This window comes from Physcomitrium patens, chromosome 23 (genome assembly GCF_059467195.1).
Source record: "Physcomitrium patens ecotype Gransden chromosome 23, ASM5946719v1, whole genome shotgun sequence".
Classification (NCBI taxonomy): domain Eukaryota; kingdom Viridiplantae; phylum Streptophyta; class Bryopsida; order Funariales; family Funariaceae; genus Physcomitrium; species Physcomitrium patens.
The window spans coordinates 14,967,784-15,037,925 of NC_143432.1; the positions used below are offsets into that span (position 1 = coordinate 14,967,784).

At 39.1% G+C, this 70,142-nt stretch overlaps 6 protein-coding genes across 12 annotated transcripts in view; 3 read left to right on the forward strand and 3 right to left on the reverse strand.

Moving 5' to 3' along the window:
* The window catches only part of LOC112276127 (uncharacterized), a 9,226-nt gene extending 3,365 nt beyond the window's left edge, over nucleotides 1-5,861 (forward strand). The window contains exons 5-16 of one of the 2 annotated variants that reach the window (XM_073530691.2): nucleotides 1-150; nucleotides 344-1,171; nucleotides 1,398-1,492; nucleotides 1,598-1,657; nucleotides 1,938-2,026; nucleotides 2,345-2,822; nucleotides 3,022-3,230; nucleotides 3,459-3,533; nucleotides 3,643-3,713; nucleotides 3,899-3,956; nucleotides 4,187-4,442; nucleotides 4,823-5,861. The exon at nucleotides 1-150 is cut by the window's left edge and continues 39 nt beyond it. In XM_073530691.2, coding sequence (XP_073386792.1) covers nucleotides 1-150; nucleotides 344-1,171; nucleotides 1,398-1,492; nucleotides 1,598-1,657; nucleotides 1,938-2,026; nucleotides 2,345-2,822; nucleotides 3,022-3,230; nucleotides 3,459-3,533; nucleotides 3,643-3,713; nucleotides 3,899-3,956; nucleotides 4,187-4,442; nucleotides 4,823-5,472 — 3,019 coding nt within the window. In that variant the 3' untranslated portion in view covers nucleotides 5,473-5,861. Of the gene's footprint in view, nucleotides 151-343; nucleotides 1,172-1,397; nucleotides 1,493-1,597; nucleotides 1,658-1,937; nucleotides 2,027-2,344; nucleotides 2,823-3,021; nucleotides 3,231-3,455; nucleotides 3,534-3,642; nucleotides 3,714-3,898; nucleotides 3,957-4,186; nucleotides 4,443-4,822 lie in introns of both variants that reach the window. The other variant, XM_024507173.3, reaches the window with a different exon arrangement.
* Nucleotides 5,862-9,472: 3,611 nt separating this feature from the next.
* Nucleotides 9,473-11,658, forward strand: LOC112276067 (thylakoid lumenal 17.4 kDa protein, chloroplastic). The gene is made up of 4 exons (XM_024507039.3): nucleotides 9,473-9,753; nucleotides 10,341-10,465; nucleotides 10,837-11,086; nucleotides 11,317-11,658. The coding sequence occupies exons 1-4, from the start codon at nucleotides 9,615-9,617 to the stop codon at nucleotides 11,541-11,543; spliced, it is 741 nt and encodes a 246-aa protein (XP_024362807.1). The 5' UTR covers nucleotides 9,473-9,614; the 3' UTR covers nucleotides 11,544-11,658.
* Nucleotides 11,659-11,917: 259 nt separating this feature from the next.
* Nucleotides 11,918-13,358, reverse strand: LOC112276068 (subtilisin inhibitor). Of its 4 annotated transcripts, none has more exons than XM_090246687.1 (3): nucleotides 13,229-13,358; nucleotides 12,596-12,700; nucleotides 11,918-12,258 (listed from the first exon to the last, which is right to left on the reverse strand). In XM_090246687.1, the coding sequence occupies exons 2-3, from the start codon at nucleotides 12,693-12,695 to the stop codon at nucleotides 12,068-12,070; spliced, it is 291 nt and encodes a 96-aa protein (XP_090102813.1). In that variant the 5' UTR covers nucleotides 12,696-12,700; nucleotides 13,229-13,358; the 3' UTR covers nucleotides 11,918-12,067. The 4 variants fall into 4 exon arrangements, with proteins under 4 accessions (XP_090102813.1, XP_073386661.2, XP_090102811.1 ...); XM_073530560.2 differs by having other exon boundaries at nucleotides 13,166-13,239; XM_090246685.1 differs by having other exon boundaries at nucleotides 13,044-13,234.
* Nucleotides 13,359-36,894: 23,536 nt separating this feature from the next.
* On the reverse strand, nucleotides 36,895-46,055 carry LOC112276012 (uncharacterized). 2 transcript variants are annotated; one of them, XM_024506931.3, is made up of 16 exons: nucleotides 45,717-46,055; nucleotides 44,431-45,079; nucleotides 43,928-44,207; nucleotides 43,141-43,454; nucleotides 42,599-42,787; nucleotides 41,578-42,405; nucleotides 41,257-41,351; nucleotides 41,092-41,151; nucleotides 40,723-40,811; nucleotides 39,927-40,404; nucleotides 39,519-39,727; nucleotides 39,216-39,290; nucleotides 39,036-39,106; nucleotides 38,793-38,850; nucleotides 38,307-38,562; nucleotides 36,895-37,926 (listed from the first exon to the last, which is right to left on the reverse strand). In XM_024506931.3, the coding sequence occupies exons 2-16, from the start codon at nucleotides 44,829-44,831 to the stop codon at nucleotides 37,277-37,279; spliced, it is 4,053 nt and encodes a 1,350-aa protein (XP_024362699.1). In that variant the 5' UTR covers nucleotides 44,832-45,079; nucleotides 45,717-46,055; the 3' UTR covers nucleotides 36,895-37,276. The 2 variants fall into 2 exon arrangements, with proteins under 2 accessions (XP_024362699.1, XP_024362698.1); XM_024506930.3 differs by having other exon boundaries at nucleotides 39,216-39,293; nucleotides 45,717-46,054.
* Nucleotides 46,056-47,276: 1,221 nt separating this feature from the next.
* On the forward strand, nucleotides 47,277-50,776 carry LOC112275966 (uncharacterized). 2 transcript variants are annotated; one of them, XM_024506827.3, is made up of 8 exons: nucleotides 47,277-47,695; nucleotides 47,832-47,901; nucleotides 48,159-48,319; nucleotides 48,567-48,665; nucleotides 48,775-48,900; nucleotides 49,189-49,519; nucleotides 49,711-49,923; nucleotides 50,171-50,776. In XM_024506827.3, exons 2-8 carry the CDS (start codon nucleotides 47,847-47,849, stop codon nucleotides 50,416-50,418), a joined length of 1,233 nt encoding a protein of 410 aa, XP_024362595.1. In that variant the 5' UTR covers nucleotides 47,277-47,695; nucleotides 47,832-47,846; the 3' UTR covers nucleotides 50,419-50,776. The 2 variants fall into 2 exon arrangements, with proteins under 2 accessions (XP_024362595.1, XP_024362594.1); XM_024506826.3 differs by having other exon boundaries at nucleotides 47,279-47,695; nucleotides 48,214-48,319.
* Nucleotides 50,777-51,180: 404 nt separating this feature from the next.
* LOC112275967 (photosystem I reaction center subunit IV, chloroplastic) lies at nucleotides 51,181-52,409 on the reverse strand. The gene is made up of 2 exons (XM_024506829.2): nucleotides 51,971-52,409; nucleotides 51,181-51,594 (listed from the first exon to the last, which is right to left on the reverse strand). Exons 1-2 carry the CDS (start codon nucleotides 52,268-52,270, stop codon nucleotides 51,490-51,492), a joined length of 405 nt encoding a protein of 134 aa, XP_024362597.1. The 5' UTR covers nucleotides 52,271-52,409; the 3' UTR covers nucleotides 51,181-51,489.
* Between the last annotated feature and the right edge of the window lie 17,733 nt (nucleotides 52,410-70,142).

Genomic DNA, 70,142 nt, shown 5'->3' on the forward strand with positions numbered 1-70,142 from the left:
GCAGAAAGCGGAAGCGATCGTGCATGCGAACGGGGGAGGGATGCGAGGTGGTGGGAAGGGGGAGGCGGATGGATCAGTGCATGGCGCGGGGAGAGTGGAGCGGTCGATTGTGGCGGAGCGGGAGCGTGCGAACGTGAAGGGCGGAGCCACGTACGTGATGTGCAGTGGGGGTTGGTCGTGGAGGGAGTGTGTGTGGAATTGGGAGGGGTGTAGGAAGGAGTGGCGTGAGTTGCGAATTGTGGGGATGGTAGTGCGGCGGGTGGGTAGTGCGAGGTTTGGATGCGATGCGAGCGGTTGTTTGGTGGAGCGGATGGTTGAATGCGATTGGGACGTGGTGTGGCAGGGCGGTGGGTCGGGAGGAAGCGCGCGTTGCAGGTCCGGGCATGATGCCGAAGGCGAAACGGTCGAATCTGGTATCGGGGAGCAACCAGTCCGGGCACGCGAGCCGGGCGTCATCGTTTGCAGATGTTCGGGAGAAGCCGGCGGCGTTGGCGAATCCAGCGAAGGAGCAGGCGGCGTCGGGCCCCGTGAACCGGAAGAGGCCAGCGCCGTCGCGGTCGTCGTCGCCGCCGGTGGCGTCGTGGGGGAGCTCTCGACCTCAGACGATGGCACGGGCAAGGCGAGTGAACCTGAATCCGCCCGTGAGCATCTCCGTTCCAGAGAAGGAGGAGGAGAACGGGGGCGTGGATGCGGGCGGAGGGGCGAGGGATGGGGGCGTCTCGAGTGGGACTCCAGGCGCGAGGTCGACCTCCTCGGGCGCAGGCGGGGTATTGAGCTTGACGAAGCGAGCAGTGGGTGGGCAGTTGGTCGGTCCGAGCAAGGCACAGGCCGAGCGGGGGCCGGTTTCGTTGGGTTCGGAGGAGTCGGTGGAGGAGGTGGCGAAGAGCAGGGAGAGGAGTCGGAAGGGAGAAGAGGAGGATGGGGAGCGGAAAGGGAGCGGGGGGAGGGAAAAGTCGGGGAGCGTGGTGGCGACGATGAAGAAGGAGGCGGCGTTAGCAGCGGAGGAGAGCGGAGGCGGGGACGGGGTGAGACGGCAAGGTCGAACAGGGAGGGGGAGCGTGGCGCCGCGGGTGGCGGCGGCGAGCACTCCGGTGGAGAAGGTGGAGGTGTCGGCAGGGAATGCAAAGCCGATGAGGAGTGGAAGGGCTGCGGTGGAGACGAAGCTGGGCGGGTACGTGCGCGGGTTGTGGGAGGCGGTACGGTGGGTTTGTCTGGGCATGTGCGTGGGAGTTGGATGGGTGGGAGTAGAATGTGGGGATGGTGGTGCGGTTGATGAGTGGAGGCAGGATGTGTGGTGGGGTGCAGTGAGGGGGGATGGGGTTGAGGCGTGGGTGGATCCGGGGCATTGATTGGTTTGTGGAGGCGTGATGGAAGAATGGGTGGGTTGGTGTTTGCAGGGGCGGGCGTCCAGGCACGAAGAAGGGCAGTGGTGATCGGAAAGCTTCCAGCAGGCCTCGGCGGGTACTTGGGAACAGCGGAGGCGAGATGACAGGTGTGGTGTGAAGGTTGTGTGGAATGGGTAGTTGTGGTTGTGAGGTGATTGGAGTGGGTGTGCAATGCGAGGGGTGTGCTGAGTTGCGTGTATGTTGTTGAGCAGAGGAGGAGGATGACCACGAGCAGCTGTCGAGAGCGGTTCAGCAAGCTGTGGAGCTGAGTGGTAAGAGTTTGTTTGGGCGGAAGGCGTGGTAGTTATGGCGTGGCATGGAGGGTCGGGGTGAGGGGTGGTTGGAGTGGTGGATCAAGCGAGGGGGGCGGGTGATAGGAAGGGATGGCGGGGTGATTTATTGTCGTGGGGGCGTGCGGGAGTGGGTGGTTGCTGTCGTGGCTTGCGGGATGTTGGCATCCTTGCACTTGAAGCGGGGGTTGGTGATGTTTGATATGGAGGATCGTGCTGGGACGCCATGGTTGTCGCTCATGTTGTTGGTGTGTATTTGCAGCATCAGCGTGCCCGAACAGTTTTTGGAGAGAAGTAGAGCCGTACTTCGCTTATGTTACTTCGGACGACCTATCTTTTCTGCAGAGACGGGTGAGTGGTGAAGCGATTGTGTGGGTATGTATGTGCTGGTCACTGGTGGTGGTGGTGATGTGAAGGCGGCATGTTGAGGTTGTGGGCGTGAGGCAGGAGTGCGGTGAGAAGTGCATGTTTGGTTGGAGGTGGGGTCGAGGGTGGGATGTAGAGCGGAAGAGATGTGACGGTTTGTTGCGTGGGGAGGGGTAGTGCAGTTGGAGAGGGATCGGGCGTGAATGGTGTGTTGTGGCGGGGGGAGGAGGTGATGTAGGTGTGCGCGAAGAGAGTGGTGCACGGGCGACTTGAGTGTTGAGCACATGTTGTGGGAGTGTGTAGATTGCCATGGCGGGTGAATGCAACAGCAGTTGGCAAGGTCAGAGCTTGGACGCATTGGTGGAAGCAGCAGGGGGTGGTGACAGGGGGCTGGGCGGCGGCGATGCGAAGGAGGCGAAGCAGTCGAAAGAGCAGGGGGCGGAGGAGAGGAAGTTGAGGAGGGGGAGGGGCGGGGGGTGGTATGACAAAGTTTTCCCGCTATCACAGCGGCTGCTGTCTGCGTTGATCTGCGAGAGGGAGGACGGCGAGAGCGAGAGGGTAGGTGAGGAGGGCGTGGTAGAGCTGGACTCGGATTCTCCTCGTGCTCCGAGTACGCAGCGCGAGATGGACTGCGAGAGGAGGGATGCAGAGGGCGAGTCGGACGTAGACAACGCGAAAGCTGATTCCGAGTGGTGGAGCGCAGGAGCAAGAGCGGGAGGGTACAGCGAAGGGTCTCCCATGTCTGGTGGGCAAGGGTGTCGGGCGTGGGATGAATATCAAGGTTGGTCACTAGCTTTGGCGGGGATGGGTGTGGTGTATAGCAGTGTGGTGTTGAGTGGCGTGCATGTGAAATGGGGCAGGAATGGGTGCGTGAAAGGGTGTCCGATGCGGTTTGGTAGGCGGGGTCGTGGTGTGGTGGATGCGGGTGGGTATGGTTTGGAAGCGTAGTGACGGTATGTTGGACGTTGGTTTCGTGACAGATGGGGAGGATATCGTTGTCGGGAGCGATGGGCACGGAGCGGCTGGCGCAGATTGGGGCAGCGGCGGGGATGATGAGGACAACGAAGCAGGGTGTGGGAGGCAGGCGGAGAACGGGTGGATGGATTGGGAAGAGCAGTATGGAAGGATGAGCCTGGACGATAGGTTAGCGGTGGAGTTGAGGAGCATCGGGCTGGAACCTGCGCAAGTGGTGAGCGGAGAGCGCAGGATTTGAGATGATGTGGTGTGTTGAGCGGGGCGTGGCGTATAGGAGGGGGTTGGTGAGAGTGCGGGAATCGAGGTGGTGCGAGCAGAGAGCGGTGGTAGTCGGGGAGCGTGGAGGGAGGTTTGTGTTGTTTGGGAGTGCGGGGTGTATGAAGAGGCGGAGGAGGGAGGACTGAGGATCGATGTGGTTGGGTGTGTATGGTGCGTGCAGCAGGCGGAGCAGGAGGAGGCGGAGGAGGACGACATGGGGGATGAGTTGAGGGGGCTGCAGATCGAGCTTGCGGAGCAGGTAAGATGCGTTGGATGTAGAGAGGGAGTGTGAGAAACGGTGAAGAAGTGGGGGATTGGTTTTGTTGGGTGCAGTGGAGGTAAGACAAGCGCGGTTATTTGGTGCGCAGGTTTCGAGGAACAAGGAGCGGTTGTGCAGGCTGGAGAGTGCCGTCATGAGAAGCAGGGCGGGCGAGGAAAGGTAGGGTGGAAGAGACGGTTGTGAAATTGCAGCGACGTGAATTGGTGTTTGGCAAGAGTGGTGGTGGTTTGTGGCATGGATGGCGTTGTTGGGATGAGATGTGTAGTGAGCAGAGCGGTGTGTGAAACATGGGCTAGGAAGGTATTGAAGAGCGGGGGTGGTATGGTTGGACTGTGGTTTTGCAGAGCGCGGGAGAAGCTTGCGATGGACAAACTGGTGGAGTTGGCGTATAGAAAGAAGACGGTACGTGTGTGAAACTCGGTGGTTGAGGTGGTGTAGATGGGAGGTTGTGTAGATGTGAGCGGCGGGGATGGCGTAGAAGTGGAGGTGTAGTGGGTACAGTGGTGGAAGTATGAGGCAAGGGGAATTGGGATTGGGACGATTTGGGACGGCGAGTGGTGTTTGAGAGAGAGGTGGAAAGGCGGGCCGAGACAGGGAAAGAGTTGACGAAGTGGGTGCATTTTGGATTGCAGGGTGGGCGATCCAGTAAGGGAGGCGGTGTGAAAGGAGCAAGAGCGGTCGCACTTGCGTTTGCAAAGCGGGTCCTGACAAGGGTCCACAACTTCGAGGGTGGTGTGAGCTGTATAACGGACCCCGCGTTGCGTGAGCGTCTGTTGTGCGTTGCTCCGAGTGGTGCGGAAGGCACCGTGGACGGAGGCATGGATGCATCGAAAGATGGCGGTGGCGGGGCAGGAAGTGGCGGAAGGATGGCATCACCAAGGGGTGCAGGTTGGTTAGCATGGCGATGTGGTTATGCCGTGGCAGTGCGGGTGGTTGTTTGGTTGGTTTTGTTTTGTTTTATTTTGTTTTGTTTTGGTTTTTTGGTTTTTTGGTTTTTTTTTGTGTGTGTATGTGTTTGTTGTGTGTGGTGAAGAAGTGGGTTTGTACTGGAGTGGAGGGGAATGGTACGGGGCGTTGGCAGTAGGGTGATTGGATGTGCTGGAGGGGATCGCGACGTGCGGTGTTGCACGCGTTGGGCGTGAGTGGGTGGAATGGGTTTGTGGAGGGAGCGTGGTGGTGGATGGTTAGGGCGTGTGGGATGTGGAGTTGAGAGTTGAGCGTTGGGGGATGATTTCTGATGGTAGCGTGCGGTGGGTGACGGGGTGCAGAGGCGGAGAGGGGTTCTTTGGACGGGCAGAGCCATGGCGTGAATTTCTGGCAGCAGAAAGAGGGGGTGTGGACGGGTCGGGCCAGGGAACGTGAGGCGTTTCTGGAAGACGGGTCTGGATACGCATGCACTCGGGACGTGAATACGCTGAGCTTGAATGGGTTGGGGGGGATCAAGGGCAAACGGAGCGAACGGGAGAGGGATGGAAAGGTGAAGGAAGGAGGCGCAGGAGGGAGGTCGGGGCACAGCAATGTGAAGGGGGAGCGGAAGACGAAGACGAAGCCGAGGCAGAAGACGGGACCGCTGTTGAAGTCTGTGCATGGGCTGGTGGCGAAGGCGGCGGAGCAGCAGCCTGGCAAAGGCAGGTTGTTGAACGAGGGCCGCGCGGGGGCAACGGAGAGGCAGGCAATGAGGAGCGAGGAAGTGATGCCGAGTCTGGGAGCGTTGCAGGAAGCGGTGGTGGAGGGCGACGGACAGATCGATCTGTCGGCGATACCTCTGCCCGGAATGGAGGAGATGAGCATGGGTCAAGCAGACATGGGGTCGTGGCTTGACTTCGACTTGGAGGACCCGTTGCAACAGACGGACGACTTCCTGATGGGGTTGGACGTTCCGATGGACGACTTGTCGGGGCTGCAGATGATGATGTGAGGGGCGGGTGGTGGGGCAGTCGGGGTGGGCGATTTGTGATTATGAAGGACATGGTCCTTATTGTACATTGAAAGTTGGCCTCGAGGAGGCCTTGAAACGGGTACGAATCCCCGGATGGTGGGGAAAAGGTATGCTGTTTTGGAAGGCGAGGTTTGAGGTCGAATAAGGGCAGTGGTGGGATGCCACGATGCATGTACGTTTACAGGGTTGAGATTTTAGGAAGTTTTTCAACAGAATTAGGGTCACAGTTGAAGGCGTGCCGTGCAGTCGGCCATGTTAGACAGCAGCTGTGGGACAGTGACCACCGATAGGAGACTACCATCTTGTACCAAAATTTGTTTACGCATTTTAATTCTTTTAGTGGGACTTTTTTTTTTGTTTGGTCGTTCTATCTATCTGCTTCCTGTTGAATGATTTACATCGTTAATATTTCATTTAAAAAATAAAAAATCTTAATTTTACATATCATTTTATACATGAATTTTTAGATAATAGAATATTTTTTCAAATAAAGATTTTCATATCAGAGTATTTAACAAACATATTGATCAAGGTTGTCACCATAACACAACTACATCTGTGCAAAGCCTCACTAGGCCTTTAAAATTTTTGATAAAGTAGTATAGGTCTTGACCTACTTTTAGGTTATAAGACTAAAACAAAATTGCGAGTGAGTTGTTATTTTGTAGATTAGTCTATAAGCAGAACATTGTTATTGTATGGAGCCTATTTCATAGCTGCAACGACTACAAGAAGTCAGGAAAGACAACCTTGCTAGCCAATCAATTGGTAGAGTCAAGAGGTAGTGCTTTTTGCATGGGTTTTTAGGGACAGCCTTGGAAGAAATTTCGATTTCAGTCTTTTGAATGTATTAGTTTTCTTCTCTGAAATTAATGTTATTCCGTTCAAAATCCTATTCTTACAAAATTAAGAGTATCCATCTCTAATTTTTTTTTCTTTTTCCAACTTTTTTTCTTGATGCCTTTTTCATTCTATTATGTAGATGAATTCCTAACAAATAGCCCTCTAAGAAGTTGTTTGGACTTTGAACTAGCAAATAATCAAATCTTTTGACTTATTCTTTTAACTTTATTTTTGTAACCTCAATAGTTATTTTGGATGGAACATTTTAATGATTAATTTAAAAATTAAGTTGAACAAATGCATAAGCTATATTTATTATTAAACATTTTTTCAAAATTATTTAGATTTTTTTTGGCAGTTTTTTCTAAGATCTTATTTATTGTTAATGATGGATTTAAACAAATTTAAAAAATAATTTCTATTTTTTTATTATTAAGGAAAAAAATTCTAAACTTTTAGTTTCTTTCATTGAAATTTATTTGTCTTTGATCTAATTATTACAAAATTCTACAATATTCACATTGTACAATTTAACATTTAATATTATAATACTTTAAAAATATAAAATATTATTTAAATATTTATTTTTATCATTAAATAGATTTTTTTTACTAAAAGATGTTTTTTATTATACATATTTTTTTATAATTTCATATACTCTTCTTCTTTATTGTCCTATTCAATTTAGTTTTTCGATATTTATACTAACATTAAATAAACAGATTTGCTATTGCACGCCTTTGTTTTGATTGTTGAATAAGCACTCCTTGATTTGATTTTGAACCTTAATTTCTAATATTTCTAATTATAAAAAATTATTATTATTTATTTTTCTTTTAATTCTTTTTCATACTCTTGTGTTTATATTAAACAAGATTTATTTAGTTAAAAAATGACCAACAATGGTTTTTAATACAAAATACTAAGATAAATTTCAATAATTATTTAAAATTAAGTTTGTTTATAAAAAAAGTAAACTATATAACTTTATTCTATATATATATATATATATATATATATATATATAAATATAAATTTCGTAAAAATAATACAAAATAAATATGACATAGAATGAAAAAGTCTAAAAGTGACACATGTAAATATTTATTGTATTATTTATAAACTCTGATTTTAAATTAAATATTGCAAGAATTCATACATACAAAGGGCATCATTATTTTACATCCAAATATATATTGCTGAAGACTTTTAAGTGGTGTCACTTTTATACTTGAGATATTTTTGAAAAATAAACCCACTTGACGATAAAAATGACACATACATACATACATACGTACATACATACATTTTAAATTTATTTCTTAAATTCTAAATTACACATAATATCAGATTTACTTAATTTAAATAAAAGTAAAGTTAAAAAATAGCTTTAAATTAGTAATTATATTCTTATAGAATTTTTGTAAAATTTCATGTGAAATAAATTAGAAAATATTATTTAAAACAATATGTAATTTGTATATATTCTGTATCAATTTGAGTATATCAATATTATGAATAGAATATGATATTTTTATTATATGTTCCAAGCTTGTTCAAACTATATATATATATATATATATATATATATATATGAGAAAGTAGTATTAGAAAATGCATTTTTTTTTATATTAGAAAAAAATAGAATACAAATATTGTCACATTAAGACAATAAAAAATCATGTATAAAAAGTAGCACAAACATTTATTATAGAAAAACAGAAAGTTTACTTTTTATTTTGTTAAAAAATTGAATGTATATCACCAAATTTTTTATTGCTTCTAACAAAATAAGCTATATTTATTTATTTAATTATTTTCTTGTTGTAATACATCCTTTCAAGCATGGTTTGTCTTGTCAACATTGGTGATTACTTTGGTTGTTAGATTATCTTCCAAATCAGCTCAAGTACATTTTGGGACTAGCCTTGAATTTTATTTTTCAATGACATACTTTCCATTTTGCAAAAACACAAAACTATTCTTCAAAATAGCATCCATACCCATCAAATACGTTATTGCTTCTAACCAAAAAAGTTGATTCTTTTGTATTGTATAGTATATTATAAGAAACATGTTTTTTGTTTTGTTTTGTTTTGTTTTGTTTTTTTTCCAATAACACCAATGATCATCTTAGTTGTTAACTCATATTCCAAATTAGCTCAAACACACCTTATAAATGCTTATTTTTTATTTTTATTTTTCTTCTCTATAAGGCTTCTTTTCATTTGATGAATTACAAAATCATCAACAATGTAAGAATTTAAAATAAGAACTTGTATTTGTATTAGCTATTTCACATCCTTGGCATTGTTAAACATTTCCTTATTGACTCTCTCTTTCCATATTAAGAAACTTTGTCTTCTCGCATAGAAAAGAATCTTTTTGATGCATAGATTATTCTTTTCTTTGTGCACACATAACTCCTTCTTTATGATTGCAAAGTCCAAGTTAAGTACATGTATGCTTTAATATAATTCCATAAGAATTTCATTCAACATACATGTTGTGCATGAGACAATGAAAAGACTTTTTAAAAAAATGGTGTAACATATATGTATACATACTTTTTATTGTTATTATTAAAAATAATTGTAACATATAGAGGGATTGTAGTTTTACAATACTAATTTTATTTCATTTTTCATTTTTAAGAAAGGAGGTAGAGGGAAATTTATTATAATTTTTGTGCTATTATACCATCTAGAGAAGTTGTAGCTAATTGAAAATAAATAAGATCACAAATTAATTATGTAGTCATAACATGTAACTAGAAATACATACGAAGGATTCTTTTGTTCCAAATGTTGAGTAGTATGCTGAGGTTTGAGAAATGCAGAATTCAGCAAGAAAGTGCATGACCATGGGAAAGCTGATGAAAATCAAGTTCCCTGATTGGATGGCCAGGGGAGTAGATATATCGCCGACGTGGACTCTGGAAGGGTCGAGGTGGAGGACACGTTGGCAGAGTGAAAATGGAATTTGAGGGGAGGAAGGGTGGTGGTCCTGTGGAGGGGAGCCAGCGGGGGATGCAAGGGAACGGGAGGGGGAACGAGTTCCCGTGCCCTGTGGATAGCGTCAGCCTGCATGGCTACTTGGCTCTGGCTGGAGCTCAGCCCCGCTAGTAAGTGTGTGCTGCAGTCCCCTACCTCGTGTTTGCTCTTTGCTTCTCTTTCTCCTCCTCCTTAGTCCTTGGTCTCCACTTCTCGGTGGGTGCTCTGTGCAGTGGAGCTTCCATTCCTTTGACACTTCTCCACTTCCGCAGTGTCCCCGCAGCCATGGCTGGAACCATGTCCGCTCTGGCCAATTGTGGATTGATGCGCGCCCCCGTGCACCACAGCATCACCTCGTCCACAACCTGCGACACCACTGCCTCCGCCTCCACCCGCATCGCCCTCCCTCCCGTCCATTGCTCTCGTAAGCTCCTTTCTTTTGACTCGGATGTTAGGGTAGTTTTCAATTAGTATTGTACCTGATCGTGAAGCTATGGTTTTGATATGGTGATACAGCTTGATTGATAGGAAATTGATTCCTAAACCCTCCTGATTGTGCAATCTTCTTGCCCCTTGCACACTTTAGAATGTGTCGTTGTCTCGTTCCCGTGATCATTAGTAGTTGTGCAAAACCATTCTGGGTGACTGTCGCGAGCTTTGGAATTTCAAGAGAATTGTTTGAAAATCAATTGAGGAACGAGGTTTTGAATGACAGGTGTGTGTATCTTTTTACAAGAGAGAATATAGCCAGATAATTCATTAGTGGTTTCAACTAGGATGTCTGCTGCTCACGGGTAGCGCAACTAAGTGCTTGAAGAATCCCACTATGCTGCGAGAGGCCAAGTCATCCAAAATTTGTCGTAATCCTTGATGTGTGAGCCTTCGACTCTGGAATTTGTGTGCCAATTTCCCTAGGTGTGACTTTCTGCGCCTTTTCTCTGACTTTTATCTGCCTCGTAAATCATCCGTATTCTTTTTCTAAAGCAGTTTGAAATGTTTTTGTTGTGTCAGGGGAAGGTAGGGACTCGAAGGAGGTGGTGTCGACAGCTGAGGCATTTAAAAATGCCGCTTGCGGACTTCTTTTATCTTTCTCCTTAGCAACTGCATCACCATCGTTCGCTGCTCAAAATAGCCAGGTGCCTAAGTTTATTTATTTTTAATTTATACTCATTTATTTAAAATTTTAACTTATTTAATTAATTTTTAACTTTAAAATTTTTATGAGTGCTTCTGTTACTCTCAGATTATGATTGGTAGCTCATGGATTTTAAATTTGACCTTAACCTTAACATCTGTCATCAATATATTGTGCAATCTACAGAATCCCCATCCAGTCAAAGATCAATTCAATATATAGTAATACTCGTTTCTGTTCATGTTTGTGTGTGTCATCAAGCTCATGCTTGGGGCGGAGCGCATACACATGCACCACAGTTGGATGATAACTTCATGCGTTTTGAAACTGGTGTTGAACTAGTTTTGAAACCTGTGGCTATATTCCGTGCAGATGAGATTGCCACCACTGTCCACTGACCCGAATCGATGTGAAAGAGCCTTCACAGGGAATACCATTGGTCAAGCAAACGGTGTTGCCGACAAGGTTCTCGATCTCCGCATGTGCGATTTCTCCAATGATAAAACAAACTTAAAGGGCAAGACATTATCAGCCGCTCTCATGTCAGAAGCCAAATTCGATGGTGCTGACTTGACTGAAGTAATCATGTCGAAGGCATACGCAGTTGGAGCGAGCTTCAAGGGTAATTCACTATTTCAGTCATAACAGCAAAGTGAAAAGTTCCAGCGTATGGTTTGTTCATTCTCATGTCATCGTTCATCTCACCCTATTCTATATTTAGTATTCTTGGACCAATGGAATACAGCAATGACGATTCTATTGTGAGCCGCCATATTTCCCTTCTAATCTCCCGAGTACTGTGCAACCGGCAATCTGCAAGTTTTATAGTGGGACTTGTGCACTCTTACGCAGGTTCCGTTTTCACGAATGCAGTTGTCGACAGGGTTGCATTCGACAAATCAGACATGCAAGGTGTCCAGTTCATCAACACTGTACTCTCAGGATCGACCTTTGAAGGGGCTAACCTCGAGGGCGCATCGTTTGAAAATGCTCTAATTGGTTATGTAGATATCCAGAAGTTGTGTAAGAATCCCACGCTTCCGGAAGAAAGTAGAATCGATTTGGCATGCAAGCCTTGATTAATTTGTAGCTGTTTGAAGAGATGTTCTTGTGACTTACTGTCGACGTGGCAACATTTTCTGTAATTGTGTTCGCAATTTTGCGGCTAACTAAAAAAAACCTTGGACTTCGGTATGAGGGGTGTGCAACTAGTCCATATTGAATATAGTGGTAGGAGTTGCAGCGCTATATGAATCGGTGCTCAATCAGGACAGCTTCAAACAGAAAGTTCACAGTTGATGAAAAAAATGCCTGGTTATTGGACAGATTCTCAATCACACGATCAGTGCACTAGTCATACATACGCGTTCACAAAAAAAAAAAAAAAAAAAAAAAAATGCGACAACGTTCAATTAACAGGAAAATTTGCCTGTACAAAAGTTGGACTCGCAAGTTCAGTAAAATCTTCGGCAGTGCGTTAACTGAAAACAATACGAACAAAAGAACTGTATTCCATATCAAAGCTGTAGCTTTGAGCGGCCTGTTTCCAGTTTAGACCTCAGACGAACCAAGAAGATTCGTCAAATACGATATGTTCAACTATTCAGCCAATTGTCGGACACTTCACAACCTTACGCTCATCGTCTACAAAGAGCCTCACGCGGTTCTCGTTGTAGTCCATAGTCACCATCATGTCTGTAGGAACAATCCTCACATTAAGATAGGGTCTCTCTGACAAAATGTGAGTCTTCGCTTCCTCAGCATCTCGTCCCACGAGATCGGGCCAGCGCCCATCTGTACTCAACAACTGCAAGCAATGAGGAATTGTACTGGAAAAACCAGCGAGTATAACGAATGACGACCTGCGAAAACATCCCAATATATCTGCAGTTCAACCAACGCCGACAAGCCCTTTCGACGTTCTTTCATGGAACATGATTTGGCGAAGTATTATCAGCTCCCAGGTTTCCGAAAGCAAACTTTCGAACGTCACTAAGTGAAATTTTTGATGGCTTCGTAAAGTTATAACCACTCAAATGAGGTCACCGAACATCAAACTCAAATTTAAATTTAAATTTGAAGAAAAACCGAACTATGAAAAAATGAAAGGGTTCATTCAAGAGGTACTGACCAAGGGCTGAGTGGATGCCAATTCGGCCATGGTTGGCATTTCCTCCCGATAAAGACGCCATTAACACAACCACCACGATCAAACAAGCAACTGTACGCATGTTGTCTGTATAATCCCAGATATTACAAAGAACATCAGAAAGAAGGATTCAAACATGAATAGGCAAACCACCCTCACGATTGTAAAAACTATGCATGCGCACTTGGGAATTATAAATCAAAACTCATTCCCGAATCCTCCATTATTCTAGGGTTTTAAAATCCAAATCACAGGAATCCTCGCAACACTCACAACACAGCACATAAAACCTCACAGGCGAAAATAAACCACCAGATACTCAATTAAAGACGACAACGAACCTCAAAAACCAAATTCCAAACCGCGAGACCAAAATCCTGATGTCATAGGGAGCTACCCCTAGTGTGGAACCAAGAGGAGCGTATCTCACCAGAATCGCACTCGGCGAAACCCAACCAGCAGAAGGGGAATTCGGAAGAATCGCACTCGGCAAAGGAAAGACTCAGAAGAAGAAAGAAGTAGACGAGAAGAAAACGGAGTAGGAGATCTCACGGCAAAGCTCGCAATGGGACGGTGCAGGAGGGGAAGCAAGAAGAGCAAGCATCCCCCACTTGCCTGGTCCAGCAAGCACCTGAGGCGCCGAAGCTCCCGGCGCACCCTTCGCCTCGTCTCCACCTCCACCTCCACCTCCACGGTTTCACTGCTCTTGCACCCCCTTGCCCGTGCATGGTGCCTGTTCCGACTCTGTCAACCGACTCTATGACCGCTCTTTTCTTCAACGACGTTTTCCTCCTTTCTACACATTTTATGTATACGCATGTGTGTATATATTATTATTGAGCTTCTTGCTTTACTTGGGTAGTAATATGTTATAACAAGTCAGTTATTGAGGTGTAATAAAGAGGAATACAGTTTGCATAAACACATAAATGGATGAACAAAAATAGACATCCCTTTCTCAATTGTTTACATTCTACATGTATGTATGTATGTACGTATGTACTAGAAAAAACCTATGCCGTTGTGTACAGCAACAATCTCTAGCATTGCCATCCATCTACTCCCTCGTTCATTCATGTTCCCTTGTTTTCATATTCCCTTGTTTAGCCAATGAGAAGCCTGCTTTGACTCTTTGTTTTATATCCAAGTTTTTTTATACAATAGATATAATAGTTTATTTTTTCTATTATTACTTGGAATGATCTAAATCTATGTAGTTTAATCAATGATTAACTAAAATTTTAATTCTTTTTGATAGATTTTTTTTCTATAATTCTTTATTTTTTTATGTAATAAAATAATAATTATAAAATTATATATATATATATATATATATATATAATTTATGATTTTATTCTATCATCAAAATAATAATGAATTTTTAATTTATTTTTATGTTAAAATTATAACATTAGGATATCCTTTTAATTTAAAATATAATTAAATTACTATGTAAATACGAAAAGAAACCTATTTAATAAGTTAAATGAAACTACTATACATTCCATTTTTTTATTCTACTTTATTTTTATTTAGATATTAATCTATTTTTATATATTTTCTTCTAAAATTTTTAATAAAAAAATATTAAAATTTTTTATTTTTTAAATATGTTTTATGATGTTATATTTTATTAATTCTCAAACATAAACATGGAGTGTGTTGTACATAAGGTTGGGATGTAAAAACAGTCCAAGTATGAATAAGAAAACTCCCTGAAAGTAGTTGTTTTGTTTAGCATGAATTTGTAGTGTAAACAAGGTCTAATGACATCAACAAAGCCCTTTGCAAAGAACTTTGTCTATCATGTGGTTCATATTTTTGGAGATGTGATATAATTGATTTTAAATGGTACTAACAACCTTAGTCAATCAAGAATTTTTATAGACATATATAAAAATAATATTATATAATTAGATCAATACATATAGATATCATTAATATAAACAATTTTATTTTTAACTATCTAAAGCAAGTTAACCACCTTCTCTTATTAACATATAAGCAGTTCACCAACTTATCTATTCATACTAAGTATTTTTAATTTTTTTTCTAATCTTTTTTATTTTAAGTTTGTATATTTATTTTTATTTTTTTTAACACTAAGTCTATTTTTTTTAATTATTTTTAAATTAAGTCTTTTTTTTTAAAAAAATCTATTTATACTACATCTTTATTATTTTTTTATAAAGAATATAGATTTAAAAATTATTTTTAAAAATTTTAAATTATTGATTAAGAACTAAAAGATAAGATTTTTAGAGAATAATCTTAGATTAACAATTATAAGTCTTGATATTTATATTACTTATCTTTGGACAAAATCACAAGTTTTTAGGAGATCATCAATAAAATTCATAAAGATCACAAAGTTCCAACTCAATGTTGCCTTCTAATATTAATACTACATTAATTCTTAAAGTTCTATACTTATACTAATATCTAAATTTTTATTTGATTTACATGTTAGATCTCCATATCATATTTCTATTTTGACCTCCATGTCTTAAAAATTTGTCCTATGAAGCATCTAACTTAATAGTTTTGTAATAACATGAGTTGGCTAATAATCCTACTTTGTAATCTCTTAATCTTTTGTATTGGAGGTTTTGGACTCATCAAGGATGAGACTTTTTATCCAAGGTATGCCACTAAGCCAATTCTATTATGTTGATATTATTGCAAGCATCATGAATTTGTCATCCAAATGAAAAGAAAAAGCTTGTACATATTCTATCGTTTTTTTGCATTTGATACCACCTCTTTTTGCTCTTCAATGTCTAGCTTCTCTTTTAAGTTGAGATTTTTTTTTTTTTTTTTTTTTTTTTTTTTTTTTTTAACAATAATAATAAGCATTCCTTTGATTTTTTTTATTTTTTTTGTTTATTATATATATATATTTAATTTGAAAATAAAAAAGATAAACTTTGCTACTTTTTTCATTAATTCTTTGATAGTCTCTTGTGCTTTTGTTATCTAATCCATGTTAAAGTAAATGGAAGATAAGTTAGAAGATAAAAGATATTATCTTAGATAAGTTGCTAATAGTCAAAAGACAGCAAAAAGATGAAGCAAAGTTACCAAGGTGGTAGCTAGGATTTTACGTGGCAGCTAGGTTAAGAAGAATCTAAGGTTTAGTTGGATGAAAGTAAGATGAATACTAGCTAAAATGGATGTAACTTCTACCTTTAAGTAAAAGGTGTTGGAAGTGAAAGGTATCTCATTCCACACTTCTCTTGTGTCTAACCTTGCTGATTTCTACTTACTTGTGTCTTACTTATTATGTTTCTTCAATAGGTTATGGACCCACACACACTTTGTTCTGCTATTCAAGTAAGTTGAAATCATTTGCTGATTGTTGTTCTTGTGTGGAATAGATCTTATGGTGTTTGCTGATGTTAGAGATTGTATGATCTAATCTGGTGTTTTGACTTGTGGAGGTTCTGATTTAAGCCTTATAGATCTCTTACATCAGTTTGAAGGTTCTTAACTCCTAGGATTGAGTGATTAAGACCTTATACAAAGACCTTGATAGTGTCTTTGATTTTGTGGTGAGAAAGTGAGTTTTATGAGTGGAAGAACTAGATGGTGAGGTTGATTGGAGTTCACATACTTGTTAGAAGCTTCAAAAGTTGATTTGGGAGTATTTGGAGTGAAGAAACATTCATTTGTTTACAAGAGGGCATTCTGAGATTTTGCTAGTACAAAATTGTTTTAGTGATTTTAAGCACATAGAGATTTTTTTTCTTGATATTTTTTGATAGACCTCTTTTAAGACATGGCTTCAAGTGAGGGTGAAGGTTTGAGAGTGATTGAAAAGTTTAGACGTAACAATTTCTACCATTGGAAGGTCAAAATGGAGCTTTTGTTGGCATCTTTGGACTTTTGGGACATCGTAGATGAAAGTGAAGAGTCTCTAAGCACGCATGCTGATGCTAAAGAGAGGAAGGACTTCACAAGATGTGAAAAGAAGGCTTTTGGCATGATTTCTACTAATTTAGATGAAGCCAACTTTTCTCACATCATCTCTTGTAAAGGACCAACAGAAGCATGGAAGACTCTTTGCAACATATATGAGAGCAAGAACTTATTCAATATCATCTTCACAAGGAGGAAATTCTTCACTTGCAAGATGGAAGAAGGTGAAGACCTCATGGCTCATGTCAACAAGGTAAAGGCCCTTGCTAATTAACTTATTATTATTGATAAGCCTTTACAAGAGAGTGATATTTTCATGACCTTGCTTATGAGCCTTCTCGAGTCCTACAACTACCTCATTGTGGCATTGAAATCCATCAAAGTAAAAGAACTTATAATAGATTATGTGACGGCAAGACTTATCCACGAAGTGATCAAGAGAAAAGGAAAAGAGCTCCAAAGTGAGGATTCGGATCTCTTATTAAGGCAAGGCAAGGGGAATCATATCAATCAACGTGGTAATGTAAGAACTTGCTTCATTTGTAGAAAATCAGATCACTTTGCTCGAAATTGCTACAAGGCTAAGAAAAGAGATAGAGAAAGTGTAAACAATGCTCGTGATGAATATAGAGGTGATGATTATGCATTCATGGCAAGTGAAAGCACTTCTATGGCTACCATGTCCAAGTGGATCATTGATTCTAGTGCCACCAAGCACATGACTCCATACAAGTGTTCATTTGACACTTATGAAGAGATTTCAACAGTAATTATCCTCATGGGAGACAATGGCATAGTACAAGCTATTGGAATAGGCTCCATTGTTATAGAGATTGTTGTGAAAGGCCAAACCAAGAACATCAAATTAAAAGACGTCTTACATGTGTCAAAGATAAAGAAAAACCTCCTCTCGGTGAGTAAATTTGTTTCACATGGTTGTAAAGTACAATTTGATAAGAATGGGTGTTTTGTGAAGACATTAAATGGAGATTATATTGCAAAGGGCTTTAGAGATGGCAACCTCTACTTCATCAAGTGTAAGAAGGTGAATGGAGTTGAAGTGGCGGTATTTGTTGAATTTCTTCAAGATCAAGATAAGTTTGGCATTTGGCATCGACCCTTAGTCATTTGAATGTCAAGAGTATGAAGGAGCTCCAATCCATGGTAAGTGGCTTAGATCTTGGTCATATAAGCCACAATGCTATGACACTTGCTTGTGAAGATTGTATTCAAGGCAAACAACAAAGGACCTCATTACAAAGTGGAGTTGCAACACGTGCAACCAAGTTATTGGAGATTGTCCATTTTGATGTTTGTGGACCTATGAAGATGCCATCAATAGGAGGTGTAAGGTATTTTGTCACATTCATTGATGACTTTTCAAGGAAAATATGGATTTTCATCCTCAAAGCAAAGAGTGAGTGTTTCACAAGGTTTAAGGAGTTTAAGGCACTTGTAGAAAAGCAATGTGAATGCAAAATCAAGGTATTGCATACAAACAATGGAGGTGAGTATATGTCAAAGTAATTCAATGATTTCTTAAAGTTACATGGTATTGCAAGACAAACTTCTATTCCTTACATTCCACAACAAAATGAAATTACTGAAAGAGCAAATCGGACCATTATGGAGTTAGCAAGGAGTATGCTTCATGGACAACATCTTGGACATGAGTTTTGGGCAGAAGTAGTGGTGAATGCAGTATATATAAGAAATAGGTATCCTACAAGCGCACTTATATCAATGACGTCGGAAGAAGCTTTGAGTGGAAGAAAACCTTGTATTTCTAATATGAGGACCTTTGGATGCATAGCATATGCAAAGATACCAGATTGTATGAGATCAAAATTTGATGCAAAAGGTACAAAATGTGTGTTTGTTGGATATTGTGAAGGTACAAAGGCTTATAGGCTCATGTATTTGGAGACTAAAAAGATCATCAAAAATCGTAATGTTAAGTTTTTGGAGCACAAGAGTGCTTGTGAGCACTTGGAAATGTGTCTAAGTGGGAGTAATGGTGTGTTTGTGGACACATCTTCAAATTTAGCAAAGAATGAAGAAGACAAAGATAATGATGGTTGTAAAGGTAGAAATAAAGATGAAGAGGCAAAGAAGGTGGACAAGAAGGCCTCTATAATTGCTAAAATGAGCAATGAAGAGCATAAAGATGTTGATGATAATGGTCATGAGGATTATGAACCTTTGAATGAGAAAAGACTATCTTCAAAAGAAAAGAAGGTTGGAGGTGACCATGGAGTGCAACAAATTGAGTATTCTTTAAATAAAAGGAGATATCCTTTGAGAGATAGAAAACAACGTGGTGAATGGTAGAAGGACCATATTTTTCCTCAAGTAAGTAAAGTACATGCCAATGTTACACTTCTTGCTAATCTGTTGAGTTATTTTAATGCAATGAAGTCCACAGATGCTATGAAGTGGGAGAATGCTATGGAAGAAGAGTAGAAATCACTCATGGACAATAGAACATGGAAATTGACTCAACTTCTATCAAATCGAGCTTCAATTGGTTGTAAGTGGGTGTTTAGAACCAAAAGAGATGCAATAGGTAATATTATGAGGTAAAAGATATTATCTTAGATAAGTTGCTAATGGTCAAAGGGCAACAAAAGGATAAAGAAAAGTTACCAAGGTGGCGGCTAGGATTTTAAGTGGCAGCTAGGGTTATAGGTGGCGGCTAGGGTTATAGGTGGCAGCTAGGATTTAAAGTGGCGACTACATTAAGAAGAATCTAGGATTTAGTTGGATGAAAGTAAGATGAATACTAGCCAAAATGGATGTAATCTCTACCTATAAGTAAAAGATGTTGGAAGTGAGAGGTACCTCATTCCACACTTCTCTTGTGTCTAACCTTGCTGATTTCTACTTACTTGTGTCTTCTTTATTGTGTTTCTTCAATAATCCATAAAGTTGGTTATTTTTTTTATTATGCAATTTATCTCTAAAAAATCTTAATATTTTGTTATTTAATTTTAAAGTTTTATTTTGTTAAAGAGTTAAAAATTAACAATGCATAATTTTTTTATTTTTCCAACTCAAATTATTTGGTTGGTTGCAAAAAAGGCTTGTGCATTGACTAATTGATTTACTTTTGAGATATCTTTCTTTACTTCATAAATTTCTTTTTTGACTTGTTTATTCTCTTTTCATACTTTTTAGATCTATTTTTGGCTTTTTAAATGACTTCTTAAATTTATTTAAGCTACTTTCAAGTTTGCCTAATTTTCACATTATGTTCTTTTATTGTAGCTTCTTATCTACTTATCTTTGTTAAGTTTTCTATTATCTTGATGAACTTAAAAAATTGATTAAGTTCTTGGATGTGTCTATCCAAATAGCTAACTAAGTTAGTACTTCTTATAATAGATAATAGTTAGCAAGGAGATAATTAAATATTATTTATATATTAAAAAATAACTTTGATAAAGTTTAACATTCAAGCACCAATTGGTATCAAACATCCCTTACTTCCATTGATTTGGTACCCTTCTTTTACATTGAATAAGTTGAGAGAGAAGATAACAATCATTTTTAGTGTCATCTTTTTGCTTTGTGTTAATATGTTACTTCTTTTATTTTTCAACTAATCCACACTCATCACCAAAGGGAGATTTCACTGATTTAGCTTGCTTCAAATTCAATCTTCTAAAGTTGTGGACTTCCACTACCACAGTGAAGGTAGCAATGCTCCAAAATGCCATCTACTTCATATTTTTGTTGGTCATCAACTACAGTTAGTAGTGATGGTAGTTGGTCTCAATCCAAAAAATACTTTGACTGGGTATGAAATTCCTTCAGTTATAAAACATAAAAGACTCAATAGACCTGAATATGTAGTGAAAACTCGAGGTAGTATGTGACATCAAAAATTAGTGTAAAAATGTGGAAAGGTCAAAGCGACAAAGGTGTCAATTTATAGATTTGAGTTGATATAGTAAGTGGTAAGTTGGTATTGGAAAGTAACACGTGATCATCTTTCCAAAAGATCTTATATTATCAGTGGTTATCTACATACTACTCTTATTGATTTTATGCAGTAAAGAGGTGGTGTTGTGCTTCTTGTAAGGCCATTGTAAGTCATTGTATAAACTCCTCTATTGTCGAGTTATTGGTGTCAATGAGATGATAGAGAGTTGTTGGTGTAATTGAATGCTAATCAGTGTTAAGAAAAAATGGTGAATAACTAGTACTAGCTTGAATACTATCATTACAAGCAAACTCCAACAACATCAAGTATTCATCCTAGTCATTGTGATGAATTACTACAAATACTTGAAGCATATTTTTCAAGGTCTGATTTACACGCTTTGTTTGTCCATCTATTTGAAAATGATAGGCTATAGATATGGCAAGTCATGTGTCTAATAGCTTGAATAAGGCTTGCCAAAAACTTCTTATAAAGTATGGATTTTAATTAAAAATGATGATAATTCTTGATAATTCTAGATGACAAAAAATAATATCAAAGAAGATCTATATAAGTGCTGCAACATCAATATCTAAGCACATCATGGCAAAGTAAAGTTGCTTTAAGAGTCGATCCATAAAGACAACAACCACAGTAAGATTATGAGGCATTTGTGATAAATATGTGATGAGATCCATAGTCACATGCTTTTAACGACGTAGGTAATAGAATTGGCTATAATAGTTCAAGAAACATTATGTTATGTATTTTATTATGTTGACATGACTTGTAGGAGTGTAAAAAAGTTTGAACATCATGATCCAAATCTGTCCGAAATCATATCCTTAAGATCCATTTTAGAGTCTTTTCTCACTTTAGTTGTCTAGATATTGGGATGTCATGTCTCTCTTGAAGTATGCACATTCAAAATATAGCATTGTCAGGTATATAAATTTGCTTCTTGAAATAGAGTAAGCCATTACTAAGACTATAATCTTGATATTGTATATTACCTATCTTCAGCTGATCGCTAACCATCTTGAAATAATTATCCAGATGCATAGCATCTTTCTATTTTGTTTCTTTGGTTAGGTTTGAAATGATAGTATAAATAGTAATAATTTTTATCTTATCTCTTAATTCAGCCTCAAATCTAATCTCCACAATAAGGTATGTGATATAATATGTTGTTGCCTTTACTTGTATTTAAGCTAGATATCAAAAAGCTGCAACTATTCTTTTCAATGATGATGTTGTGATTTCATATTTTTCAAATACAAATCATGTAGCAAGGATCAATAGTTGATCCAAAGAACCACTTATCAAGGACAAGAACTCGATGAAAAAACAATCCAGACAAGTGAGCCTTCACTCAAAGCAAGATAATAAAATATAAATAAATAAGTATCTATATTAAAGAGAAACTAGAATGGCTATTGCCAAAAGACAAGAAAATTAGAGACCCTTGAAACTAGACTAGAAGCAAGAAAAGAGTTGACAAGAGTGAAGAAGGCTTCACTCTTGTCTCTATATATACTATTTAATTAGGGGCTATGTGGCAAGGTTCTATAGGACCTCTAATATGTGTTGACTTTGTAGGACACATGCCTTGACTTACAAGGCAAGTTTTTCTACGTGTGGGCCATATAGTCAGCTTGATCTTCAAGCTAACAATATGTGTGGCACATGGCCAACTTGTTGACCATGTTTCTAATCCAAAAAGTCAATTAAAGACACCTATGAAGTCAAAGCAGTATCTATGAAGCTTCTAAGAAGCTTTCATATTAAGTACTATAGAATTAATTTACTTTTACCTACTTTTACTTACTTCTACCTATTTGTATATGTAATTACTAGCTTACATGAGTATGTCTGTGACATTACCCTCCCTTTTAGGGACGAGTTCCATGAAGAGCGGTCATCATATGTTGAGAAAATCTATGATGTGATGAATAGCATTCTCCACATACTCTGATCTTTGTTCTCTTCAAAGATGATTGATAGGGCATCTCAACCATCGGTAGTGTCCCATACCAGAGTGGGAAGACCACCTAGTTATTTGATCATTGTTGAGGCCTTCATAATTTCCTTCGAATAGAACATTTGGAACACCATCAGGAGTTGTTCCTACCTCTAGCAAAATCACCAAACATCGAGAGTCCCTTTCCAAATCATGATACCAAATCCGTTGTATCTCGCCATCTATTCAAAAAAGAACATGTCATTCTTGAAGATCTTCATCTCGATTGCATCGTCTTGAAGGTTGTGACAATCGTAATATCTCATGTGGTAGGTCAACAAATGAAGGCTCTTGAGTTGAATCCACTAGTTGTTGGTTCTCCATCTCCTGAACGACACAACTACAAAGAAGCTACGAACAAGGATTGAAAGTAGAATGTTATCTTGCCTAGATGTTGTTTCTTTTATAAAGAAGGTTTTCATCTTGATTTTGATGGATGTCATCGATGAAAAGCCTCCACCGCCTTTGTTGCATTTGCAAGATTTTTTATTGGCTCCCATGTGTGTTCACTAATACCATATCCGCGCAAATGGACAAGATATTCTAATTTATTTTGGCGCCGCCTTGAATCTAAGACTTCTTCTACTTCAAACTCTTCATTATTGTCCACTTCTATAGGAGGAGGTGGAGCTTGTCTTCTTCTTGGTATGTCCACTGTCTTGTATGGTTCAAGAAGAGACATTTGGAATACTGGATGGATTTTCATTGACTCCGGTAGATGTAAACGATATGCAACTCGATTGATTTGTATAAAAATAGTAATGGTCCTATCCTTCAATAGTCCAACTTGTCACAAGGACGAGTGGTCTTGATATTGTGACGAAGTAGCCATATCTTATCATCCAAGAGGAATGGTGGTTGTTCCTTTTGATAGACATCCGCATTGACCTTTTTTTGTTCTTGAGCCTCTTTTAACTGTGCCTTCATCATTGCATGTAGCTTTGATAAATGAATCGTGAAATATTTCGCAGCAAGATTATTAACTTTTGAAAAGTCAAAAGTATCAAGTCGTAGATGATAACTATAATTAGCAAAGAAAGGTGTTTGTTTTATAGAAGAATGTACCGTGTTATTGTAAGCAAACTCTGCCAATAGCAAAAGAGTTGTCCAATCATCTTGTTGGTAGTTAATGGTACATCTTAAATATTGCTCAAAAACTTGATTAACACGCTCCGTTTGTCCATCAGTTTGAGGATGGAATGCCGAAGATAGTTTTATATCCACTTTTAGAATCTTGAAAAGAGTCCACTTAAATCTTGATGCAAATTGAGTTCTCCTATCTGATATAATATCCTTGGATAATCCATAATAGCGATAGATATTGTCAAGAAAAAGCTTAGCTGTTTCTTCACCTGTGATAGTTTTTGTACATGGTACAAAATGTGCCATCTTGGTAAAACAATCTACTATCAAGAATATAAAATCATAAGAACCTAAGATTGAAAGATCCATGATGAAGTCCATAGAAACAAAAGACCATGGTTGTTCTGGAACGGGTAATGGCTGAAGAAGTCCAAAATGTCAATGATGAGGAGTTTTTAATCTTGTGCAAACATCATATGATTGTAAAAAATCTTTGACTGCCTTCCATATTTGAGGCCACCAAAAATCCCTAGATATCAGCTCCAAAGTCTTATTATATCCAAAATATTCTGCTGCTGGAAAGTTGTGACGAGCTTGAAGGACTTGTAAACGTGCTTCCCCTTCTGGAACATATAGGCGTCCTTTGAAATAGAGTAGATTGTTCTTGAATTCAAATTTAGAGGGATCATGAGATTTAGAAGAATTATTTTTGATATCATCAAAAAGAGGGTCTGAAGACATACTTAACTGAACTTGCTTAAGAAAAGTTAAATCAACAGTCAATGTTGATTTTATTGCTCGAAGATGAAGTTGCTCCGGCTTCAAGAGAACCATTCTTTATTGCTCAAAAGCTGCATCTCCTTCTTTTGGTGTAAGATAAGAACGTCTAGACAAAGCATCAGACAAACCTTGTTGTTTTCCTGGTCGATAAGTGATAATGAACTCGAATCTTGATAAAGACATGCTCTAACGTACTTGACGACAATTTAATACACGTGTTGACATAAAATATTCGAGGTTCTTGTGATTTGTATACATGGTGACTGGACTGGAAGCACCTTCTAGATAATGACGCCATTCTTGAAAGAATCCACAATTGCAAGAAGTTCTTTGTCGTGGATCTCATAATTATTTTCTGCTGCTGAGAATTTTCTTGAATGAAAGGCTACTGGATGAAGTTTGTCATCGGTTCCCATTTGTGATAAAACTGCACCCAGAGCAAAGTCTGATGCATCTCTTTCCATAAAGAATGCTTTGGAAAAATCAACACGATATAAGATTGGTGCAGAAACAAACGTTGTCTTCAAAGATTCAAAAACAACTTCCGCTTCTTGATTCCATTGGAGTTTGTCTTTACAAGTCAAACGTGTAAGTGGAGCTGCAACTCGAGAGAAGTCTTTGATAAAGATCCGATAGTAGTTGACAAATCCCAAAAAATATTAGATATCTCTTACCGTTTTTGGGATCTTCCAATCTATAATAGCTGAACTTTCTTAGGATCCATCATAAGTCCATCATTTGAAATGATGTAACCTAAGAAATTGACTTGAGTAGTGTGGAATACACACTTTTCTATCTTGGCATAGAATCCTGCATCTCTTAATTTTTGTAACACACGACAAATATGAAATTCATGTTCTTTTGGATTCTTAGAATAGATCCAGATGTCGTCTAGGTAACAGACCACAAAATCGTCCAAAAACTCTCAAAAAACATCATTCATTAAATGTAGAAAAGCTGCTCATGTATTTGTAAGTCCAAAAGGCATGATGTTGTATTCAAAATATCCATACCTAGTTTGAAACACAGTCTTCCATTCATCTCTTTCTTTGATGCGTATTAGGTTGTATATTCCTCAAAGATCTTTTTTTGTATAGATCTTAGCTTGATTCAGCTGATCAAGAAGTCCAGATATTAAAGATAGTGGACACCTGTTCTTGATGGTAATCTTATTGAGTCCTTGATAATCAACACACATCCGCAATGATCCATCTTTTTTCTTCACAAATAGAATTGGAGCTCCTCCTGGAGATTTAGAATGGCGTATGAAAGTCTTGGCTAGATTTTCTTCAATATATTCATTGAGTTCAGTCAACTCATTTTGTGATAAACTATAGATTGGTCCAAATGGCGGTTGTGCTCCTTCTTGAAGGTCAATTGAGCAATCATAGGGACGATGTTCCGGGAGTGTATCCGCATTCTTTTTTTTGAATACATCTTGAAATTCTTGATATTGGCTTAGAATGCCACTTGAAGTCTTTTCACTAGTAGAAACATGTGTGGCATAAATAATATATGGTGATTCTTTCATAGCAACATGCAAGAAAGTTTTTATAGCCATAAATACGAGTTTAATTGAAATGGACTTATGACTCTCTACTTGATTAATTATACTGTTAGTTATACTTTTAGAGAAAGTAAGAGTTCGGGAAATCCAATCTATTTGAGGGTTGTATTTTTTTAACCACGATAAACCTAAAATGATTGGATTAGAGGGAGATCTAATGATATTAAATACTACAAAACTTTTATGACCATTGATTATTACTTCTATAGGAAGGATTTCGTGAGTAATATCTCAAGAAGACAATGGACGACCATCTATGACTTGTACATGATTAGGTTTAGTTTTCTTTACTAAAGATATGCTATGTCTTTTAGTAAATTCTTCATCTAAAAAACACGCTGAGGCTCCCGAATCTAACAAGGCAGAGACTTTGTAATGTTTAGGTCCTAAAATAATATTTAATGTAAAACAAGGAGAGGTCTCTGAGGAAAGAATAGGACCTTTACTAGAGATTGTGTAAGGTTCTAGCCGCACTATCCCTATTGTAGCTGGACAAACTTGTTTTCTGACATATTATCTTCTTTCACATCCATACTCTTCATTTTGTGATTGCGTCATTTTTTTGGACAATGTTGAGTAGTGTGCTTTGGTTCTCCATAATATAAAGATAATCCTTCTTGATGACGACGAGTCTTTTCTTGCTCAGTAAGAGGTTTAAAATGTACTACATCAATTTGCATATCCTCTACTTCCGAATGTATGTGTTGAAGAGGTGTTGATATTGCCATTGAATTATAGTAACGTTGAAGTCGACTTGTACGATTCTCAGATCGAAATTCAAAAAGGTGATTGTCGCACTTCACAACAAAGTCAATTGCTTGACTCAATGTTTGAGGATTAGGTAAGTTGAGCATTAATTTTTTTACCTCATATTGTAATCCATAGAGAAATTGGCTAATAAGTGCAGCATCATTCCACTTGATATCAGTTATAAGTTGTCAAAATTGTGAAGCATACAACATTACTGATTGATTGCCTTGTCGTAAAATATGGATCTTATTGGTTGCAACATGAATTGCATCATGTTCTCCATACATGGATCGAAACTCCACCAAAAAAGTCTCTAGATTATCCAATATTGGATCTCATCGTTCAAGAAAAGATAAAAACCATGATAGTGCTGAATCTAAAAGAAGCGTACCAATGATTTTAACTTACGATCCTGGAGTTAGATAGCTTTGGGGTTGAAGTTCAATCACAAATTGCACTTGATTGATAAATCCTCAAAACTTGGATCTGGTACCATCAAACTTCTCGGGTAGGGCAATTCTTGGTTCTCTAACACTGAAAGGGCGTTCCACCATAGGAAAAAGGACATGGTTTGGTGCAGATGTTGAAGCAGCTCTAACCATTTCTATATCTTCACTTCTTGCCAATCTTGTTGCTCTTTGTCGTAGTAAATTGAGTTGATGCATCGCAAGCATTAATTTCCTCAATTGCTCTAGCATTTGTGCCATTGCATTCTTCATTTCAACAAGTTCTGCCATGATAACACTTAGAATAGAGAAGATGTCTAATATCGCTCAAAACAAATAGAAGAGAGGACTTGAAAACAAAGAAAATACTAAGGACAATATCAGTTTAGAAGAGGGTAATCCACAACTTCTAATATGCTTATATCTTATCAAGAAAAAGGGATAATCCACTCTTAATCAAGATTAGACAAAGCTCTAATATTGTAGGTGTACTCTTGTCAATCTGTCAAGGACAAGAACTCGATGAAAAAATAATCCAGACAAGTGAGCCTTCACTCAAAGAAAGGTAACAAAATATAAATAAATAAATATCTATATTGAAAGAGAAATTAAAATGGCTATTACCAAAAGACAAGAAAACTAGAGACCCTTGAAACTAGACTAGAAGGAAGAAAAGAGTTGACAAGAGTGAAGAAGGCTTCACTCTTGTCTCTATATATATTATCAAACTAGGGGCTACGTGGCGACGTTCTATAGGACCTCCAATATGTATTGACTTTGTAGGACACATGCCTTGACTTACAAGGCAAGTTTTTCTATGTGAGGGCCACATAGTTAGCTTGATCTTCAAGCTAATAACATGTGTGGCACATGGCCAACTTGTTGTCCACGTTTCTAATCCAAAAAGTCAATTAAAGACACCTATGAAGTCAAAGCAGTGTCTATGAAGCTTCTAAGAAGCTACCATATTAAATACTATAGAATTAACTTACTTTTACTTACTTTTACTTACTTCTACTTATTTGTATATGTAATTACTAGCTTACATGAGTATGTTCGTGACACGACTAACTTCTCCAATAGATTGTGTCGCCACACCTTTGTCACATGTACAATTGCTAATTACTTTCAATCAAGTGTAGAGTAATTACGCTTTGGCTTTCTACACTTGCGTGACTTATACTCTATAGATTGAAGGTCCCTACCAAAGTCTTATTGAAAGACCACTTCAATAGCAAAATTAGAAATATTAATGTCAAGTATACAAAGAAGGTTGGAATTATACAATTGCAATATTGGAGTAGTAATGAGTGCTTCTTTCAACCTATCAAAGGTACTTTTTTGCTCTAACTTCCATTCAAATGGAGCACCTTTCTCCAATATGTTTGTCAATGAAATAGTAATATGTATAAATCATTGCACAAAACAACAATAATATCTAGTAAGGCCTAAAAATGAGTGGACTTCAAAAGCATCCTTGAAAATTGACCAATCCTCCACTGCTTTCATAATATCCTACTCCATGCGCACATCTTTAGAGGACACCACATGCTTTAAAAAGGTGACTTCCATATCCAAAGTTCACATTTTGATTGCTTAGAATAGAAGAAACTATCTTATAGCTAATATAGCATTTTTCGAAGGTGTTGCTCATGCTTGTAAGGGATTTTATTATATACGAAGATATCATCAATGAAGAAAACTACATATTTATCTAAAAGATCTCAAAAAAATATATTTTTGTGACTTATAAAAGAAGGTGAAGCATTGGTGAGGCCAAAAGATAAAACATGCTATTTAAAAAAATCCATAGAGCATACAAAATGCTATCTTTTCAATATCCTCTCTAGCAATAGGTGTCTGCTATTATCCACTCCAAAGATCTAATTTGCTAAAGATGCTTACATTTTAAAATTCATCAAGAAGATCATCCACGTGTGGAAGTGGATATATATTATTAATAGTTTACTTATTAAGGCCTTGATAGTCAATACAAAGCTAAAGTCTACTATACTTTTTGAGTACAAAGAGTATAGTTGCTTCCTATGAGGATGTATTTTTTTAAGTCAAGCCCTTCTTTAAGACTTCATCCAATATTTTTCGTAGCTCTTTAAATTCATTTGGTATTAGGTAATAAAATAATCAACTTGTTCTTTTGGTTCCAAGCTATAGTTCTATTTGAAAAAAGGTACCTCAATTAGGAGACATGCTACTAAGTAGGTCAGTTGGAAAGACATTTGGATATTCTCGTATGAGTTGATCTGCTCTTTTTATTCCTTTGGCTATCTTTTCGACCATTAATGTAAGATTTGGAACCACCATATATATCTTAATTGCTTATGTTGTATTTGCTTCTTTATAAAGGTCATCGCTATGAATAAGTCTTTAGCTGTAGATTGCATTTCTTCTTTACTTGATGTGGAGGTACAAAGAGTTATCTTACATCAACCATCTTTGAAGGAGATTGTCTTTGCTATCTAATCAACTTCCTTATTTTCCACCTTTAGCCATGGCATATTAAAGATAACATCATATCTTAACCCTTTTTATCTTAAATCTTATCATTAGGACATAGGTGTTACTCAACCATAAGGTTTCTTCTTCACATGTCTGACTTAATATATTTTTTCAATCATTTGTAAGGTATATACTTCCTCCCTTGATTACGTTAATTTTAATTCCAAGTCGATCGATAATTTCAGTCAAGATATAATTTTCAATAGACCTACAATCTACAAGCACTCAATATGGTTGTTCTCTTAAGAGTCTCATTAGGTGCACTAGTCAACTCTTTTTATAGTTGTCTAATGCCATACCATTTGTCTTTGAGAGACAATAGATATTCCTAATACTAGCCCTCGATGCCTTTATTGAGAAGCCTTGTTTTCCTACTTGATGTCATTATTAACTTGGTGAATCTTGAGATTATAAACCTGCCTTATTTTGTTGGTGATTGAATTTTGACGTTTTGGACAATCTTTGATTTGATGGCATGGCTCCCAAAAATAGAAACACAATCCCTTTTGTACCAATATTTGTTGTCTTTGTGGTATCAATGATCCTTATAAGGTATCAATTTCTATTGGCATTGGTTTTTGTACCATAGAATTAGATAGTGGCATAAGACTTTGTGCTATAGTTTGTATTCTATGATTTATGAAATATATAGTATCTACCTTCTTTGTAATCTTAATTGCTTCTTCAAATGTTTGTGGATCCTTTAGTTCTATTTCTTGCTCGATTTTAGGTTTCAAACTTTATAGAAATTGATACATCATATTTCCCTCTGAAATATTACTAATTTGGAGATATAGAGATTTGAATTGAAAGACATAAGCTTGTATCGACCTAGATTAAATAAGATTTTTCAATTAATTGTGTACTATTTTTTTGTATTGATGGGCTGAAATTGATTCCTAAACTCCATCTTAAACTCCTTCCAATTATAAAAATCCACCTTGAGTTCTATAGCTTTGAACTCAATGTTGCCACCAAATACCTACTACATCTCTCAAATAATTGGCTGTATATATAATTTCTTCAATAGTATTTGTTCTAGATAGTTGGAAGTATTGTTGAATGTTGAAGAGCCATTGACATACATCTTCTTATCTTAAAGTCCCAAAGTATGTACTAGACCAACTCAATTTCAGCCTAGCACATGTTGACTCTCTTGTCCTAAAGGCTTCTATTTACCCTTGCAAAGTATCTATTTGGCCTAAGAGGTGCTATATTTGAGCTTCCATCTCAGATTGCTCTGTCATATCTCCCATGCAATAATTTCCTTGTTAGACTCCATTATTATAATGCCTTCTCATCTTCTTGTTGACATTTTAAGAATAGCTCATCGTAGCCTCAACAAAGTTTTTAGTGTGACCACAACAATTGACTTCAAACTAAATGGTGGCTATCAACACACTATCAAAGAACAGTATAATATTCACTCTGATATCAATAAAACAAGACCACTTTATCTTGAGAGTCTAAGGCTCTTCTATTCTACAACATAAAAACTTATTACAAAATAAGACAAAATAAACTACAAAAAAATTGAATAGAATTAAAAAAAAAAATAGAATATAAAAGACAATATTGTGTAAACAAAAATAAAACAAAGCAAAATTGAATAGAAAGATGCAAAATCAGACTTTACTAAAAGAAAAGGTCCAAAGTCATACCTAACTAGATGCTCCAAAAGGCTCTAGCTAGTCCTATTTATACTTATTCTACCACCCTAGACTTTCTAGAATGTTTCTAGATGATAGATCTTACTTAGATAACTGCCTTAAATTCCTTCTAAAAGGTTTTATGGTGGATCCTACATAGATAGCTGCCCTAAGCTCTTTCTAAAATGTTCCATGGTGGATCCTATATGATCCACTAACCTAGCTCAAATTCTAAAAACTTCCATAATTTTCCAAACATGATTCCAACTATCTATCCCTATGTATCAATAATATAAATATCTTATATATACTTTATTACATGTCTAATACAAGTTGGTTCCTATGGTTTTTTCATCTTTAGACTTTGGTCAATATCATGGTACCAATTTTTTGGACTATAGTGCTTTAATTCATATCCACTTTCTAATTTGTCTTCTAATATTCTTTAATATTTCATACAATTTTTATTTTCTATTTTTTCTTATTTCATATAGTTACTATAACTACCTTAGTTCTTATATAAACTTATCTTTCTAAACAATTTGTTGCTCTTAGCTAGTATTAAGCTCTCTTCTATTCTTATCATATATATTATATTCTCATAATATCAATGATTTATTGTTTATAAGAGACAATAATGATCACATTTATTTTTTTAAATCAAACTTTGTCTTTAATGTCAAATAAAAGATGCCAATATTATATCTTTTTTTGTATCTTAGAATTGAATTTTACTTCCTTTCTTTTGGCATCATACTTTGTAAATGTAATTATGCCTACTAAATCTTACTTAATACAAATAAAAGTAATTAAAAACTTACATTTATTACTCTTCTTTTAGATTTTTTTTTCAAAATATATATATATATATATATATATATATATATGAATTTTATCTAAGCATCTATGGCCACATCATTAGCCAATTATTTTAATTTATCAATTTTTAATTTGATATTTTTATTCTTTAGGCTTTATAAGTCATTTCATGGTTATTTTTTAAGATGTTCATTAAGCTATTGTAGAATACATTCTATGTCACTTCTAATATATTTTGGATTTTGATATTGTATATTCAAGGTCTTTTACAATATTATTTTTTGGCTTCTCCTACATTTCTTTTATTTCCTAAGCAACATGCTATTTTAATGCAGATTGGAGGAATTACAAAGCCACATGTCCGTACACAAGTAGTTATATTTTTTAATTATGGAAAGAACTACCTTATAGGCTAGCAAGAAGTAATCCATCGTATCTCTTTCTCTACAACTTAGGCTAAATATTGTATTATGACAGACTATAATAAAAAAACCATTTTACCTCAAACAACTCTTCTCAAAGCTCTACTTAAATTCTTCTCAATCTCCTACCATCCTTCATTATAACCTTATAAACACCAATATCTCTTTTACTTTTTTTTCCTACTCAAATTCATCAACATCTTTATACTTAAAATATTAGTACTTTTAAATTAGTCAAACATTCCATTTTTATTCTCAATCAAGACATTGAATTCCATCACCACTTTGTTTGCAAAATAATTTTGGAAGAAGACATCACTATTTCTTACATACGCTCAATACAATAAATATCAAATCTTTTATATACACCTCTTGGTTGGATATTATTTTAAAAATATTGCTACTTAATGAACATTACATTCTTTACAAACAATACATATAATTTTAAAAATAAGAAAGAATTTAAAAACTTAAATATTATTTTTTTATCAAATAGACATGCATATATCTTTAGAACATATCAAATTACTTGAGATACACTTCAAAATTATCAAAATTACATTCTAAAAATTTCTACACATAGTTTTTCAAAAATTCATACAGTATGATGAAAAAAGATCATTAAAAAGTAATATCTATGATTTCAATCTATTCTAAAATACATAGAAATTCTATGATAATATTATTTAGATTTTTAAATTTTTCTATTATAAATAATTTTTGAAATCAACTTGATTTTGCTCTAAAAATTTGTATGTATCCATTAGTTATCTTCTACATTAGATTCTTTGATTTTAATTTGTCTCATATTAGTTAGTATAGACATGATGATTAACAACATCTTTGCCTAGCTTTTAGGAATACCACTTGTATAATTAGCTTTATTGGCATCATCTCCTTCTTTTGTTAATTGGCAATATGTTGAAAATCTTTATGTACCTAAGAGCCTTTAATTCTTGGTTGCTTTTAATTAATCATACAATGATAATATTTCTCATTTTAGACTCTGATTTCTTTTAATTGACAACCTTATAAAAAAAACTATTTCTATCCTTAGAAATTTCAAATACCAAAAAAAATCCTAGAATAATAAATTTATTTATATTTTCTTTTATTTATAATAATAATAAAAATAAATTGAAAAAAAACCTATTTAATATAGATTTTAAAAAGTGAGCTAAAAAAACTTATTTTTTTATAAAACTATTAATGTAAATTATAAAACTATATATAATTCAAGCTATTATATTTTTAATTTATTAAAAACTATTAATAATAGAATTATTTTTATCGCCTTGGTTTCTATAGTAATTATTAAAAATATATTTTTATGGATTAGTTAATAATTGATGTAGGATCTTTTTTAAGAAGATGCATTAAAAAGTTTAAAAAATAAAATTAAAAATATATTCAACACCAATGTTTAAGCAATTAGATGCTTGAAAATCTTTTTGATTCCATATACATTAGATTATGTTAAAAATTGGTTTTTTATTAATTTAAAAGAATAATAACAATAAAGGTATATTATTGCATCTTCTTATTTAATCAGCAATAATACGAAATTTAAGTCTTTATTTCATAAAAAATATATATATTTAATAATAGTATAGATGGTACTACATTCTTATATATATCTTATTCAAAAAAAATACTTAATTAAATAATTAAAGTTTTGTTTGATCCAAATTAATTGACTTGAGTAAAGTTGCTTTTGTCAAAGAGGTTCACATCTACTTAGCTTAGATATTAATAATTAGATACAGTGTATTAAAAAATTAAATTAATCATCTAAAAATAGAAATTTAAATTCTACTTGTTAAAAATTCAAGAAATAAATTTTTGTATTTCTATTTTTTTTAAATGTTATTTTAAGTGTCCAATCTAGCACTCAATCAATATTGTTTCATGGATATACATATTTACCTAGATTAAAGGAGTTATATAGAAGTAAGTAGAAGTAAGTAGATTTGATAATATCTTATGAAGAAGCTTTATAAACATGGATTTTATTTTTTATGTATTTATAGGTGATTAGTAGGTTAAAAATTGGCCCAACAAGTTGGCCATATGTTGCAAATGTTGGTGACTTGTACAAGTTGACCAAAAGATGCATATGTAAGAAACTTATTTTATAAGTTAGACATGTATCCCACAAGTTGTATATGTGTTGGAGGTCCTATATAATATTATAACAAAGCACTTTTTTAAATAGTATAAATAGAGGCAAGAATGAGGCCTTCTTCACTCTTATCAATGCCTTTTTTTTGTTCTTAGTCTTGTTTCAAAAGTCTCTAGTCTTCTTGTCTTTGGCAATAGCCATTCTAGTCATGTTGTATAGATTAGAAAGAAGAGATTGCCCAATCTTTGAGCTTGTTGTAGTAATAGACCACAAGTACTCATTCATGCACAAAAGAGAGTATGTGTCAAAGCTACTACATTAGGAGGTATTGATGTTGTGACATAGGTTACCCAATATATATGTAGGAAATGCCAAGTTACTATAAGTGGTAATATAGTGAGAAGGGCTTTTTGTAGAGTTAAAAGAAGAATGCTTTAACATCAATAGAAGAAAGTCTTATAGAAAGATTTATTGTACATTGTGATAGCTTATGATCTTGATCCTTCTCATTTGATTTTTCAAAATGATAACATTTCCAAACATATATCAAAAAGTATCTATCAATGGTTGAAATTACAAAATTTTAATGCTCTTAAGTGGCATGTGTAGTCTCTTCATCTAACACTAATTGAGCATCTTTGGGCAAGACTAAAATGTCATCTTAATTAATATTAAATTATTCCACCACAAATTTTAGAGTTGTGGGAGCATATTGAGGAATAGTTAGCTTCTATTACACCAAAGGAGAATAAAAGGTTGCATGAGAGCATGCCAAAGCAAATCTAAGTTGTTTTAACCAATAAAAGCAAGTGGACAAAGTATTAAGTTGTTTTGTAATAGAAGATGCAAAAGTAAAACAAGGAACATAGTTTTTGTTAAATATAATTTATTGTAAAAGAGATATTTTTTTCCATCAAAATGTAGCCTACTTAAATTATTATCTTGCACAATTTATAGTTTATAATGTTGTATTGCCAATTTTTCTACATTGTTGATTGAATCAAGAATTTTAAGAATTTGACTTAGTTTTGATACACATTATATGTATATATATATATATATATATATATATATGTCTTATATCTTAAATATTTAGAAATATGTTTTAGCATTGTTTTAAGTACAAAAATTTTAAAATTAACTACTTTTTATTGAAATTTTCTTTCATTCTTTAAAAAAAACAAAGAAGTTCGAACAAAAAAGAAATTATAGAACAAAAAATCCATCTATGTTTTAATTATATTCTTATGTGAGGTTGCAATAAATACCAAGTTGGAGATTCAAAGATTACAGATGCCAACTTAGTAGAAGTTTTTAAATTGAAGTTCTTAAGTTCTCATGTGAATTGAGACAATAGAAGATTCTTAAAAAAAAAAAAAAACTGGTTTAAATATTGACACAAAATTTGTCAACACCAAAGAGTAAATAACTAAAGACCGACAAATTCACCCTCTTATAAAGTCTAACTGAAAAAAAATGTTATTATATTTCTTAAACAAAAAAATTCCAAAATGTGTAGATGAGGAACCTTTATAAGTTCAATAAAAAGTTGGATGGCAAACTAAATACCGAAATCTTTTTTCTCACAGACACTACAAACATTAGAAGGTTAACATTAGCAACTACACTAACTTAAGGATCCGAGCACCCAATTCTACACATAGTTCCTTAACCTTTTGGTCCATTACAGAGACCTCACTCCTAGCAAACTCACTGGTAGTTGAATATGATTAACAAGATTTCAAAGCTGCAATTTTTGCATCTCCTTATTCAAACACAATCAAAATCGTTAGAATACTGTAAAAAATCGCCGGCAGGAAATTAATAAAATACACAGTTATGGTAAACAAAACAAGGAGAGAGCTATACAATGAAAAAGGCTATGCGGCAAAATTAACCAGCAGAAGCAGAGAGAAAGAAATAAAATAAATAAATAAAATAAAAATACAAGATTTTACAGAGATCAGTAGAACCACAGAATGCAAGCAACAGACAAACATCACACATACACAAAGAACATGTCAAAAAATTTGCTGATGCAACAGTTCGACAACCAACCACACAAACACGAAATACCAATTCACACGAGAAGCTACCATCCAAGAATAATCATCGTGACCGGCTAACCCAATAGAAAAAAAATTGCAGAATAAAACGAGAACAGCGCATCGGCAGCACCAAATCATTTAAACAATTCACCCAACAAAAACCAAATTGCGCAAGAAACAATAACTCAAGAAATGAGCACACCTCAAACTACTGATTAGAAAAAAAAGAGACATGAATAGAACAAATGAAATGCGTAAACAAATTTTGGTACAAGATGGTAGTCTCCTATCGGTGGTCACTGTCCCACAGCTGCTGTCTAACATGGCCGACTGCACGGCACGCCTTCAACTGTGACCCTAATTCTGTTGAAAAACTTCCTAAAATCTCAACCCTGTAAACGTACATGCATCGTGGCATCCCACCACTGCCCTTATTCGACCTCAAACCTCGCCTTCCAAAACAGCATACCTTTTCCCCACCATCCGGGGATTCGTACCCGTTTCAAGGCCTCCTCGAGGCCAACTTTCAATGTACAATAAGGACCATGTCCTTCATAATCACAAATCGCCCACCCCGACTGCCCCACCACCCGCCCCTCACATCATCATCTGCAGCCCCGACAAGTCGTCCATCGGAACGTCCAACCCCATCAGGAAGTCGTCCGTCTGTTGCAACGGGTCCTCCAAGTCGAAGTCAAGCCACGACCCCATGTCTGCTTGACCCATGCTCATCTCCTCCATTCCGGGCAGAGGTATCGCCGACAGATCGATCTGTCCGTCGCCCTCCACCACCGCTTCCTGCAACGCTCCCAGACTCGGCATCACTTCCTCGCTCCTCATTGCCTGCCTCTCCGTTGCCCCCGCGCGGCCCTCGTTCAACAACCTGCCTTTGCCAGGCTGCTGCTCCGCCGCCTTCGCCACCAGCCCATGCACAGACTTCAACAGCGGTCCCGTCTTCTGCCTCGGCTTCGTCTTCGTCTTCCGCTCCCCCTTCACATTGCTGTGCCCCGACCTCCCTCCTGCGCCTCCTTCCTTCACCTTTCCATCCCTCTCCCGTTCGCTCCGTTTGCCCTTGATCCCCCCCAACCCATTCAAGCTCAGCGTATTCACGTCCCGAGTGCATGCGTATCCAGACCCGTCTTCCAGAAACGCCTCACGTTCCCTGGCCCGACCCGTCCACACCCCCTCTTTCTGCTGCCAGAAATTCACGCCATGGCTCTGCCCGTCCAAAGAACCCCTCTCCGCCTCTGCACCCCGTCACCCACCGCACGCTACCATCAGAAATCATCCCCCAACGCTCAACTCTCAACTCCACATCCCACACGCCCTAACCATCCACCACCACGCTCCCTCCACAAACCCATTCCACCCACTCACGCCCAACGCGTGCAACACCGCACGTCGCGATCCCCTCCAGCACATCCAATCACCCTACTGCCAACGCCCCGTACCATTCCCCTCCACTCCAGTACAAACCCACTTCTTCACCACACACAACAAACACATACACACACAAAAAAAAACCAAAAAACCAAAAAACCAAAACAAAACAAAATAAAACAAAACAAAACCAACCAAACAACCACCCGCACTGCCACGGCATAACCACATCGCCATGCTAACCAACCTGCACCCCTTGGTGATGCCATCCTTCCGCCACTTCCTGCCCCGCCACCGCCATCTTTCGATGCATCCATGCCTCCGTCCACGGTGCCTTCCGCACCACTCGGAGCAACGCACAACAGACGCTCACGCAACGCGGGGTCCGTTATACAGCTCACACCACCCTCGAAGTTGTGGACCCTTGTCAGGACCCGCTTTGCAAACGCAAGTGCGACCGCTCTTGCTCCTTTCACACCGCCTCCCTTACTGGATCGCCCACCCTGCAATCCAAAATGCACCCACTTCGTCAACTCTTTCCCTGTCTCGGCCCGCCTTTCCACCTCTCTCTCAAACACCACTCGCCGTCCCAAATCGTCCCAATCCCAATTCCCCTTGCCTCATACTTCCACCACTGTACCCACTACACCTCCACTTCTACGCCATCCCCGCCGCTCACATCTACACAACCTCCCATCTACACCACCTCAACCACCGAGTTTCACACACGTACCGTCTTCTTTCTATACGCCAACTCCACCAGTTTGTCCATCGCAAGCTTCTCCCGCGCTCTGCAAAACCACAGTCCAACCATACCACCCCCGCTCTTCAATACCTTCCTAGCCCATGTTTCACACACCGCTCTGCTCACTACACATCTCATCCCAACAACGCCATCCATGCCACAAACCACCACCACTCTTGCCAAACACCAATTCACGTCGCTGCAATTTCACAACCGTCTCTTCCACCCTACCTTTCCTCGCCCGCCCTGCTTCTCATGACGGCACTCTCCAGCCTGCACAACCGCTCCTTGTTCCTCGAAACCTGCGCACCAAATAACCGCGCTTGTCTTACCTCCACTGCACCCAACAAAACCAATCCCCCACTTCTTCACCGTTTCTCACACTCCCTCTCTACATCCAACGCATCTTACCTGCTCCGCAAGCTCGATCTGCAGCCCCCTCAACTCATCCCCCATGTCGTCCTCCTCCGCCTCCTCCTGCTCCGCCTGCTGCACGCACCATACACACCCAACCACATCGATCCTCAGTCCTCCCTCCTCCGCCTCTTCATACACCCCGCACTCCCAAACAACACAAACCTCCCTCCACGCTCCCCGACTACCACCGCTCTCTGCTCGCACCACCTCGATTCCCGCACTCTCACCAACCCCCTCCTATACGCCACGCCCCGCTCAACACACCACATCATCTCAAATCCTGCGCTCTCCGCTCACCACTTGCGCAGGTTCCAGCCCGATGCTCCTCAACTCCACCGCTAACCTATCGTCCAGGCTCATCCTTCCATACTGCTCTTCCCAATCCATCCACCCGTTCTCCGCCTGCCTCCCACACCCTGCTTCGTTGTCCTCATCATCCCCGCCGCTGCCCCAATCTGCGCCAGCCGCTCCGTGCCCATCGCTCCCGACAACGATATCCTCCCCATCTGTCACGAAACCAACGTCCAACATACCGTCACTACGCTTCCAAACCATACCCACCCGCATCCACCACACCACGACCCCGCCTACCAAACCGCATCGGACACCCTTTCACGCACCCATTCCTGCCCCATTTCACATGCACGCCACTCAACACCACACTGCTATACACCACACCCATCCCCGCCAAAGCTAGTGACCAACCTTGATATTCATCCCACGCCCGACACCCTTGCCCACCAGACATGGGAGACCCTTCGCTGTACCCTCCCGCTCTTGCTCCTGCGCTCCACCACTCGGAATCAGCTTTCGCGTTGTCTACGTCCGACTCGCCCTCTGCATCCCTCCTCTCGCAGTCCATCTCGCGCTGCGTACTCGGAGCACGAGGAGAATCCGAGTCCAGCTCTACCACGCCCTCCTCACCTACCCTCTCGCTCTCGCCGTCCTCCCTCTCGCAGATCAACGCAGACAGCAGCCGCTGTGATAGCGGGAAAACTTTGTCATACCACCCCCCGCCCCTCCCCCTCCTCAACTTCCTCTCCTCCGCCCCCTGCTCTTTCGACTGCTTCGCCTCCTTCGCATCGCCGCCGCCCAGCCCCCTGTCACCACCCCCTGCTGCTTCCACCAATGCGTCCAAGCTCTGACCTTGCCAACTGCTGTTGCATTCACCCGCCATGGCAATCTACACACTCCCACAACATGTGCTCAACACTCAAGTCGCCCGTGCACCACTCTCTTCGCGCACACCTACATCACCTCCTCCCCCCGCCACAACACACCATTCACGCCCGATCCCTCTCCAACTGCACTACCCCTCCCCACGCAACAAACCGTCACATCTCTTCCGCTCTACATCCCACCCTCGACCCCACCTCCAACCAAACATGCACTTCTCACCGCACTCCTGCCTCACGCCCACAACCTCAACATGCCGCCTTCACATCACCACCACCACCAGTGACCAGCACATACATACCCACACAATCGCTTCACCACTCACCCGTCTCTGCAGAAAAGATAGGTCGTCCGAAGTAACATAAGCGAAGTACGGCTCTACTTCTCTCCAAAAACTGTTCGGGCACGCTGATGCTGCAAATACACACCAACAACATGAGCGACAACCATGGCGTCCCAGCACGATCCTCCATATCAAACATCACCAACCCCCGCTTCAAGTGCAAGGATGCCAACATCCCGCAAGCCACGACAGCAACCACCCACTCCCGCACGCCCCCACGACAATAAATCACCCCGCCATCCCTTCCTATCACCCGCCCCCCTCGCTTGATCCACCACTCCAACCACCCCTCACCCCGACCCTCCATGCCACGCCATAACTACCACGCCTTCCGCCCAAACAAACTCTTACCACTCAGCTCCACAGCTTGCTGAACCGCTCTCGACAGCTGCTCGTGGTCATCCTCCTCCTCTGCTCAACAACATACACGCAACTCAGCACACCCCTCGCATTGCACACCCACTCCAATCACCTCACAACCACAACTACCCATTCCACACAACCTTCACACCACACCTGTCATCTCGCCTCCGCTGTTCCCAAGTACCCGCCGAGGCCTGCTGGAAGCTTTCCGATCACCACTGCCCTTCTTCGTGCCTGGACGCCCGCCCCTGCAAACACCAACCCACCCATTCTTCCATCACGCCTCCACAAACCAATCAATGCCCCGGATCCACCCACGCCTCAACCCCATCCCCCCTCACTGCACCCCACCACACATCCTGCCTCCACTCATCAACCGCACCACCATCCCCACATTCTACTCCCACCCATCCAACTCCCACGCACATGCCCAGACAAACCCACCGTACCGCCTCCCACAACCCGCGCACGTACCCGCCCAGCTTCGTCTCCACCGCAGCCCTTCCACTCCTCATCGGCTTTGCATTCCCTGCCGACACCTCCACCTTCTCCACCGGAGTGCTCGCCGCCGCCACCCGCGGCGCCACGCTCCCCCTCCCTGTTCGACCTTGCCGTCTCACCCCGTCCCCGCCTCCGCTCTCCTCCGCTGCTAACGCCGCCTCCTTCTTCATCGTCGCCACCACGCTCCCCGACTTTTCCCTCCCCCCGCTCCCTTTCCGCTCCCCATCCTCCTCTTCTCCCTTCCGACTCCTCTCCCTGCTCTTCGCCACCTCCTCCACCGACTCCTCCGAACCCAACGAAACCGGCCCCCGCTCGGCCTGTGCCTTGCTCGGACCGACCAACTGCCCACCCACTGCTCGCTTCGTCAAGCTCAATACCCCGCCTGCGCCCGAGGAGGTCGACCTCGCGCCTGGAGTCCCACTCGAGACGCCCCCATCCCTCGCCCCTCCGCCCGCATCCACGCCCCCGTTCTCCTCCTCCTTCTCTGGAACGGAGATGCTCACGGGCGGATTCAGGTTCACTCGCCTTGCCCGTGCCATCGTCTGAGGTCGAGAGCTCCCCCACGACGCCACCGGCGGCGACGACGACCGCGACGGCGCTGGCCTCTTCCGGTTCACGGGGCCCGACGCCGCCTGCTCCTTCGCTGGATTCGCCAACGCCGCCGGCTTCTCCCGAACATCTGCAAACGATGACGCCCGGCTCGCGTGCCCGGACTGGTTGCTCCCCGATACCAGATTCGACCGTTTCGCCTTCGGCATCATGCCCGGACCTGCAACGCGCGCTTCCTCCCGACCCACCGCCCTGCCACACCACGTCCCAATCGCATTCAACCATCCGCTCCACCAAACAACCGCTCGCATCGCATCCAAACCTCGCACTACCCACCCGCCGCACTACCATCCCCACAATTCGCAACTCACGCCACTCCTTCCTACACCCCTCCCAATTCCACACACACTCCCTCCACGACCAACCCCCACTGCACATCACGTACGTGGCTCCGCCCTTCACGTTCGCACGCTCCCGCTCCGCCACAATCGACCGCTCCACTCTCCCCGCGCCATGCACTGATCCATCCGCCTCCCCCTTCCCACCACCTCGCATCCCTCCCCCGTTCGCATGCACGATCGCTTCCGCTTTCTGCACAGACAATGTGCCGTGCACGGGTCCCGACGGTGCCGACCTGCCCAACGCACACACCAACCCCACCTCCCCGTCACCCACGTGAACGTCTACCAGGCCTCCCCTCCACAACCATCCCAACAATCCACGCATCTTCCAACCCATGTCCCGCAACCCCTCCTTCACCTTTCGCCACAACATGCAAGCACCACGCTCCCTCATCCACCCCGTCCGACACTTCTCCGCACACCATCCCCACAACTACACACTCTCACCGCACCACGCACCATCCTCTTCGCCCACCCACATTCCCGCTCCTCGGTGCTTCACGCCACCAACATACCCTTCCACCGCTTGCACGCACCCTTCCCATTCATCACCACACGCATTTCCCTCCAACGCAACACCACCTACCTGTAGCCATGGCCCTCGCTCGGACGCGCCCGTCCGTCCACACCGCCTCTGTGATGTTGAACGCTCCCCTTCTGCTCCCGCTCCACGTCCGTGCCACCGTTCGCCACGCTCACCACCGCTGCCTCCGCCTTTATGGTGGCCGACCGTCGTCCTTTCATCTTCGTCTTCTCGTAGCTCCCGCCACCTCCTCCACCCACTCTCTCCTTCTCTTCCACCGGAGAGCTCAAAAAGCTGCTCGGCCTCGGGCTCCCCCGCTCTCTTTCTTGCACCCCGGAAGACCGCTGCACGCTCAGATTGCTCGGTCGCCCCTCAGGCTGCATCACAACCCTCACACCACACCACACCGTAAGGAACACCACCACACGCACGCACGCTCACGACACTCGCCCACCCAACCGCCCCCTGCATACGGCATCACACCACACCACATTCACGTGCGGTTCTCTCAATGCCTCCCCTTCAAACCTCACCCATTACGCCGGTTTCAAACGTTCCCGCGTCCACACCTCCTCCATACTCCAATTCCTCCAACCCACAAGTCAATGAGTACGCAGAGCCGGCGCCCCACACCGAGCCCCCCCCCCTCCCCCCCAGAGTCACATGTGACTTCGCATGTGATCCAAGAAGCAATCATGGTCCCTCACTACCACCCACACCGTCCACCTCGAGGACTCCCTACTTTCTATGACCCAACGTCCTAAAAACATCACAATGCGCTTGCACGCCCAACACTCCATCAACCCCGTTCCACAACCGCAACCCACAACGCGCGGTCTTTTCACCATACCCGTGCGTCTGCCAACGAAGTCCGCATTCGCTTGTTGATCATCCCGCTCTTACTCTTCTCCCCTCCTCCCTTCACCATTCTCGATATCTCACCGCTGCTAGAAGCGCTTCGACCACCTCCTTTCGCCACATGCCCAGACGAAGCACCTCTCTGACCTCCACCCGCATGTCCCCCCTTGTCATGTCCACCAGACTCCGGTCTGCTTCTCTTCCGAGACTGCATTGCATACAGGAACCTATCCAGCTTGATCACCGCCTCCGACAGGTGCCGCATTCGCTCTCTGCCAGTTCACACCACCACGGACGTTCAAAACGCTGCCGGCAATACACCTACAAAGTCCTCACCTACAACACCCCTTCCACCGCATGCTCCCACTTACCACACATGCTACCCCTGTTGCTACCAATACCCCACCCCCAACACAACCACGCTCCCTCGTCACTCACCCCTCCCACTCCCCACCTCTCCACGCACCCCCAACCACCAAACGTCCCGCCACTTACCTCGCCCGCGACGCCCCCTCCGTCAGCCCGACCCTCATCCGCTTGATCTCTTCCCCGCTGCAGCTCTCCAGAGCCTTCGACTGCAACCCTCCCAGACTCGGGTCATCGCCCTGTTGACTGCTCGCAGCGTTCATCGCCCGTCGCAGCTCCGTTTGCGCATTCGACTTCACACTCGGCAAGCTTATGCTCTCCAGAAACAGGACGCTCGCCAGAGCCGGAGCCTCGCCGTGCGAACTCGATGGCCCGCCTCCGCCCGATGCCCGACCTTCGTGACCATCCCGAAAACTATGAGACTTGTCCAAGCTCGCACCGAAACCCCGGTGTGCACCTCCGCCCACACCGTGCGGGCCCCCGTCGGGACTGCTCAAATTCACAGTATCCAGCCTCTGCATGGATGCCATCGTTCCGACACGGCACCACAGCGGTGCCACCGACTTCCCTAGCTCATCTCCTTCAGCTCGATCCTCCAAACCATGTCACATGCTCCCAGCCCTACCCGGGACGCACCTTCTAACTCCGCCACCTCGGACACACATTACGTGCTGGAATCCCCTCATTCATCACGCTTGCCACGCCCCGATTGTCCTCCAATCTAAGGTGTGCAGAAGAACCATTCCGCATCGCCTTCCATCCCCCACGACTCAATTCTCTGCACACCACCCCGACACGCCCTCCACATCAGATTAGGTTACACGCAACGGGGGCGAGGGCACTCAGCATGCACACTACGCCCAACGCCCTCGCTCCTAAACCGCAAAATTCGATCGCCATCGCCCCTCCTCGTCCATCACAGAACCACCCGGCATCTCCTACTCCAAAAATCGACACAGCCAATTCATGCCCAGATGCCATGAATGTCGTCAATCCAGCCCTACGACCTCTCCTACCATGCACCATAAGGCCGGCGATGTTTAAAACCCCGCCACTATGCAATCGTTGTCCAGAACAATACCAAGACCATCGCCAGTTCCTTAGGAATCCGGTCAGCAAGTGATTTCCATGGTCTACCATCAACCTGACATGCTAGCTCGACAAGAACATCTCATCGCGCTGCCTCGCAGCGTTTTCCACAGGACTTCCGCAGCGCACACGCCACCAGGAGGGTAACCGGACCACTGCGACCAGCCCTCTCGGTGGACGGAATCAGCGCGTCGCCCGCTAATCGGATCGCAAATTGACGATCAGGAGCTGGACCAGCGACGGCCAGCGCCATCCCAGCATGGCCACCACGAAAGCGGAAGCTCAGAACCCTAGAGCGCGACCGCAGGGGGGGGGGGATTACGTACCTGGAAGAGGCGAATGGATGCACTCGGTGGTAATGGTGGAGCTGGCGAGCGTGGCGAAATTTGGTGGCGACAGAAAGCTGGGATAGCGGGCGTTAGAAATGCGCTGGTACAAGGGCGGAAGAAGCAGCAGCAAGGCGCGGGCGACGTCAATGGCAGATTTGTTGAGAGGGAGAGATGGCGATGGTGGTGGGGTTTGGCTAGGGTTTGAAAGCATCGCAAGGTCTGTATGATCCAGTCATGAGAAACCAAAGGCGATGAAGGGAAGGGGGAGGGGAGGCAAGGAATGAAGGAAGGAAGCCAAGTCCGTGTCTCGCGAGCCCACTCGTCCTCCATCGCAGTTGTTCTTGATTCCCCACAGCGACTGTCCCGTTGGGGTGTTGAAATTGGTGTCCAGGTCGGATGAAATGTTGCCCCGTTGGCGTAGGGCCTACGTGGACAGTGGAAGGTGTCGCTTGGTTTTTCCATCCCTGCGCATCCCCACGCCCTTCCTTTCACGAACCCTTCCTTCGTCCCCGCCTTCCTTCCTTTCTCTTTCTCTATAGCTTTGTGTTTGTGCCTGTGTCTGCTAGGCCCAGCCCTCTCGCCTCCCGAGCTCTGTCCTCTTGGCAGTTCGAACTCTTCTGATGGCATTGGTTTGTTTTTTCATGACTTGCCCCACTGGGACCCACATGACTTGAAATGCTTTCATCGCTAGATGCTGCTCTGTAACATAAATTAGTGAGATAATCTATCGCATGTTTGGTAATGGAGGATCAATGGCATAAGCGATGTGTTGAAAGACTTACGCATGTAATAATGTACTCATAATTATTAGATTAAAAATAAATAAACATCGAATAATTTTTTTTTTCCACGACAACCCATTACAATAATCTAATTCTTTTCCCAGAAGGATGATTAGATTTTTTTATGGTAAAACATATCAAATATTAACAACTAAATGGGCAACAGTTTTCTAAATATGGGAAAAATTATGTATGATAATCTCATGTCTTGCAGTGGAAATATTGATTTTTACTTACTATACAGATTTTGAATTCCGAGGTGAGTAGCCAAGCTCTTAATCTTTCCAATGAAATAGTTTCCATAGAAAATCAACACATATGAATGTTGTTTATATATCGGGCATCCACTTATATAGAGAACCATGAGGGTTGTGTATTTGGTATTGATCAATTGGTACACTAAATAATGCATAATGCAGGAGGATTATTTCGCAAAGACTTAAACAACTATAAAAATAGAAATTAGAGAAATAGACTAATGCTACAAGTATTGTAGCCAATTTTTTTACATTGTGAGGTTTATTAACAACATGTCAACATGTTGTAGAAAATGTCGACGAGGGGACGGGGGTTGGGATGTGTGGAATGTTTTGAATGCCAAAGCCGATTCTCCCGCCGTCGCTATCTTTATAGCTTCCTCCCAGACACGATTCTCTTCTGTCAGTCAGATTGGCACCCACATATGCATCCACCACGCATTCATCCACACACCCATGCATCCACCCACCCATTCATCTACCCTTGAGCATGGATTGGAAGGGAGCTCATCCTGTGTGGCAAATGGGGATTCCCACAGAGGAGGGAGGGCGGGGGCACAGCCCTGGAGGGAGAAGTTTGAATGCCAGCATTGACAGCACCACCAACGCCTCCGTTATGTGCATTTCTACGCTTTGAAGGCCACCTCGCTTCTGTCGCTTCGAACTCGGATTGAGTCGGTGCGTAGGATTTCGCCGGGGTTTACTCGTGGTGCTGCGGAGTTTATTCTCTTCCCATTTCTTCTTTGCTCCCTCAGAATTTCAGCTTTCCAGGGAGGATCACGGGGTTTTTATCTGTGTTCGATCTTTTTGGTAGCGATCATGCACGATGCTCGGCTTGCGGGTAGGCTGCAGAAGGAGCTAAAGATGTTGCAAGACCCTCCTCCTGGAATTTGCGTCTGGCCAGTTGACGAGCGTAATCTGGCGCTCCTTGAAGCCCGTAAGCAATTTCATGTCTGGTTGTTTTCAATTTCGGATCGTTTTCAATTTCAATTGTTCCCACCACTGCGCGTTTTAGTTGTGGCGCCAGCATGCAAAATCATGCGAGCATTCTCCTTTTGATTTTCCCTGTGCAGAGATACAGGGGCCGGATGGAACTGTGTACGCCAAGGGCATATTTAAGCTCGAGGTCGAGATTCCAGATAGGTTAGGGCCGTTCTTGCTCTAATTCTTGATTTGATTTGATTTGATTTTTTTTTTTTCCTATGTTTTCTTCTTAGTCTGCTCCAGGTCCCGGCTACTTATTGGCGTGTTATGCATCTAAATCGTTCTCGTCGTGCTTTTCGAGAGGTTTTTAATGCAACGATTTCTGACTGGTTACATCAAGCTTTGCGTACCTAGCATTGTTTTCAGCAGCAGCTGGCACAATTTTGTCCTTCAATTTTCGTTATCAAATTTGACAGGTTACAGGAGTGACAATTTTGCGCTTACAGGCAGGTCCTTTCCGTTGTCATTCAGGTATCCGTTCGAGCCACCGAACGTGAAGTTTATCACTCCTGTGTACCATCCAAATATTGACAGTGGCGGTCGCATTTGCCATGACATTTTGAACATGCCTCCCAAGGTATTTTCCTGCACCTTCTATTGTTTTGTGTTTTTTGAGGAGTTTTTGACACTTGCGTGGCGTCCTTGCAGTTGACCACATGTAATGGCCAGTGGGTCTTTCGGGGCAGAACTCATCTGCATATAGGTCTAAAATTTCACGAATGATTGTACAACAAGCAGTTTTTTAGCCTTCAGGAATTTCATTGGTATGTTTTAATCTTACAATGCCCTCTTGATGCTTAAAACAAATTACATGAAAACCACAGGGGCAGTGGAGGCCATCACTCAATATCGGAGCAGTTCTGGCAAGCATTCGTGTACTTCTTGAGGAACCAAATCATGACGATGGCCTGATGAGCGACATCGTGAGTCACTAGATTTCTCAGAATGGTTACACCAGATTCGGAAGTTCCTTGCATGAACATAATTTGTGGAGATGTGCTAATTTTGGCTGTTGTAATAATTGACGAACAGTCTGCAGAATACAAACACAATCGAGCCCTTTTTGATGACAAGGCTAGACGATGCACTGAGCGCTATGCTGTACAAAATTCAACAGAAAGGAATGTCGTATCGTGTCGTGACACCCATCAGGGCCAGGTAATTTCACCTCAACCAACCTTTTTAACGCACGGGTGAGTGATACACCTAATTATGTGGGATTTTGTGGATTTTGCTTCACTTATTCGCCTTCAATGCAGCCTACTACGAGCCCACTCGCCAACTTTGAAAATATGTCCGAATAGACAGTGTGTTTGAATGTTGGATTGAAGCCCGATCTGCCAAAGTAAATTTGTAGCAGCCTCTCAGAGGATGTATCTGATGCTTTCTTGGGGTTCCGTGATCCAGTTGTTTAATTATCTCTCATTTTGTTCTCCTTGGCTATAGAGTTCTGAGGCAGTAAGCCAAGATGGTCTTGCAAGACCAGTTCTGAATGGGGTCGACAGTATCGGGGCTTCCAAAGTAACACTCGACGAACCAAGTACAAGGGCATCTGGGGAGGCTACTGCCAATATTACTCAAGTCAAGCCACGTCAGAACTTCGCTGCTAAACTTTCCCTGGCAAAGGGATGCACTACGCAGGGGTCACGTCTGTGTGGTATTGGGGGAGCTCGTGAGGCTGAACCCATAAATTCATCGAGCTTCATCTCTGAGAAAGACAAAGTCCGTGAAACGGACACGAAGTGTGATCCAGTTGGAAAAGATGTCTCACAAGCAGGTCGAAATCTCATAACCAGGTCGAAACCAGGGCGAAATCTGCTTACTGTTACTTTTGTTCGTTGTTAGATGCCGCGTCTGGAATTAAGCACGAAGTCATGCAGAATGTGCATCACGTAGAGACTCCTTTGGAACGACGTGTATGCAGAAGGTAGATGTCTTTTCACTCAGATTGACAGCCATTTTCTGCAGAACTGAATGGAGGAAGTGTTAGCAAAGTGGACATTCGCAAACTTGAGGGTGTTCCGACAATCAATGCTTTGATGGAAACAGACGGAGTTCGGTTAGATACTAAAGCTGCGGACTACACGAGAAAGGATATTGCAAGCTGTAGCGTCACAAAGGACAATCAAGCTAATGCAGAGATTTCCGTTTCTCAAAGTAGTCAAAGAACATCCATAGCAGGTGTTCTGTTCCCTCGGCGTTTCCTTTCCGTTGCCATAATCGTCCGTCCTTGAAGTTCGTACACAAGGCTACATAGTCTGCTCTTAGAACTTGACTACATGGTTTGGAATTTAGCTTGAAGGAAGTAGCAGCACAAATGCATGTTAGAGGGTGACTGTTGAATCATGTTGGTCTGCTTGGTCACCTGACTTAATTATTGCTAGTTCCTGTCTGTTGGTACCTGAAATTGTCTACCTGGTTGTGACAGACACGGGAAAGAGGTTGATGCTTCCAAAGACGAAGCTACTGAAATTGTCTCGCCCTGTATCAATGGCTTCACAAAATGATCAAGTTAGCACTCAATCTGGAGGTATTCTGCAGAGCTCTGATCAGCCTAGGGAAGTGACAAAAGTATCGAACGAGCCTATTATCATTATTGACTCAGAGAGCGATGACGAAAACTACAGGGTGCAAGTTCGTTCTGAAGGTGTAAAGCGGAAGCATGGGTGTGCATGATCGTTGGGCTCGGATAGAACGCCCCTTTGCTCTGTCACACTTTTCACCCAATTTTGACATGCATGTGAAAAGCATGTTTTTCCGAGTGTAGAGTTTGCCACTAGCAACGGTTTTTTTCCGAGAATCAAGATTTTCACCGACATTGAGAGGGGCTGGAAAGGTTTTGAATTGAAGTAGAGATTTTAGTTATCTGCGCTTGCCACCCATTTTCTAGCATTGTTACTGTGTGGCTTCGATGATTATTATGGTGGACATAGCACGTTATTATAGCTTGATTTTTGGTACGTACAGATGGTGGTTGTCTTTGTGAAATAAACATATGCAATATAATGAGGACAACTGATTGATTTGGTTATAATGGACGGATGTACAAATTTGTTAAATGCGAGTTTAAGAATGGTATGGGGAGTAAATAGAAAAGAAATAGCCGTTATCATGATTGTTACAAAACGGAAAGTGTGTGCAGAGGATTGAGTTAGGATAATACAGTTATTAAGAGTGGTTGTTTACAGCGACGATTAACATTTATTTTATGAAAGGACAAGGAGATAGTTGATTGCGAATGAAACAAGGATGGTTATAAACGTACATATATGTAGACACTGCGCAGACGTGGATAAGACAATATGGGTTTCAATTTTGATGAGATATAGTTGTGTATGGTGTGAAGTTCAAAAAAAAGATAAAAAATGAAAAGAAAACAGGATTCAGGAAGTAGTTTTATCAAAATAAAGGAATTTGAATCAGGTTCGGAAGAACAGATTGATAAAATTCGGGGCTTCACCGCCCATAGATCGATTCAGTCAAAAAACGTTACAAAATTTTAATCCGCAACTCATATCATCATTCTACGTAAATACTATGCACGCACCACACTGAAATGATCGTCACACACAACCTACGCAAGTTACCCCGACATACATCCACCACACCCCCTGTTCTATCTGCTGGTTGCGTCTCCGACAATGTTAAACATCCCATTGATTCTGTCGATGCGGTAACTAGCAACCTTTACAGATAAATTGTCAGCGAATACAGATAATGAGTTCCAGCAAGAGAGGCTAAACTGCCTTACTCAGCCGCTTCGAGCTCGTCAGGGGAGTAATTGTTGGTTGACACTCCCGCGTAGTTAACCTTATCGAACCTCACCACCACAGGGTACCTAACTCCTGGTGCCTGCAGATAGAAAATGGACGTAAATTGAGGGAAATCGTCGACTTCGACTTGTCATAAAATTACTCACAGGTGAAAAGCTGAGAAATTAGCTCTGGATGTGAAAGCTACAAAGAACGATAGTTGCAGACAAGATGCATGACAAGTTCCCTGAGAATTAAGAACCTTGAGCGAGACAGGAGAAGTTCAAATTACTGAGGCTTCTATAAATAGGTTCTCTGAAGTCATCGGCAAACATTGATCTACCAGGTCAGCCAACTTAATGATACGCAGGACAAGGGTTCTCGGGGGCCTTGATATTCCATAACCCTGGTTTAACGAAAGGCATCAAATCTAGAAATATTAAAAATGCGAAGTGAGAAGAAGTTTGAAAGATCACCTGATCGACGGCCACAACCTTGCCGGTGTCATTGAACCAGTACGATTCGCGCCTTAAGACTTTAACAATGCTGCCCCTCTTGGGACCGATGACAGGCTTCACTTCCTTCTCGACGGGAGGAGCTGGAGTGGGTGCGGCGGCGGCATCTTCAGCCCGCACCACCATCCTTCCAGCATTCCGCTCGAATCCCATAGCCACCGGCCTACATTGCACTCTCGTCGAGAAGAGAGAGGAGCTGCCGGCTCTGATGACAGCAGCGCTGGGCACAACGCCTACAAGACTGGAGGCAGCGGTCGCCATGTTGGCAATTGCGAAGCGAAGCAATCAGATGCACAGGAGGGGCAGAAGGAGGGAGGAAGGGAGAGCGGAGTGGGTAGAAGTGAAGAATGGAGGGGGAGTGGAATGCAGGTAGGGGGGGGTGGACTGGGAGCTTGGGGCTTGGGTGCGCAGCAGAGGGCGAAGAGGGGGGATGGCGTGATTATGGTGGTGGGAGTGTGGCGAGCTCGAGGCGCACCTTATCCCCTCACAATTGTCTCCTTCCCTCCCCATTGGCCACACAACCCCCCCCCCCCTCCCCACCCGGATAACCGCTCCTCCGCCCGGCCCCCTTCTGGATGGATGCCGTCCTCCCTCCCTCCCCCTCTTCTCATCCACCCCCGCACCCTTGGGCGCTGTTTCGATGCAATGCATGCCATGAATACGTATTCCGATGTCGATCAAGTCCTCCTCCACTATCGTAGCAATACTACCTCCTCCAAGTACATACTTACATGGCAACTACTTTGTATTACTCAACTTCCTCTCTTGTTAATTTTTGTGATGTATTTAATTCCCCCAGTATTTGTTTGACAGTCTGAACTCATTATTAAGGTGCTTTTCAGTTCTAGTGAAAAAGCTATAAAAATGTATAAATTATTTTTCAATGTTCAATCAATTATTGAGACATATGCCATGCAATGCAACTAGGATGAAAATTACAGTAGTTACTTTGTATGCTTCATGTAATGAACTATCCATCAAAATTTAATGAGTTATATTGAATCAAATATAGTATCAAGGACATGAATTTTAAAGATCTAAAAGGTCAATACATTCCTGATTATTAAGGTCATGAATTTCAAAGAACCAAATAGTCAATACTTTCTTGTGTGAATTGAAAAGAATAGATAATTACTTCAAGATGATATAACATTAAACTTTAATGGCTATTATCAAAGACAAGAAAACTAAAGTCTTTTGAAACATGATTAGAGATAAAATTAAATTTGATAGGAGTAAAAAAAAACCTTATTGTTGCTTCTATATATATTATATATAATTAGAAGCTATGTGGCATCATTCTATAAGATCTCTCACATGTCTCCAACTTACAAAACATGTGTCTAATTTATAGACAAGTTTCTTATATATGAAACATGTGGCTAATTTATTGGTGAAATTTTTAACCTAACAATCAATTATAAACATGTATAAAATCAAATCAAAATCTATGAAGTTTCCAAAAAGCTTCAACAAAAGATATTATTATTGAAGAACAAGCACTTTGAAGACACAATACTTAGCATCAGCAAGGTTGCACACAAAGATAGTATGGAATAAGATGTTTCTTACTTCCAATATCCATTGCTCATAGGTAGTGGTTGCTACCCTAAAAAATAACTTCCACTCTTTGACTTTTACACACATGGTCCTAAGATCCTTTTGACATCTCACGAGCCTTAAGGGTATCTTATGACACATACTAATGACTCATACTTAGTCTTTGAATATTCCCTTGTTAATACTTTATTCTTTTGACTTTGACTCTTGGTCCATGACTTCGTCCTATATCCATTGGATGCTATTACCATATACCAAGAGTCAAACCTTTGACCACTAGTAACTTACCTAAGTTAATATCATCTTTAAGGTAACTTATTTTACTTTTACTTTAATACTCCCAGTTTGCTATTGATCAAATGGCTTTTAATCCTAATGTCTCTGTCAACATGTGGTGTCTATCTTTTACTAATGCCTTTGTCAACAAATCAACAAGCATTTCTTCTATTGCACAATACTTCATATCAATCTTCTCTCTTATAAAGTGATGTTGAATGTCAATGTGCTTGGTCCTTGAATGATGCTTTGGATTCTTTGCAAATGTAAGACATCCTTGATTGTCACACTCCATTGGAGTTGCTTCCATTTGTACATCTTCAATGTCATCCAAAAGTTGTCTCAACCATATTGCCTCCATTGCACCATGGCTTGCTGCTATGTACTTCGCCTCCATTGTTGACCTTGCAATTGTTGGTTATCTCTTGTAATTCCATAAAATTTCTCCCACTCCAACAAAGAATACATACCCCATCGTTGACCTTCTATCATTTGCATCTCCAGCCTAATTCGCATCACAATAACCATGGAAACTAATGTTATCACCTCCAAGGCATAATTTGAAGTTCAAAGTGCCTTTTAAGTACCTCATGATCCTTTTGATGGTTGCCTAATGTATTGGTCCAGCCTTTGATATGTGTTGGCTCATAACACTCACCGCATATGTAAGATCCACCCTTTTGCCAACCATTGCATACATAAGTGAGTCCACTACTACATTGTATGGAATACCTTGCATTTGATCTTCAACTTCAGCAAACTCTTCATCCATGAGCTTCATCAACTTCAATTTTGCCTCCAATGGTGTTCCAATAGGCTTACACTCCTCCATGTTGAATCGTTTTAAAACCTCTTCAATATACTTGCTTTAGCTCATTGTAATAGTCTTTTTAGCATGATCTCTTACAAACTCCATTCCTAAATAATAGTGAAGTTCTCCCAAATCACTCATTTCGTACTCCTTTTCTAACTTTGCCTTCAACCAATCTATCATCTTGAATGTATTGGTTAAGATGATCAAATCATCAATATAGACGATGACAATCAATATGAACCTATTTGATTGCATCACATATAAGGAATGATCAACCTCACTTCTCACAAATCCTTCACTCACAAAGAATGTATCAATGCGTTGGTACCATGCCTTTGGTGATTGCTTTAGCCCATACAAGGATTTCTTCAATTTACAAATAAGGTGTTGTTTGCCTTCTTCAACAAATCCTTGAAGTTGCTCCATGTAGATATCTTCTTCCAAACTTCCATTCAAGAAAGCCGTTTTCATATCCATTTGATGCATCTCCAAGTCCAATACTACTCCAATTGCCACAATGATTCTAGTGGTGGTGAATTTGACCATGGGAACAAATGTCTCATTGAAATCCACACCAGCAACTTATGAGTAGCCTTTAGTAACCAATTTAGACTTGCAGCTCACAATATTATCCATTGCATCCGTTTTGGTTTTAAACACCCACTTACAATCAATTAAAGATTGATTTGGTGGAAGTTGAGTCAATTTCCATGTTCCATTGTCCATGAGTGATTTGTACTCTTCTTCCATAGCATTCTCCCACTTCAAGACATCCGTGGACTTCATTGCATCACATAAATTCAATGGATCAGTAAGAAGTGCAACATTGGCATGTTCTTCACTTACTTGAGGAAAGATGTGATCCTTCCACCATTCACCACGTGGTTTTCTTTCTCTCAAAGGATATCTCCTTTCATTTGAAGAGGACCCTTCTTCTTGCATTCCATCCTTCTTCTTCCTCAATTCTTGTCTTTTTTCACTCAAAGGTTGATATTCTTCATCATCATCATCACCTTCAATATCTTCATTGTCTTCATTGTTGGTTCTAGTAATTGAAGGCACACTATGATTTATCTTCTTTGGCTTTTGATCTTGACTTCTATTTCTTTCATCCTCATTGTCATCATCATCTTCTTCTTCTTCTTTCTTTGTTGAACTTGAAGATGTGTCCACAAATACACCTTCACTCCTACTTAGACACTCTTCTAAGTGCTCAAAAGCACTCTTATGCTCCAAAAATTCTACATCATGACTTTTGATGATCTTCTTGGTTTTTAAACACATTAGCCTATATGCTTTGGTACCTTTACAATATCCAACAAATACACATTTTGTACCTTTTGCATCAAGTTTGGACCTCATACAATCTGGTACCTTTCCATAAGCAATGCATCCAAAAATCCTCATGTGTAAAATATAAGGTTTCTTCCCACTTCAAGCTTCTTGTGGAGTCATTGATATAAGTGCACTTGTAGGGCACCTATTCTTTGTGTATACTGTATTTACCATAGCTTTTACTCAATACTCATGCCCAAGGTTTTATATATGAAGCATACTCCTTGCCATCTCGGCAATCGTCCGATTTTCTCTTTCATCAACTCCATTTTATTGTGGAGTATAAGGAGTTGAGGTTTGTCTTGCAATACCTTGAATCTTTATAAATTCATCAAAATGCTTTGACATGTATTCACCTCCATTGTCCATTCTCAATACTTTGATCTTGCACTCACATTATTTCTCTACAAAAGCCTTAAACTCCTTAAACCTTGAGAAACATTCTCTTTTAACTTTAATGATGTAAATCCACACCTTTCTTGAAAATTCATCTATGAATGTGAGAAAGTACCTTGCTCCTCCAATTGATGGTGTCTTCATTGGTCCACAAATAGCAGAGTGCACGATCTCCAACGATTTTGTTGCACGTGTTGCAATTCCACTTGAAAATGAAGCCATTTGTTGTTTGCCTTATATACATCCTTCACAAGCAAGTGTCATGGCATTGTGGCTGAATTGACCAAGATCCAAGCCACTTACCATGGATTAGAGCTCCTTCATGCATTTGGCATTCAAATGACCAAGTTGTTGATGCCAAATTTCAAACTTGACTTGATCTTGAGGAAAATCAGCAAATGTCGCTACTTCAACTCCATTCACCTTCTTGCAATTGATGAAGTAGAGATTTCCATTTCTAAGGCCTTCGGCAACATGTTGGCCATCCAATGTCTTGACAAAATATCCATTCATATCAAATTGAATCTTATAACCATATGATACAAGTTTGCTTACCGAAAGGAGATTCTTCTTTATTTTTGGAACATATAAAACTTCCTTCAATGTGATCCTCTTGATTTGGTCCTTCACAACAATCTCCACTACAATGGAGCCAATTCCAATGGCTTGCACCATACCATTGTCATCCAACCACACTTTTGTTGCTCAAATTTCTTCATAAGTATTAAATGAATGCTTCTATAGTGTCATGTGCTTAGTAGCACCTCAATCTATAATCCACTTTGAAATAGTAGCCATAGAGGCTCCTTCCCTTGCTATGAAAGCATAGTCATCTCCACTAAAACTATCACTAGCATTATTTGCATTCTCTCTATCTCCTTTCTTGGCCTTGTAGTAATTTCTAGTAAAATGATCTAGTTTTCCACAAATATAGCAATTCCTCATATATTTTTTTGAATTATCACATTAGTGAGAATAGCTACCTTTGCTTTGTCTTGAAAATAGAGTCGAATCATCACTTGCAAGCTCTTTTTCTTTCCTCTTGGTCATTTTATGGGCAAGTCTTGACGTGACATACTTAATGGTAAGCTCTTTCATCTTGATGGACTCCAATGCTACAATGAGGTAGTTGTTGGATTCGAGAAGGCTCATGAGCAATGTCAACATAATTTTCTTATCATCAACTGATTTGTCAACAACTGCTAGTTGGTTAGCAAGTGCTTTTACCTTGTTAATATGAGCCATGAGGTCATCTCTTTCTTCTATCTTTACTGTCAAGAACTTCCTCCTTGTCCAAAGGATGTTGGCAAGGTTTCTACTCTCATAGATGTTGGAAAGAGTTTTCCATGCTTCCGCTGGTCCATTGCAAGCTATAACATGTGAAAAGTTGGCATCATCAAGGTTTGTTGCAATCATCCCAAAAGCCTTCCTTTCACGATGTTTGTACTCTTTTTTCACCTTGATATCAGCATTGCCACTTGGAGGGTCTTCACTTTCATCAACAATGTCTCAAACAACCAATGAAGCCAACAAAAGCTCCATTTTCTTCTTCCAATGGTAAAAGTTGTCACCTCTAAACTTTTCAATCACTCTCAAGCTCTCACCTTCACTTAAAACCATGTCTAGGGAAGGGATGTGTGAAAGAAAATCAAGAAAAGAGAAGATAGAACTCTCAAAATCAACAAGAAAGTGTTGCTGCCTTAGAAAACTAGAATGCCCTCTTTGTAATTATATAAGTGATTTCACTCTTCTATCACTCTCAACTTCTTATATAAGACTTCTCACAAGTCTTATACTCTATCTAAACCTCTTGCATAAGCTTTGCCACTCTTCAATCATCCTTCTAACGACACAAAATACTTCTTATAATAATAAGAGAATCTCTTATGAAGTTAAGTATATGAAAGCATAAAGTTAGAGCACCAATGATGAAACTCAGGAAAGAAATACAATACTCAAGTTCTAAAACATCATTAAATGGAGTCTAACAAAAACCAAGACTATCAATGCACTTAACAACAAGTAAGAACAAAAACTACATCAACAACTAGATGCATAAGAAGAGTTAGAAGAAAGCAAATTCAAACTTCGGCAACAACCATAAGATCTATTCCTCACAACAAGAAAGACTTGAAAGTACTTTAAAACTCACAAATAAAGGTGAGTGGGCCCATAACCTATTGAAGAATAAGCACTTTGAAGACACAACACTTAGCATGAGCAAGGTTGCACACAAAGAGAGTATGGAATAAGATGTCTCTTACTTTCAATATCCATTACTTATAGGTAGTAGTTGCTATCCTAAAAAATAACTTCCACTCTTTGACTTTTACATACATGGCTCTAAGATCTTTTTGGCATGTCACGAGCCTCGAGGGTATTCTATGACACATACTAATGACTCATACTTAGTCTTTGGATATTCCCTTGTTAATACTTTATCCTTTTGACTTTGACTCTTGATCCATGATTTCGTCCTATATCCATTGGATGCCCTTACTATATACCAAGAATCAAACCTTTGACCAATAGGAACTTACCTAAGTTAATAACCTCTATAAGGTAACTTATTCTATTTTTACTTTAATAATTATTAAATATATATATATATACATATATATATTTTTTGTACCTAATATTTTTTATTTAGATAATTTATATATATCTATAACATTATTCCTACTTTTACAAATAATTTTTATAAGAAGTGGTGATTATATCTTGATTCTTTGTTTTTATTTTAAAAGATAGCATCAATAAAAAAACATCAACTTTTTTTGTTGCAATTACAAGATTCTTTATTGACTCACATGTGCATTCTTTAATTTCATATTTATGCCAATGTACAAGATATTCTAACTTATTTCGGTACCACCTTAAGTCTAAGATTTCTTTGAATTTATTTTCTTTATTATTATTCACTTCTATAAAAAGATATGACATGTATTTTTTTCGTATATCTATTGTCTTATATGACTCAAAAAAAGTCACATGAAATATAAGAAGGGACTTTTTAGACTTTGATAAATGTAATTGATAAGCAATTAGATTCATCTATTTACAAATAAGAAATAGTCTAAGTTTACAATAATCTAATTAGTTATAAAAACAACTAGTCTTGATATTACAAAAAATTAACCATATATCAAAGGCATGAATCTTGAAGAACTAAAAGATCAGGATATTCTTGTATCACTTGAAAAGAGTAGGTAATCACTCAAAGATGATATAGTATTAAACTAAAATGGCTATTTTTAAAGATACAAATAACAAAAAGTCTTGAAAATAAGACTAAAGACTAGAAAGATATTAGTAAGAATGAAGAAGACTTTATTCTTATCTACATATATACTTTTAACAAAGAACTACATAGTAAAGTCCTATAAGACCTCCAAAATATGTTGACTTTGTAAGATATGTATATTAACTTGTAAGGTAAGTTTTTTACATATGTACCACAGAGTTAGCTTATTTAAGAAGCTACTTACATGTGATTAATTTATTGACCAAGTTTCCAACCTATCAATCAATTACAAATACATATAAAGTCAAAGTATGATCTATGATGCTTCTAAAAAGCCTTTCTAGATAAATATTATAAAATAAAGCTATTTTTATCTACTTCTATTTAATCATATAAGTAAATATTAGAATAAGTATGTATGTCCATAATATTATCCCTCCTTCTAGACACAAGTTTCACAAAAAGTGGTCATCATCTTTCATAGATCTTACAATTTTTTATCTAAATTTTAATAGATGTCGTCAATAGAAAGCCTCAACATTCTTTGCTACATTTGTAAGATTCTTTGTAAGCTTCCATGTGCATTAATCAATATCATATCTATGCCAATAAATAAGATATTCCAACCTATTTTGGTATCACCTTGAATTTAAGCCTTCTTCTATTTCAAATTCTTGATTATTATTCACTTTTGTAAGAAGAGGTGGGATTTTTCTTCTTTCCAAGATATTCATTGTCTTATATGCCTTAATATCAAGCATAAGAACTTAATAAAAGTAAATAAATAAATAAGATTTTTTCAAAGAAATATAAAAAAATAAAAATAGAGAAATATGTATATTAAAAAAAAATTAGAATAGCTATTGCTAAAAGACAAAAAACTAGAGACTCTTGAAACTAGACTAAAAGCAAGAAAAGAATTGACAAGAGTGAAGAAGGCTTCAATCTTATTTTTATATATACTATTTACTTGAATGTATGTGGTGACATTTTATAGGACATCAAAAAATTTGTTCACTTCACATGACTTGCATCTTAACTTGCAAGGCAAGTTTTTTATATGGATATTATATAGTTAGCTTGTTTTGTGTAAGTGTAAAATTCACTTCTCAACCCAATTACAAGATGGCCTCAATTAAGAATTGCTTGTAATGGATGGTGTAAAGTGGAAGTAGCATGAACTAAAATAAAATGAACAAAATACAAAACAAATGGAAGAAGTGCAATCAAGCAATCATATACAACAAAACTAGTCATAATCTAATCACAGAGTTTTCACTCATAAATATATATATATATATATATATATATATATATTTTAAAAAACAATTTTTAAAATCTTTCCAATAATATAAAAAACATATAAATCCGAATTACTAAGAGTAATTTATGAAGGTTTAAAAAATAACAAATAAATAAATAAAAAATTAAGTAAATAATTTTTACCTCAAAGATAACTTGCTTAAGAAATCAAGAGTTTGAGCCTCACCAAAGCTCACAAGTAGTGTATATGGGTCTCTAAGAGAAGCCACAAGGCCTTAGTCTTATCTTCCTAACTTCCTTCAAGGTACTATAATTCATATAGAACTTGTGCACTTCCCTCCTTACAAAGACTATACTAGCTATTGGTCCTCTCATTTTTTACTAGTAAAACAAATAATTTTATATTTTTGATTTCACTATGGTCTTTAAAAACACCCTATTAGACTAAGAATCTAATGTGGCTTTCAAATCTTATTCCATTTCTTCAAAGTGGCTTCCAAAGTGTTAAATTGATTTTTACCAAAGTCTTGAAAATTACTCTAAAAATTCCTAATTTTTTTTAATAAATTCTAAATAAATTTTAAATAAATTCTAAATAAATTATATAATTTTTATAATTTTTTTTTAATTTAAAATCAATTTTAAGCTATATTCTTCTACCTTGATGATTTTTTATAGTAATAAAATTAATTTAAATCTATTATAAATTTTAATTTTTATATAAATAATTAAAAAGATGAGGTTCTTTTTTATGCTTTTTTTTAGCTATTAACTAATATTTATAGTTTTTTTATAAGTAATATGTATAGGTAAAAGGCCAATATAAATATTGACCTTAATAAATATCCTTCAATACTCAATAATAAATAAAAAATACTAAACCAACTAAGATAATTGCCTTCAAGATTTACTAAGACTCCAATTCTACAACTAATATTTTAATTTTTTTATTTGTATAAAGATTTCTATACTATTCACCATATATTATGGTTTTAAGGAGTTTAAATGCATATTTTTATCCTAAAACATCTAGTGAGTCAACTTGATGATTTACATTTCACAAGCTACGAATTCATGTAGTACATGATTAACTTATTAACAAAGTTTCTAATCTATCAATTTACTACAAATGCAAGTTAAGTCAAAACAGTGTCTAGGAAGCCTCTAGAAAGTTTTTCTTAAAGGTATTATAAAATTAATCTATTTTTATCTTTTTTACTTACTACTAATTATTTATATTATTTAAATAATAATTATAGTAGATATATCTATGTAATACTTAAGAAGAGACATGTAGAATATGGGATGGATTTTTATAGACTCTAATTGATATAATTGATAAGCAATATGATGGAATAGTTCATAAATAGGAGAAAGGTCTAAATCTACAATAATCCAACTTGTCACAAGAAGAAGTAGTTGTGATAAGGTGATGAAGTAGATATACCTTGCCATTCACATTGAATTATCATTATTTCTTACAATAGATATCTATATTGATTTTTTTTTGTTCTTGAGCTTCTTTCATCTATGCCTTCATTGTTGCATATAGCTATGATAAATGATTTGCCAAATCTTTTGCTACAAAATTATCAACTTTTGAGAAATCAAAAGTATTAAGTCATGGATGATAATTGTAATTGACAAAAAAAGATATTTATTGAGTAAAAAAATATACTAAATTATTGAAGGAAAACCCTACTAATAGTAAAAAGTTATTCAATTATCTTAATGAGAACTGATGGTATATCTCAAATATTGCTCAAAAACTTGATCACAAATTTCAATTGTCTATCAGTTTGAGAATAAAAAGCTAAATAGAGCTTTATATTTATGATTTGAATCTTAAAAAAGTTTTTTTATAATCTTGATACAAATTGAATTCCACTATTCAATATAATATCTATGAACAATATATAATAACAATAGATATTGCGAAAAAAAAACTTAGCCATTTTTTTACTTGTAATAAATTTTGTATAAGGTACAAAATGTGCCATCTTGATAAAATAATCTACTATCATAAATATAGAATTATACAAATTAGAGACTAAAATATTTATCATAAAATCTATAAAAATAAAAGACGATGATTTTTTTAAAATTGGTAATAGTTGAAGAAGTCTATCAGATCAAAGGCCAGGAGTTTTGAATTTTAAACAAATATTATATGATTATATGAAGTCTTTGATTGCCTTTTACATTTGAGGCCACCAAAAATATTTTGATATTAGCTCAAAAGTCTTATTGTATCCAAAATATTTGGCTATTAGATAGTTATGATGAACTTGAAGAATACATAATTGTACCTCTCTTTGTGAAATGTATAATTGTTTCTTAAAAAAAAATAGTTTGTTTTTGATTTCAAACTTGAAAGTATCACAAGACTTAAAAGATGTATTTTTGATATTATAAAAAAGAAGATAAGAGAACATACTTGATTTAATTTACTTGAGAAAGATTAAATCAATAGTTAATGTTCATTTTATTACTTAAAGATGAAAATGCTTTGGCTTCAAGAGAATCATTTTTTATTGAACAAAAAATGTATCTTTTTCTTTTAGTACAAGTTAAGAACGATTAAAAAGGACATTTGACAAACCTTGTTGTTTTCCAAGTTGATAAGTGATATTGAAATCAAATCTTATTAAAAACATGCTTCAAAAAATTTGGAGATAATTCAAAATACATCTCAATATAAAATATTTGAGGTTTTTGTAATCTATATATACAATGACTAAATTCAAGGCATCTTTTAGATAATGATGCCATTCTTAAAATGAATCCATAGTTGCAAGGAATTCTTTGTTGTGGGTCTCATAATTAATCTTAATTATTAAATGTCAAGCACAAGAACTCAATGATAAAATAATTCAGATAAGTATGCCTTCACTCAAAGAAAGGTAATAAAATATAAATAAACAAGTATCTATATTGAAAGAGAAATTGGAATGGCTATTACCAAAAGGCAAAGAAACTAGAGACCCTTGAAATTAGGCTAGAAGCAAGAAAGGAGTTGACAAGAGTGAAGAAGACTTCACTCTTGTCTCTATATATACTATCTAATTAATGGCTACATGGCGACGTTCTATAGGACCTCCAATATGTGTTGACTTTGTAGGACACATGCCTTGACTTACAAGGTAAGTTTTTCTACGTGTGGGCCACATAGTTAGCTTGGTCTTCAAGCTAATAACATGTATAGCACATGGCCAATTTGTTGACCGTGTTTCTAATCCAAAAAATCAATTAAAGACACCTATGAAGTCAAAGCAGTATCTATGAAGCTTCTAAGAAGCTTCTATATCAAATATTATAGAATTAACTTACTTTTATCTATTTTTATTTACTTCTATATATTTGTATATGTAATTATGAGTATATCTGTGATATTATCCCCCCTTCTAAGGACGAATTCCACGAAGAGCAGTCATCATATGTTGAAGAAATCTATAATGCGATGAATTATATTTGCCACATACTCTGATCTTTGTTCTCTATGAAGATGATTGATAGGGCCTCTCAACCATCAGTAGTGTCCCATACCACGGCGGGAAGACTACCCAGTTATTTGATCATTGTTGAGGCCTTTATAACTTCCTTCAAATAGAATATTTGAAACACCATCAGGAGTTGTTCCTACCTCTAGCAAAATCACCAAACATCGAGAGTTCCTTTCCAAATCGTGATACCAAATCCGTTGTATCTCTCCATCTATTCGAAAAAAACAAGTCATTCTTGAAGATCTTCATCTCGATTGCATCGTCTTGAAGGTTGTGACAATCGTAATATCTCATGTGGTAGGTCAACAAATGAAGGCTCTTGAGTTGAATCCACTAGTTGTTGGTTCTCCATCTCCTGAACGACACAACTACAAAGAAGCTACGAACAAGGATTGAAAGTAGAATGTTATCTTGCCTAGATGTTGTTTCTTTTATAAAGAAGGTTTTCATCTTGATTTTGATGGATGTCATCGATGAAAAGCCTCCACCGCCTTTGTTGCATTTGCAAGATTTTTTATTGGCTCCCATGTGTGTTCACTAATACCATATCCGCGCCAATGGACAAGATATTCTAATTTATTTTGGCGCCGCCTTGAATCTAAGACTTCTTCTACTTCAAACTCTTTATTATTGTCCACTTCTATAGGAAGAGGTGGAGCTTGTCTTCTTCTTGGTATGTCCACTGTCTTGTATGGTTCAAGAAGAGACACTTGGAATACTGGATGGATTTTCATTGACTCCGGTAGATGTAAACGATATGCAACTCGATTGATTTGTATAAAAATAGTAATGGTCCTATCCTTCAATAGTCCAACTTGTCACAAGGATGAGTGGACTTGATATTGTGATGAAGTAGCCATATCTTATCACCCAAGAGGAATGGTGGTTGTTCCTTTTGATAGACATCCGCATTGACCTTTTGTTATTCTTAAGCCTCTTTTAACTGCGCCTTCTTCGTTGCATGTAGCTCTGACTAATGAGTCACCAAATCTTTCGCAGTAGGATTATCAACTTTTGAAAAGTCAAAAGTATCAAGTCGTGGATGATAATCATAATTAGTAAAGAATGGTGTTTGTTTTGTAGAAGAATGTACTGTATTACTGTAAGCAAACTGTACCATAGGTAAAAGGGTTGTCCAATCATCTTGTTTATAGTTGATGGTACATCTTAAATATTGTTCCAAAATTTGATTAACACGCTTTGTTTGTCCATCAGTTTGAGGATGGAATGTCGAAGATAATTTTATATCCACTTTTAGAATCTTGAAAAGAGTCCACCTAAATCTTGATACAAATTGAGTTCCCCTATCTGATATAATATCCTTCGATAATCCATGATAGCGATAGATATTGTCAAGAAAAAGCTTAGCTGTTTTTGCACCTGTGATAGATTTTTTACATGGTACAAAATGTGCCATCTTGGTAAGACGATCTACTATCACAAATATAAAATCATAAGAACTTGAGATTGGAAGATTCGTGATGAGGTCCGAAGAAATAGAAGACCATGGTTGTTTTGGAATAGATAATGGCTGAAGAAGTCCAAAAGGTCGATGACGAGGAGTTTTTGATCTTGAGCAAACATCACATAATTGTACAAAATCTTTAACTGCCTTCCACATTTGAGGCCACCATAAATCCCTAGCTATCAGCTAAAAAGTCTTGTTGTATTCAAAATGTCCTACTGCTAGAAAGTCGTGACGAGCTTAAATAATACGTAAACGTGTTTTTCCTTCTGGAACATATTGACGTCATTTGTAATAGAGTAGGTTATTTTTGATCTTGAATTTAGAAGGATCATGAGATTTAGAAGAATTATTCTTGATATCATGAACAAGAGGGCCTGAAGACATACTTAATTAGACTTGCTTGATAAAAGTTAAATCAACAGTCAATGTTGATTTTATTGCTTGAAGATGAAATTGCTTCGGCTTCAAGAGAACCATTCTTTGTTACTCAAAAGGTGCATCTCTTTCTTTTGGTACAAGATAAGAATGTCTAGACAAGGCATCAGATTAACCTTCTTGTTTTCTTGGCCAATAAGTGATGATGAACTCGAATCATGATAAAGACATGCTTCAACGAGCTTGATGATAATTTTATATGCGTCCTGACATGAAATACTCGAGGTTTTGTGATTTGTATATATGGTGACTAGACTGGAAGCACCTTCTAGATAATGATGCCATTCTTGAAAAGAATCCACAATTGGAAGAAGTTCTTTGTCATGAATCTCATAATTATTTTCTACTGCTGAGAATTTCATGAATGAAAGGCTACTGGATGAAGTTTGTCATCTGTTTCCATTTGTGACAAAAGCGCACTCTAAGCAAAGTCTGATGCATTTGTTTCTATAAAGAATGCTTTGGAATAATTAACACGATATAAGATTGGTGCAGAAACAAATGTTGTCTTCAAAGATTCAAAAGCAACTTTCGCTTCTTGATTCCATTGGAGTTTGTCTTTATAAGTCAAACGTGTAAGTGGAGCTGCAACTCGAGAGAAGTCTTTGATGAAGATCCGACAGTAGTTGGCTAATCCTAGAAAGCATTGAACATCTCTTACCGTTTTTGGGATCTTTCAATCTATAATAGTTTGAACTTTCTTAGAATTCATCATAAGTCCATCATTTGAAATGAAGTAATCTAAGAAATTGACTTGAATAGTGTGGAATACACACTTTTCTGTCTTGGCATAGAATCCTGCATCTCTTAATTTTTGTAACATATGACAAACATGAAGTTCATGTTCTTTTGGATTCTTAGAATAGATCAAGATGTTGTCTAGATAACAAACCACAAAATCGTCTAAAAACTCTCAAAAAACATCATTCATTAGATGTTGAAAAGCTGCTGGTGCATTTATAAGTCCAAAAGGCATGACATTGTATTCAAAATGTCCATACCTAGTTCGAAACGCAGTCTTCCATTCATCTCCTTCTTTGATGCGTACTAGATTGTATGCTTCCCCGAGATCTATTTTTGTATAGATCTTAGCTTGATTTAATTGATCAAGAAGTCCAGATATTAAAGGTATTAGATACCTATTCTTGATGGTAATCTTGTTGAATCCTCGATAATCAACACACATCCGCAATGATCCATCTTTTTTCTTCACAAATAGAATTGGAGCTCCTCTTGGAGATTTAGAATGGTGTATAAAATTCTTGGCTAGATTTTCTTCAATATACTCCTTGAGTTCAAACAATTCATTTTGTGATAAACTGTAGATTGGTTCGAATGGCGGTTGTGCTCCTTCTTGATGATCAATTGAGTAATCATAAGGACGATGTTTCGGAAGTGTATCCACATTCTTTTTTTTGAATACATCTTAAAATTCTTAATATTGGCTTGGAATGCCACTTGAAGTCTTTCCACCAATAGAAACATGTGTGGCATAAATAATATATGGTGATTCTTTCATAGCAGTATGCAAAAAAGCTTTTGCACCTATAAACATGGATTTGATTGAATTGAACTTATGACTCTCTACTTGATTAACTACACTATTAGTTATACTTTTAGAAAAAGTAAGAGTTTGGAAAATCCAATCTATTTGAGGGTTGTATTTTTCTAACCATAATAAACCTAAAATGACTCGATTAGAGAGAGATCTAATGATATTAAATACTACAAAGCTATTATGACCATTGATTATTACTTCTATAGGAAGGGTTTCATGAATAATATCTCCATTAGACAATGGACGACCATCTATGACTTCTACATGAATAGGTTTAGTTTTCTTTATTGAAGATATGCTATGTCTTTTGGTAAATTCTTCATCTAAGAAACATGTTGAGGCTCCTGAATCTAGTAAGGTAGAGACTTTGTAATGTTTAGGTCCTAAAATAATATTTAATGTAAAACAAGGAGAGGGCTCTGAGGAGAGAATAGGACCTTTACTAGATATTGTGCAAAGTTCCAGCCGCACTGTCCCTATTGTAACTGGACAAACTTGTTTTCTGACATATTGTCTTCTTTCACAGCCATACTCCTTATTTTGTGGTTTTGTCATTTCTTTGGACAATGTTGAGTAGTGTGCTTTGGTTCTCCACAGTATAAAGATAATCCTTCTTGACGACGACGAGTCTTTTTTTGCTCAATAAGAGGTTTGAAACGTATTGCATCAATTTACATATCCTCTACTTCTAAATGTATGTTTTGAAGAGATGTTGGTGTTATCATTGAATTATAGTAACGTTGAGGTCTACTTGTACGGTTCTCAAATTGAAATTCAAAAAGGCGATTGTTGCACTTCACAACAAAGTCAATTGCTTGACTCAATGTTTGAGGATCAGATAAGTTGAGCATTAATTTTTTTACCTCATATTGTAATCCGTAGAGAAATTGGCTAATAAGTGCAACATCATCCCACTTGAATTCAGTTGCAAGTTGTCAAAATTGTGAAGCATACAACGTTACTGATCGATTGCCTTATCGTAAAATATGGATCTTGTTGGTTGCAATACGAATTGCATCATGTTCTCCATACATGGATCGAAACTCTACCAAATAAGCCTCTAGATTATCCAATATTGGATCTCATCGTTTAAGAAAAGATGAAAACCACGATAAAGTTGAACCTGAAAGAAGTGTATCAATAAATCTAACTTGCGATCTTGTAGTTGGATAGCTTTGGGTTGAAGTTTAATCACAAGTTATACTTGATTGATAAATCCTCGAAACTTAGATCTGCTGCCATCAAACTTCTCGGATATGACAATTCTTGGTTGTCTAATACTGGAATGATGTTCCACCGTAGGAGAAAGGACATGATTGGGTGCAAATGTTGAAGCAGCTCCAACCATTTCTATATCTTCACTTCCTTCCAATCTTGTTAGTCCTTGTGATGGTAAATTGAATTGATGCATCGCAAGTATTAACTCCCTCAATTGCTTTTGTATTTGTGCCATTGCACTCTTTATTTCAACAAGTTCTGCCATGAAAAAACTTAGAAAAGAGAAGATGTCTAATATTGCTCAAGACAAATAGAAGTGAGGACTTGAAAACAAAGAAAATACTAAAGACAATATCAGTTCAGAAGAAGGTAATCCACAACTTTTAATATGCTTATATCTTATTAAAAAAAAGGGGTAATCCACTCTTAATCAAGATTAGACAAAGCTCTAATATTGTAGGTGTACTCTTGTCAATCTGTCAAGGATAAGAACTCGATGAAAAAACAATTCAGACAAGTGAGCCTTCACTCTAAGAAAAGTCACAAAATATAAATAAACAAGTATCTATATTGAAAGAGAAACTTGAATGGCTATTGCCAAAAGACAAAGAAACTAGAGACCCTTGAAACTAGACTAGAAGCAAGAAAGAGTTGACAAGAGTGAAGAAGGCTTCACTCTTGTCTCTATCTATACTATCTAACTAGTGGCTACATGGCAACGTTCTATAGGACCTCCAATATGTGTTGACTTTGTACGACACATGCCTTGACTTACAAGGCGAGTTTTTCTACATGTGGGCCATATAATTAGCTTGATCTTCAAGCTAACAACATATATGGCACATGGCCAACTTATTGACCACGTTTCTAATCCAAAAAGTCAATTAAAGACACCTATGAAGTCAAAGCAACATCTATGAAGCTTCTAGGAAGCTTCTATATCAATTATTATAGAATTAACTTACTTATACCTACTTTTATTTACTTTTACATATTTATATATGTAATTATGAGTATGTCTGTGACTCTAAAGTATTTTTGGAATAGAAAGTTACTAGATGGA

What these genes read in the sequence shown, in the direction of transcription:
- LOC112276067 (XM_024507039.3), top strand. Translation starts at nt 9,615, where the DNA reads ATGGCTGGAACCATGTCCGCTCTGGCCAATTGTGGATTGATGCGCGCC. An exon ending in TCGCTGCTCAAAATAGCCAG is followed by an intron (nt 10,466 to 10,836) that starts GTGCCTAAGTTT and finishes TATTCCGTGCAG; the next exon opens with ATGAGATTGCCACCACTGTC. An exon ending in AGTTGGAGCGAGCTTCAAGG is followed by an intron (nt 11,087 to 11,316) that starts GTAATTCACTAT and finishes ACTCTTACGCAG; the next exon opens with GTTCCGTTTTCACGAATGCA.
- LOC112276068 (XM_073530560.2), bottom strand. Translation starts at nt 13,217, where the DNA reads ATGCTTGCTCTTCTTGCTTCCCCTCCTGCACCGTCCCATTGCGAGCTT. An exon ending in GTCCCATTGCGAGCTTTGCC is followed by an intron (nt 12,701 to 13,165) that starts GTGAGATCTCCT and finishes GGGATTATACAG; the next exon opens with ACAACATGCGTACAGTTGCT. An exon ending in TGGCATCCACTCAGCCCTTG is followed by an intron (nt 12,259 to 12,595) that starts GTCAGTACCTCT and finishes TGTTGAGTACAG; the next exon opens with ATGGGCGCTGGCCCGATCTC.
- LOC112276012 (XM_024506930.3), bottom strand. Translation starts at nt 44,831, where the DNA reads ATGGCATCCATGCAGAGGCTGGATACTGTGAATTTGAGCAGTCCCGAC. An exon ending in GTGGAGACGAAGCTGGGCGG is followed by an intron (nt 41,352 to 41,577) that starts GTACGTGCGCGG and finishes TGGTGTTTGCAG; the next exon opens with GGGCGGGCGTCCAGGCACGA. An exon ending in AGCAGGGCGGGCGAGGAAAG is followed by an intron (nt 38,851 to 39,035) that starts GTAGGGTGGAAG and finishes GTGGTTTTGCAG; the next exon opens with AGCGCGGGAGAAGCTTGCGA.
- LOC112275966 (XM_024506826.3), top strand. Translation starts at nt 47,578, where the DNA reads ATGCACGATGCTCGGCTTGCGGGTAGGCTGCAGAAGGAGCTAAAGATG. An exon ending in ATGGCCTGATGAGCGACATC is followed by an intron (nt 48,666 to 48,774) that starts GTGAGTCACTAG and finishes ATTGACGAACAG; the next exon opens with TCTGCAGAATACAAACACAA. An exon ending in TCAAAGAACATCCATAGCAG is followed by an intron (nt 49,924 to 50,170) that starts GTGTTCTGTTCC and finishes TGGTTGTGACAG; the next exon opens with ACACGGGAAAGAGGTTGATG.
- LOC112275967 (XM_024506829.2), bottom strand. Translation starts at nt 52,270, where the DNA reads ATGGCGACCGCTGCCTCCAGTCTTGTAGGCGTTGTGCCCAGCGCTGCT. An exon ending in AGGTTGTGGCCGTCGATCAG is followed by an intron (nt 51,595 to 51,970) that starts GTGATCTTTCAA and finishes TTCTATCTGCAG; the next exon opens with GCACCAGGAGTTAGGTACCC.